This window comes from Aquarana catesbeiana, linkage group LG04 (assembly GCF_042186555.1).
Source record: "Aquarana catesbeiana isolate 2022-GZ linkage group LG04, ASM4218655v1, whole genome shotgun sequence".
Taxonomy (NCBI): domain Eukaryota; kingdom Metazoa; phylum Chordata; class Amphibia; order Anura; family Ranidae; genus Aquarana; species Aquarana catesbeiana.
In genome coordinates, this window is record NC_133327.1 from 233,880,908 (window position 1) to 233,952,996 (window position 72,089).

A 72,089-nucleotide genomic window follows, 5' to 3' on the forward strand; every position below is an offset into this window, starting at 1 on the left:
GCAGAGTATGGCTAGGTATGGCAGAGTATGGCTGGGTATGGCAAAGTATTGCAGGGTATTGCAGATTATTGCGGGGTATTGCAGAGTATTGCGGGGTATTGCAGGGTATTGCGGGGTATTGCAGAGTATTGCGGGGTATTGCAGGGTATTGCAGAGTATTGCAGAGTATTGCAGGGTATTGCAGAGTATTGCAGAGTATTTCAGGGTATTGCGGGGTATTGCAGAGTATTGCAGGGTATTGCGGGGTATTGCAGATTATTGCAGGGTATTGCGGGGTATTGCAGACTATTACAGAGTATTGCAGGGTATTGCAGGGTATTGCGGGGTATTGCAGACTATTACAGAGTATTGCAGGGTATTGCAGGGTATTGCGGGGTATTGTGGGGTATTGCAGAGTATTGCGGGGTATTGCAGAATATTGCGGGGTATTGCGGGGTATTGCAGAGTATTGCAGGGTATTGCAGGGTATTGCAGAGTATTGCAGTGTATTGCAGGATATTGCAGAGTATTGCAGGGTATTGCAGAGCATTGCAGAGTATTGCAGAGTATTGTAAAGCATTGCAGAGTATTGCAGAGTAGTGCAGGGTATTGCTGAGCATGGAGGGATGGCTGAGCATGGATGGATGGATCCATGGATGTGACAGCAATTGTCACAGAGCAGCGCTGTGGGCACTACACATCAAGCCCACAGCGCTGCTGCCATCCGATCCCTCCCCCTCTGTACCAATCGGTACAGAGAGGGGTGGGAGGAACCGGTGTCATGACATGACGCCAGTTTGTTTACATGTGATCGCTCCGTCATTTGACGGAGCGATCACATGGTAAATGGCCGCGATTCTCGGAGGACGTCACTGTACGCCCTCCCAGAGTTATCCAACCGCCCTGCAGCCATCATTTGGCTATGGGCTGGTTGGTAACTGGTTAAATACCACCAAAAGAAAGCTCTATCTGTCTAAAAACAATTATAAAAATTTTATTTAGATACAGTGTTGCATGACCGCACAATTGTCATTCAAAGTGCGACAGCTCTGAAAACTGAAAATTGGCCTGGCAGGAAAGTGCCCGGTATTGAAGTGGTTAATAAAATAAATAAAAATAATAGCAAGATTTAAGAGCACCTCCATCACCCCCAGGCATATATGCAAATGTACGCATAGGTCCTGTATGAGTATGTAAATAGCGATTGCACCCCACATATGAGGTATCTCAGTATAACAGTAAGAGCAATAATTCTAGAGCCATAATTTATTAGAATGCTGAATTGGTATTGTAGTGACTATGTGCTCTGTATTTAACCTTTTTCACCGGGCCACTTTTTGAACAGGATGGAACTGCCCAGCTTTTATTTAAAAATCAACAGTAAAATGTAGTTTTACACAGACAAAAGCCAGCAAGCTATTGTAGTGACTCCATGAACAGTGTAAATCAAAGTCGCAGTGTATTCTTTCACAGAAACAAGCCAGAAATGTACAGACTTGATGCATACTATGTAAGCAGTTTTTAAGGTTGTATTTTCAAAGAGAAACACATGGTAGGTTTTATTGTGAAGTAAAAATTAGAGCATACTGGAAAGCAAAATTATATTAAAATAAAATGTACCTCTGTCAAAAAATAAAACCTAAAACAACCGCAAACTTCAACCCTAAAACACTAAACCTCAAGCCTAACCTACCTAACCTACCTACAATTAAAAAAGAAATCTGAAAGTATAAATCAAAAAAAATATAGAATAGAACACCAAAAATGTCTCACTATACAAGTCTCACTATTCACTCAGTATAGCACTTTTCAGCAGAACTGTGTAACATAGTAGCTACAATCTCTCCCTACAAAGATTGTGTGACCTCTCCACTATCTCCTCCAAGTGTACAACACACAATGACTGACTGTGTATACGACTGACTGTAAGTATAGCATTTTTGAGCAGACATACTGTATATTCCTAGTATAATGTACATCACCAGCTTTCTCTGCCTGTAAAGACGTGTTATTCTTCAATATCTGCTCCAAGTGTACAACACACACTGACTCACTGTAAATATAACAATGTTATGCATCAGAACTAGTAGAATAGCAGCAACTATCTCTCTTTGCAAACACACTTTGATCCTTCACTATCTGCTCCAGGTCTGTCACTCACTGTAAATATATATTCAGCTGCAAAAAATACATGCCTCTTCCTACACATACTGAACAAATGCTGTTGGAAACCAGGACTTTTATATGGATGGAGCTGGAACATTAGAAAATCCCTTATGGTTGGGCCTTTTAAGCCACCTGACAACATTTCAGAGGCCATGACCTGCATTGTTAGTAATTGGCTGCTATGGACATGAACAGCTGTATTAGTTTACCATTTTCTCGAACCACTTAAAACCTGGGTACGTGTCGAACTCATGGCAGACCAAACCCAAAGCTCATTCCTAGTTAACATTGGTCCCCTACACAATAATGACTCCAGTTCTTGGAAAGCTCTTTTTGCCTCTTCATTCCTTATCACCATTGTGGACATCCCTTGGTGAGATGAGTAAGTGGAGTTACCATTGTAGCAAAGTTAGGCACAAACCTCAGGTATACTATAATCCCTGGAATAACTCTAACCTGTTTTTCTTTCATACTGTCTGGGAACAACGTGTAATTGCTTCAGTCTGGTTTATCTAAAACTTTATTACCCCTGCCCAGTGCCAAAGCCCAAATACAGGGCTTATTTTAACTTTACTGCCTGGGCCTTCTGTAGGTGAAAATCCCATTCAAGACTGAAAATTACAATGTTAATCTGTATATGCCAAAGCATATGCTGTGTGGGGCTTAAGAATAAATGTTATTATTATTTAGTATGAGGCCAGGGCCCCATGTAAGCCAAAAGGGAGGACCAAGTACTGATCCAATCCACCTGGTGTCACAACAACTGTAATTTCCTTTGTACTGTTTATTAAAGGATAAGTTCACCTTTCATAACATGTTACACCCATATTCGGGGTGTAACATGTAACATGGTATGAATGCACCAGCCCCCGCACCTCCCGTTCCCCTGCTGTGACAGCTAGAGGGGATCTTCACCCTCCACTAGCTGTCAAATGGAAATGGAATGTGAATGGAAAACTACAAGTTTCGGCAGCCTTTGCGGCTGTCGGCTTGTAGTTTTCAATTAACTACCATATCGCTGTGAGCATCAGGAAGTATCAGCTTCATCGTACGAGGTCTGAGCAAGCCGATACACTGAAAGATCTGCAGGAGACCAGCATGGCACCAGCTGGTGCAATGCTTTACATACTCCCACGATAATAAATAATAAGGTGAACTTATCCTTTAAGGGAACCTGCCATTACCCTTTAGCAAGGGTGGTAATTTAACTTTCCATCAATTTACCCCCCTGGGACATGTGATAAGTCTCACATTTGGATATTTCATGTAGTCCATTTAAGTCCTTGCATAGCCACAGGCTGCCTTTTGGTTTAGGGATAAGAAATGTTGGCCTTGGCCCCCTGTTAGATTCCTCTATAACATTTTTTTGTATCTATAACATTTTTTGTATCTCCTCTAAAAATTCAGGCAATCAATAAATTTTAACCTTATTTGGACATGAGGCTCCATCACAATGTCATGGCAAGTTCTATTAGTTTGGCCAGGTAATAACACGTTTCAATTTTTCTGCAAGAGCCCCCTTACATTCTGAATATGAATAGCATACGGTTTCTGATATGCTAACCTCAGGTATACTTTCACTGGTAATATAATAGGAAATATTTCTACTAGCTGAACCTTTTGCTCATTCAAGGGTTTTATTAAGTTAGCATGTTATATTTTGAGGGACTTTCTCTTTTCCGACTGGTTCAACTCCTGCTCCCATGTTTTCCAAAAGCTATCCAGGAATATCAGGTGATGTCTACCATACAAAATTTCAAACAGGGGAAAACCTGTGGAAGACTGTGGCCTTTCCCTGGCTGTGAACATTAGGTAAGGTAAAAGTAACCCCAGTTGTCCCCATTCTTATGAATCCCTTTCTGCTTTAAATATCCTTTAAGCAGAGGCGTAGCTTGTAAAAATGGTGCCTATGGCAAGCACTGAAGCTGCGCCCCTGTCAAAACATTTGAAACTCATCTTTTACATAACCTTAACAAAAAAACAGCTAACAAAACTACAAGTCAAAATTTCAAATTATTAAATTGTAGTATATTAGTGATGGTGACACTCCCTATTGTAAGTGATGTTATTTTATATCTTGAGGGGGTGTTACAGTATATTGCAACTTGTTATCAAAAATCTTTTTGGGGGGGTCACTATAACTAATATGCTGAAATTTTATATTTTGATATTGTTATTTGTTTGAAAGATATAACGTTGTATATTTAGTTTACAGGACACCACATATACAGTATATGATATTCAGAGGTTTGGCTCCACCATCACTTAAAGTGGAAGTAAACTTCCTTTACTGTCTTTTACCTATAGTTAAGCCTATAATAAGGGTTACCTATAGGTACAGTAAATATCTCGTAAATTTGTACAGTTTAGGTGATATTTACATTACATGGAGCCAGTGACATCACTGGCACATGCGCTCTGAAGGAACGGCCACTGGTGCTGTTCCTTTAGAACCCTGTGCCATGAACAGCGACTCCTGCGCGCATGCACAGAGTGACGTCATCGTGGCTCCGGCCAGTCACAGAGCTGGAGTCCGCGAACCCGGAAGCAAGATGAGTAAAGATGAGAGCTCCTGCTGCCCTGACTTCTGGGTGTGAGAGAGCTTTGTTTTAAGGTAAGTTGAACATAATGTGCTAGTATGCGATCCATACTAGCACATTTTTTTTTTCTACCCTGCAAGGTAAAGGCATAAAGTCCAGCAGTATACAATTGCTTTAAATTATGCAATTACATTTAAATGAAAACACAATGGTGAAGAAGGAAGCCCAGCATTGTATATTTTATTGTTTAATAATAATTACAAAGTGGTTATGGCAAGAGGGGAAAAAGAGAGGGGGAGAGAAGATGGAAGGAGGAAGAGAGAGAGAGAACTTGGGGGGGAGAGGGAAGGGAGGAGAGAGAGAAAGAGAAGGAATCCAGAATACATCAGAATGTACAGAGAATAAAGAGAGCCCTTGCAGTAAGTCTCTTCCTGTGCACATTCTCCAGATTACCTTCACCTGAATGCATTCTTCTGCTTCTCTTGCTCATTTCTCCTCCTTCTCTGTCCCCTCCTCAGTTCCCAGGGAAGCTTGGCTATTTCTCCAGGCTCCAGTACTCTAAGCCTGTTCTTCTCAAAGGTGGCGGCTTGAGAAAGGGACGGGTTATAGCAGCGCCCATTGGCTCAGTAAGCAGCAGGAGGCGGATGAGCTCCTATTGTTAACTCTTTCTTGTCCTGTGGCTTTCTGGCAGCTGTTCCTACAGTATGAGTCTGCTGGTTCCTTTCTGCTGCTTTTAAAGTCAATGACAGGACAGGAGGGGAAAGCTGCAGGGCGCTCCTATGCACACAAAGCCACTGGGTAAGAAGAGCTGCAGTGTCAGGACTGTGAAACTGGAGAGGAGGGAGAGCACAGCGCACCTCCCTGCTTCTTTGCCCTCTCCTGCACGGCAGCCTATTTTGCAAATAACCTAGGGGGACACCGTGACACCACTGCCTAAACTCCTCTCTCCCTTTGTGCACTGCAGTCAGTGCCTCAATGTTTCTTGTGCGCGTCGGAGAAGATGCAGGGAGGAGGTGGGTGGAGCTAAGCAGTGGGCGCAGAGGAGGAGCAAGTTAAATCCTCCCGCTGTGAATGCTGGGTCTCTGCCTCTCTCCTCCTCATGACGTCACTGGTTGTTAGATGCCATGCGGGCCGTGGCTAGCAACCAGTTTTGGCAGTGAGCCAGGGGCCAGTGGTGAATGACCTAAAGCAGTCTCTGCCGGCCAGGATCCCACCCCAGGCTGACAGTAACAGTAGTGATACCAGGGCCATTTTAAGAAGAGACCCCTGTAAGGGCCTTGCTGCCCAGCCACTCACGAGTGCCTCCTTCATATGGCGCCCATGGCACTTGCCATATCTGCCATACCCTGGATATGTCACTGCTTTTAAGGGTATCTTGAATGATTTTACGAACCCATCAGTTTGTGTTAAACTAAGGTGCGTAGGTTTGTATTTTCCTTGTCAAATTTTTTATTAATTATATAATCATTAACAAGTATGCCAATAATACACTTAAGAAAAGAGGTAATATATTAACAAAATAATGAAGCTTATTGGTATACAATTTGTGTATATGAAAGGCATGCATGCAATATCTTACAATCAGTTTATGACTTAATACAATCTGAGGGTTTGGTGTAGGTTATGTATACAATTTGTGTATATGAAAGGCATGCATGCAACATCTTACAATCAGTTTATGACTTAATACAATCTGAGGGTTTGGTGTAGGTTATGTATCAGTACAATTTGTACAGTATCGTTGAATCAGACCCATTGAAAATGTTGCTATAAAGTAAGAGGTACAGGTCATATATAATAAAATAATGAGTTTTAAGGATAAAGTAAAGTACAGAATAAGAAGGAAGAAAGAGGAGAATAGAGGCAAAGGAGTTCGCAGGGTCGATCCAAGAACCAGAGCATGCTTTAGTATGATTATTTGGACATTCAAATATCCAGTCAGATATACAAACTCCCAAACTATTATGCCGCGTACACACGGTCGGACTTTACGGCGGATTTTTCGACGTACTTTCCGACGGACTTTGTGAATGAACGGACTTGCCTACACACAATCCACCAAAGTCTGTCGAATTCGTACGTGATGACGTACGACCGGACTAAAACAAGGAAGTTCATAGCCAGTAGCCAATAGCTGCCCTAGCGTGCCTTTTTGTCCGTCGAACTAGCATACAGACGAGCGGACTTTTCGACCGGACTCGATTTCAACGGATAAATTTTAAACAAGTTTAAAATCTAAGTCCGTCCAACTTTTGAGAAAACAAAGTCCGCTGGAGCCCACACACATCGAATTGTCCGACGAAATCCAGTCCGCCGGGCAAAGTCCGCCGTAAAGTCCGCTCGTGTGTACGCGGCATTAGATATCCAAATATCTGAATATCCAAATATCTAATATGTAAATCAGCTACCATGACAGAAGGACAGATTCATCAAATGGTGGGAAGTGATATTTTATCCAGGGGTACCACGTTTTTTTTCAAATTTGGAGAATTGATCTCTTTCAATCGCCACCATTTTGGTGTGAGACATGAAAGTATTCAATCTATGCTTTGTCTCAGCTATCACCAAGGCAAGGGATCTCCACGCCTTTGCAATCATTTGTTTTGCAGCCATAAGGAGTTGAACAAAGAGTTTGAATTGGATGTGTGTTAAGCAATTTGGTTTCAAATTAAGTATTGCAGTGGCTGGATCTGGTTGTATCATAAGTTTAAACATTCTGGAGGCAATTTAAAAAATTTCTATCCAATAAGTTTGAGCTATCGAACAGGACCACCAGATATGTAGGTGAGTACCAAGATCAGAGCAGCCGCTGAATGAGCTGAATTGGTGGATGCAAATTTGGCCACTCTAGAAGACACAAGGTACCAACAGGTCAAAACTTTGTAATTGGCTTCTACCGCCAAGACATTGGGTGAGGATGATTTAGTTACAGACCAAATCTCAGACCAATCTGCAATATCCAAGGTTCGTCCCAGGTTCTCCTCCTATTTCCGGGCATAGGATGGTTTGTCCAGGTCAGGAATGACTGAAAGTTGGGTGTATAGGGATGAGATCATTCAGATTTGTATTTTCAACAACTGACAAAGCTCTTTACTTTGAAAATAACAGAGGTTTCTTTATTTGTCAAAATTTCCTTAGAAATATCTGTACAAGAGGACATAAAGAATAGCTCTTTCACTGTAACAATAATGGATGTGTTTCTGAAAGGGATTGCTTCTGGATACTGAATGGCATATTCAAGGACTATAAATAAGAGCTGGTCCACCTGGCAGACTTTGGTAGATCATTCATTTATTTTTCACAACATTTCTACCCTCATGTTCCCTGTTTAGATTTCCACACAGCAGGGCAATAAATATGGTAGGCAAAAAATGATACCCAAAGCAGAAATCTATATCTACGCATTTCATGGCAAGTTTGCATGTGTAATTGATGTAATTGACTGAGAAAAGCTGTATTATGCACAAATTAAGTGCATGTTATTATGGGCAAGGAAATTTACAAACATTACAATGGACAATGCATGGGCAGCACACGGATTCCTTTTAACATCAGTTTTCAGCAGTGACCAGACATTAGTTCTTTCTTTTGGAACAAATGAGGATAAAAAGACAGGAGCAATCAAACAGATACGCTGCTAGAGCATTTTCAGTTCACATGACTAAACTGTGCTTCCCCTGTCAGACATGTGTTTGCTTGCTTACTTTACGAAGTCTGCAGCAAAAAAGTGACCTTGAAACTACTTATGATTCCCTTCAGGATTAGAGAGAAGTACCTTATACAAGAATGAAATGACAGGGTAAGTAAATCTGTAACATTTATGTTTTTATATGTTTCCTTTTTAAAGCGAAACCTTTGTCCAGTTCCATTTTTACCAACCAGGCCAATAAAATACCAGGAACTTGGTTACTCTATGCTTGAAACTTAGTTTTATCAAAATAGACAAAATTTATAAACATAAAAAGTTTATCAATAACTTAACATAAAAGTTATCATTTACATCTCTTTAGTTAATAATTTGCTTGAAATATTTGCTTAAAGCGAACCTCCAGTCTCCTTGAAAAAAAAGTCAGCAGCTATGTCCAGGGATCGCGTAATGTCCTCACCCGAGCCGATTCTTTAATCAGCTTTGGGTGCAGGCACCAGCATCTGGAGTAAGGGAAACGTAAAGTAAAGCCTTCTGTCTTCACAGCCTGTTTCCTGCTGCGCATGCGTGAGTAGCGCTGCGCCTTGTGAATGGTCCGTAGTCTTCTGGGACCTGTAAAGTGTCCCAGAAGACTGCAGGGGAAGGAGGGGGGCCGTGGCAAATTGAGCCAGAAGTGAAAGTGGGTACCTGTCAAATTAGTTGTGTGAAAGGGTGCAAACAAGCAGGGCTCCCCCTTTTGGTGGAGCTCTGCTTTAAGCTGTTTGTACACCAAGCTATGCAGTGGAATACCGTCCTTACAAGATATCTCCAACTTACAAGTCAACCTCAATACACTGTTTAATTGGGCAAACTGTGTGGCAAATAAGGTTTAATGTTGATTAATCTAAAGTTATGCACTTGGGGGCTAAGAATATGCATGCTACATACATGCTAGGGGGATTACAAATGGGGTAATTCATAGTGTAGAAGGTTCTGGGGGTTTTGGTAGATCATAAGCTTAAAAATAGCACGCAATGCCAAGCTGCGGTTTCCAAGGCCAGCAATGTGATTTCTTGTTTTAAGAGAGGTATGGACTCCAGAGAGAGAGATATAATTTTGCCCCTGTACAAATCATTAGTAAGACCTCATCTGAAATATGCAGTTCAGTTTTGGGCACCATTTCTCAAAAAGGATATCGGGGAACTGGAGAAAGTGCAGAGAAGGACAAGCAAACTGCAATTAATATTCATGTCTGTCTGTCTGCTTACCTCTCTCTTGTGTCAGCTTAGAGACCGATCGCTGTTCGCCTGTATGCTTGTCAGAAACCATGAATCAGACCTAGACAGAAGTACAATTAAATCACACTTGTTTAATAATAAAAGTAAATAGAACAAACGTAGTCAAAACATTGCCAAAGTTCGGTAACCGGAACGGATAGTCAGACAAGCCAGAAAGTCAGGAAGCCAGAAATCAGCATAGTGGAACAGCAAGCAGAAGCCAGAAAGACTGTCAGCCATGCAAGTCTTTAACAAGTGTGCAGAAGAAAGTCTCTGTGATGTTGTACAAGGCGAAGGCAGAAATCATCTGGGCTGGACGGCTTAAGTAAGCAGGACTGACGAGCAGGATATCATCAACAGGTGGTTCACTGTGGAGAGATAGGAGCTGGCAATTAGCCGACAGCTGAGTGGCCAGCTCAGAGAAGGAAGGGCTGAGACAGTACCCCTCCTCAATGACCCCTCCTCCTCGGAGGACAACCAGGCTTGAGGGGAAAACATCTATGGAAATCACAGAGGAGGACAGGTGCATGTACGTCCAAGGATGAGACCTAAGAGCGTTCCTCGGGACCGTACCCTTTCCAATGCACCAGGTACTGTATGTCTCCACGGAAACTAAGGGAGTCGACAATGGACTGTACTTCATACTCCTCATAGTTTTCAATGTATGAGGTGAGGACTTGGCACTGAGGTGGTAAAGCGGTTGCAGGCCAAAGGTTTTAATAAGGAGATATGAAATACATTTGAGATATGCATATTAGAAGGAAGGTCTAATGCGTAAACCACTGAGTTCATCCTGAATACGGAAAGGCCCAGTAAACTGAGGTGCAAACTTCAGAGGGAACATCAAGTCGGAGGTTGCGAGATGACAGTCAGACCCTGTCCCCAGCCTGGTAGGAAGGAGCAGGCAGGCGTCTGCTGTCAGCATGGAGTCTGTACCTAACATTAGGATGTCGCAAAGCCTCCTGGACTTGTGCTCAAGTGGAACTAAGACCACGGAGATGCTCCTCTAATGAAGCAATACTCTGTGGAACAAATGAGTCAGGCAACATGGAAGGTTGGAAACCATGGTTCTCCATAAATGGGGACAATCGGGAAGCAGAATGCAAGGCACTATTGTGAGCAAACTCCGCCCATGGTAAGAGGTCTGACCAGTTGTTATGATGGTCAGAAATATACCAATGTAGGAACTGCTCCAAGGACTGATTGGCTCGTTCTGTGGCCCCATTAGACTGTGGGTGATACGCAGAGGAGAAAGCTAGGTGAATTCCCAACTGTGCACAAAAGGCTCACCAGAACCGGTACACAAACTGACTACCCCTGTACGAGATGATCACCTTGGGTAGCCCAGGAAAGATCTCCCGAGCAAAAATGGAAGTCAGTTCCTTAGACGTGGGCAACTTCTTAAGTGGGATACAATGAGACATTTTCGAGAACCGGTCAACCACCAGAAGGATAACTGTGTTGCCCTGGGAGTTGGGTAACTCCACAATGAAATCCATAGACAGGTGGGTCCAGGGCCTCTCTCAAATGGGTATGGGTTGTAGGAGGCCCACTGGAAGGTGTCGTGGAGTCTTACTCTGAGCACACACGGAACAGGCAGCTACAAAGTCATGACCTTGCAGTAATACATTCATGACCTGTCTGTCTCTTACCTGGTCTGTGTATCAGCCTTGAGGCTTGTACTCTCACACCTGCATGCTTAAGTAATCTTCCCTCTGTGTGGCTCCACCCTAGCCTCAACAGGAACCACTATTTCACACCGTATTCTCCAAGCCTGCCTTGCCGTGCAATATTGTGTGTTTGGCTTCCTGTTTGCCGTGTACTCTAAGTTTGTCTCTGTCTCTGTTACCGATCTTGGCATGTTCCCGACTATCCCTGTCTGCTTGTGACCCTGACCTTTGGCGCGTTCCTGACTATCCCTGTTTGCCTGTGACCCTGACTTTTGGCGTGTTCTCTGTTATCCTTGTCTGCTAGTCGCCCCGACATTTGGCTACCTCCTTACTATCCCTTACTGTCCTGGGCTGCTGTTTCCTCTCCATCCTCCTGTAGCCTACCGTGAGCGTGAGCTGGGAGACCCTGGGGGCCGCGACCTGGAGCCAGTTGCAGCCCAGTCCATCCTCACCACTAGAGGCTCTGGTGAACACCTGCTGGCTCTTAAACTCCGCACCCTGGGGAATCTATGCTCTAACTCACTGTGAGATCCGTGTTGGTGCTCCAGGGACCTGACTTCCTGAACCACCCCAAGTTCCATCCACAGCAGTCAGCCTTAGGGTCCACTATCATAGCGGTGCACTCCTGACCCCAACGGGGTGCATCTGTCACCTGGATACAGGTGACCTGACAGGCGGTTACATCAGCACGTAGACTAGGCCACCAGTATTGTTGGGAAATGGCCCTAAAGAGTTGATTCTTCCCAGGGTGGCCAGCAGCCTTGGGAGAATGGTAAGTCTGGAGCATGGTGGTACAGAGACTCTCTGGGACATAGCAGCGGTCACAAGGTTTCTCAGGAGAAGCATGGACCTGAGCGGCAAGAATTTTGTCACCCAAAGGAGATGTGAGACTGGTGCGAACAGTAGGCCAGAATGCGATCAGGAGGAATCACAGGAACCGGAACTGACTCCATCTACGAAGTGGAGGAAAATTGTCGCTACAAAGCGTCAGCCCTTACATTCTTAGTACCGGGTAAGACTGAGACAACGTAATTGAAACTTGACAAGAAAAGAGCCCATCTCGCCCTTCTAGGAGAGAGGCATTCAGCCTCAGACAAGAATGTGAGATTCTTATGATCAGTAAGAATGAAAACTGGCACAGTGGTACCTTCGAGGAGATGTCTCCATTCTTTCAGAGCTAAAATGATTGCTAACAGCTCTCTCTCCTCAATCTCATAATTGCACTCCGCAAGTGACAATTTCTTGGAAAAGTAGCCACAAGGATGCATAGCACTCTCAGAGGTAGGACGTTGAGACAGAAGGGTTCCAACTCCAGTCTCAGAAACATCAACACAGGAGCAGAAACAAAGGCAGCCTTAAGACTCTCAAAGGCCTTAATGGACTCCGGAGACGAACTCTGTGGGTTACCGTCCTTTTTGGATATATCAGTCAGGGGCTTGACCGGAGACGAGAAGTTACGAATAAACTTCCGATAATAATTGGCAAAGCCAAGAAAACGCTGCAGAGGATGTAAAATCATGGGTCGGGGCCACTGTAGAACTGCTGAAAGTTTCTCTGGGTCCATTGAAAAACAAGCAGTGGAAATGACATAACCCAGGAATTTAACCTGTTTACGATGGAATTCGCACTTCTCCAATTTACAATAGAGATTGTTCTCTCTTAGTTTCTGGAGCACACGACAGACATCTGTGTGGTGGCTCTCCAGGGACTTGTAAAATATGAGGATATCGTTGAGATAAACCACCACACATAACTGCAACATATCTCGGAGGACACCTTAATAAATTCCTGTAAAACTGCCGGAGCGTTACAAAGGCCAAACGGCATTACAAGGTACTCATAATGGCCTGTTCTGGTATTAAATGCAGTTTTTCACTCGTCGCCCTCCGTAATCCTCACAAGATTGTATGCCAAATCAAGTTTTGTGAAAACTGTTGCTCCCTTGAGGTGGTCAAATAACTCCATAATCAACGGATAAATAAGCATTCTTAATCGTCAAGTGATTGAGACCCCTATAATCAATTCAAGGTCTCAGTTCACCACTCTTCTTCTTCACAAAGAAGAAACCAGCACCAGCAGGAGAGGAGGATTTGCTGATGAAACCTCGAGAAAGTGCGTCTGCAACATACACCTCCATGGCCTTATCCTTGAAGACTGGCAAAGGGTAAACCCGGCCAAGAGGGAGTATGGCACCAGGTTGAAGGTCAATTGCACAATCATATGACCGGTGAGGAGCCAAACTACCGGCTTGAACTTTGTCAAAGACATCGCTAAAATTGCAGTACTCCTCCGGCAAGGAGGAGAGTGAAAAGGTGCACAGGACCTTGGTTACCTTCTGGAAGCATGTCTTACTGCATTGTGGTGACCCGAAGAGAACCTCAGCATAGAGCCAATCAAAAGAGGGGTTGTGCCTCTGTAACCAAAGATAACCAATAACCAGCAGAAACTTAGGTGAGGAAATAACTTGGAATTGGATTATCTCCTGGTGAAGAACCCCTACGGCCATGGACAACAGAACAGTCTCACGAGTCACATGGGCAGGCTGTAGAGGTCTCCTGTCAAGAGCCTCAATGGCAAGTGGAGTGTCATGCAGCTGCAGTGGAATCGAGTGCTTCGATACAAAGGCAGCATCAATGAACAGGCTTGCAGCCCCAGAGTCGATTAGAGCCTGTATCTCGCCAGATGACTCAGCCCAAGAAAGGCTAACCGGAACCAGGGGCTTATCCTTTTGGATAACTGGAGACGAAACAACGCCACCTAAGGTTTGTCTGTGACAGGACCTTAAGGTTCGGGTGTTCCCTGGATGGGTAGGACAAGACTTCAAAAAGTGACCTGCCTGGCCACAATAAAGGCACAATCTCTCCCTCCTCCTAAGGGCTCTCTCATCCGCAGAGAGACGCGTGAAGCCCAAGTGCGTGGGTTCACCTTCACTGACCGACTCGGTACCAGGAGGCATGGGAGGTGAGGGAGGCAAGGGTGGGACTGCAAAGCTCGGAGACAAACGTACAGGAGGCTTCCGCAAGCGCTCCTTAAAAGAGACTTTCTCTGAGTCTGGAGTCAATGAGGATGGCAAACATGATCAGCTTCTCCAGCTCAGTGGGTATATCTCGGGCTGCTAAAAAAAAGCAAAGATATCACGAAACCTACTTGCTTCTGTCCGTGGGAAACGCATGGGGCAGCAACTCATAGTATATCTCAACCTGGTTGAGAAACCCTCTGGCAGAGGTAATATTCGAGGCGGGTGCCTGCACAAAGACTGGAGCAACAGCAGGGATGGTCTGCAACACAGGTTGTACCAGAGCAGCCACAGTGGGAGATTCCAGGTGAGCTGTGCTACTCAGGAGCGTTTGTAACACCATGGCAAACTGATCCATGTGGTGATCCTGCTCATCCAATCTGGAAAAAATATTACCAACAAGTGGATTGACTGCATCTTCTGAATTCATGGCTTTCGCCTACTGTCAGAAACCATGAATCAGACCGAGACAGAAGTACAGTTAAATCATACTTGTTTAATAATAAAGGTAAATAGAACAAACGTAGTCAAAAGTTTGGTAACTGGAAAGGATAGTCAGACAAGCCAAAAAGTCAGGAAGCCAGGAATTAGTGTAGTGGAGCAGCAAGCAGGATCTGGAGCCAGAAGGAATGTCAGCCAAGCAAGTCTTTAACAGGAGCGCAAGAGAAAGTCTCTGTGATGTTGACCAAGGCAAAGGCAGAGATCATCTGGGCTGGGCGGCTTAAGTAAGCAGGACTGACGAGCAGGACAGGTGGGTCACTGTGGAGAGATAGGAGCTGGCAATTAGCCAACAGCTAAGTGGCCAGCTCAGAGAAGGAAGGGCTGAGCCCAGCCCTGACAATGCTTAAGTAATCTTCCCTCAAGCATGGCATCTCTGCACTGCAAGCCAAGCCTGGCTGATCAATATTGTGTTTGGTTTCCTGTCTCCTGCTTGCCGCGTGCTCTACATCTGTTTCTTTTACTGATCTTGGCTTGTTCTATGACTATCCCTGCCTGCTTGTTACTCTGACCTTTGCCGCGTTCTCTGTCTATCCTTGTCTGCTAGTTGACCCGACCTTTGGCTTATCGCCTGACTATCCCTTGTTATCCTGGGCTGCTGCTTCCTCTCTATCCTCCTGTAGTCTACTGTGAGCGTGAGCTGGGAGACCCTGGGGGCCGCGACCTGGAGCCAGTTGCAGCGCAGTCCATCCTCACCACTAGAGGCTCTGCTGTTGAACACCTACTGGCTCTTAGACTCGGCACCCTGGTGAATCTTATGCTCTAGCTCCCAGTGGGATCTGTGTTGGTGCGCCAGTGGACCTGCTCCCTTGAACCACCCAGAGTTCTATCCGCAGCAGTCAGCCATAGGGTCCACTACCTTAGCGGTGCACTCCTCACCCCAACAGTGTGCATCTGTCACCTGGCATCAGGTGACCTGACAACTGATAAGAGGCATAGAGGAACTCAGCTATGAGGAAAGATTAGAGGAACTGAATCTATTCCCTCTTGAGAAGAGGAGATTAAGGGGGAAATGATCAACATGTACAAATCCATAAGTGGTCCACATAGTGAACTTGGTGTTGAGTTATTCACTTTAAGGTCATCACAGAGGAAAAGGGGGCACTCTTTTCAGAGGGAAAAAGATTTCATCTCCAAATACAGAAAGGTTTCTTCACAGCAAAAGTGGAATAGACTCCCTCCAGAGGTGGTTCTGGCCAGCTCAGTAGATTGCTTTAAAAAAAGGATTCTTTCCTTAATGTACATAATATAACTGGGTACTGACATTTATAGGTAAAGTTGATCCGGGGAATATCCAATTGCCTCTCGGGGGGATCAGGAAGGAATTTGTTTCCCTGCTGAAGAAAATCGTGCTTTGCTGGGGTTTTTACCTTTCTCTGGGTAAACTGTGGGTATAAGTTTGTGTATATGGGATTGTATGATGTTTGTTTTTTTTTTAATTGGTTGAACTTGATGGACTTGTGTCTTTTTTCAACCTAACTATTTAACTATATATAGCCAACCTAAAATTTTAATGTCATAATTTAAAAGTGAACTAAGTTGATCATTTGAACATACATTTAAATTCTTTTGGATAATTAGATCTTTCCCAATATCGAGGAGGAGATTGGAATAAAGTATTGCTCCAACACAAGCAATGCTGGATTTTCAAACTAGAAGGCACTACCTTCCCAGGCCTAAACTAATCTATTTTGTATGCCCCCTTTTTAAAAGGGTTTGCATCTGGCAAAACTAGTTAAATAGTAAAATATCGTCTTCTTTTTTGCTTATTTGACAAAAATCAACCTAATTTGTTCTCAGGAATGAGAATAATAACCAGAGAATTAGCTAGACCCTTAGACTGCTTAGAAAGACAAATAAAAAGTGAACTGTAAAAACAAATCAATACCATTTAGCATCAGCTATAACTAATTCTAGTATGTATTTTGTGATTATGATTTTTTAATTACCATATATACTCGAGTATAGGCCGACCCAAATATAAGCCGAGGCACCTAATTTTACCACAAAAAAACTGGAAAAACTTATTGACTTGAGTATAAGCCTAGGGTGGGAAATGCAGCAGCTACCGGTAAATTTCAAAAATAAACATAGATGCCAATAATGTTTTTGAATATTTAGTTCAAAGAAAAACAATAAACTAGCTCTGCAAGTGGAAAAGAGGGTCAATAAAAAAAATATGGTATCAACAATAACTTTTAAAGTACAAAAACCTTAGCTCAATCAGCAACCAAGCTAAAACACAAGAGTTAAAATCCTTCAAAACTGGATTTCTCATCATCATCTGTATGTCCAAACAGAGATTCAGCATTAGCTGGTGTGAGGTTATCAGCATAGACATTGTAATCATCACTGAGTTCGCAGTCATCACCATCACTGCTGTCGTTTTCATACAAAGCGCTGTCTTCACTGCCATCCGTAGCATTACTAATGCCACATTTCTTGAAGGTGCGTTTCACCATGGAATTCCTCTGGAATCTCTTCCCATGCATCACAAATCCACTTTGCTATCAATTCTATGTCGGGCTTCATCAGATTTCCAACTTTTGTCAGTCGGGCTTGATCAGATGACATCCATTAATGCCACATCTTTCTCACACGGTCTTTGAAAGGTTTATTTAACCACTTCAGCCCCGGACCATTTGGCTGGCCAAAGACCAGCGCACTTTTTGCGATTCGGCACTGCGTCACTTTAATTGACAATTAACTGCGTTTATTGATTGGTTTGCGCAAAAGTTATAGTGTCTACAAAATAGGGGATAGTTTTATAGCATTTTTATTAATTTTTTTTTCACTAGTAATGGCGGTGATCAGCGATTTTTATTGTGACTGCGACATTATGACGGACAGATCGGACACTTTTGGCGCTATTTTGGGACCATTCACATTTATACAGCAATCAGTGCGATTAAAATGCATTGATTACTGTGTAAATGTGACTGGCAGTGAAGGGGTTAACCAGGAGGGGGCGCTGAAGGGGTTAAGTGTGTCCTAGGGATGTGTTCTAACTGTAGGGGGGATGGACTACATGTGTCACGACACTGATTACCGCTCCCGATCACAGGGATAGGGATGAGCTTCGAGTTCGTGTCGAACTCATGTTCGTCTCGAACATCGACTGTTCGCAAGTTGGCCGAACAGTGAACAATTTGGGGTGTTCGCGGCAAATTCCAATGCCGCGGAACACCCTTTAAAAGTCTATGGGAGAATTTAAAAGTGCTAATTTTAAAGGCTTACATGCATGGTATTGTCATAAAAAGTGTTTGAGGACCTGGGTCCTGCCCCAGGGGACATGGATCAATGCAAAAAAAAGTTTTAAAAACGGCCGTTTTTTCGGGAGCAGTGATTTTAATAATGCTTAAAGTGAAACAATAAAAGTGTAATATCCCTTTAAATCTCATAGCTGGGGGGTGTCTATAGTATGCCTGTAAAGGGGCGCATGTTTCCCGTGTTTAGAACAGTCTGACAGCAAAATGACATTTCAAAGGAAAAAAAGTCATTTAAAACTACTCGCAGCTATTAATGCATTGCCGGTCCAACAATACACATAGAAATTCTTTGATAAAAACGGCATGGGAATTCCCCACAGGGGAACCCCGAACCAAAATTTAAAAAAAAATATGACGTGGGGGTCCCCCTAAATTCCATACCAGGCCCTTCAGGTCTGGTATGGATATTAAGGGGAACCCCAGCCAAAATTAAAAAAAAAAAATGACGTGGGGGTTCCCCCTAAATTCCATACTAGGCCCTTCAGGTCTGGTATGGATATTAAGGGGAACCCCGAACAAAATTTTTTTTTAAAATGACGTGGGGTCCCCCTAAATTCCATACCAGACCCTTCGGGTCTGGTATGTATATTAAGGGGAACCCCGCGCCAAAATAAAGAAAAAACGGCGTGAGGTCCCCCCAAAAATCCATATCAGACCCTTATCCGAGCACGCAACCTTGCAGGCCGCAGGAAAAGAGGGGGGATGAGAGAACGCCCCCCCTGAACCGTACCAGGCCACATGCCCTCAACATTGGGAGGGTGCTTTGGAGTAGCCCCCAAAACACCTTGTCCCCATGTTGATGAGGACAAGGGCCTCATCCCCACAACCCTAGCCGGTGGTTGTGGGGGTCTGCGGGTGGGGGGCTTAGCGGAATCTGGAAGCCCCCTTTAACAAGGGGACCCCAGATCCCGGCCCTCCCCCCTGTGTGAAATGGTAAGGGGCCTACCATTTCACTAAAAAACTGTCAAAAATGTTAAAAATGACAAGAGACAGTTTTTGACAATTCCTTTATTTAAATGCTTCTTCTTTCTTCTTTCTTCTATCTTCCTTCATCTTCTTCTGGTTCTTCTGTTTCTTCCTCCGGTGTTCTCGTCCAACATCTCCTCCACGGTGTCTTCTTCCCTTCTTCTCCTCGGGCCACTCCGCATCCATGGCATGGAGGGAGGCTCCCGCTCTTCTCTTCATCTTCTTCTCTTCTTCATCCGCATCCATGGCATGGAGGGAGGCTCCCGCTGTGTGACGCTTCTCCTCTTCTGACGGTTCTTAAATAACGGGGGGACGGGACATGACGGACTTCCCTGTGGCATTCCCCGTGACGTCACAGGGAAGTCCCGTCAAGTCACCGTGCGTCAGAGGGGGCGGGGTCACCGGGTGGCCCCGCCCCCCCCCCGTTATTTAAGAACCGTCAGAAGAGGAGAAGCGTCACACAGCGGGAGCCTCCCTCCATGCATGGATGCGGAGCGGCCCGGAGAAGAAGATGAAGAAGAGAAGAAGATGAAGAGAAGAGCGGGAGCCTCCCTCCATGCCATGGATGCGGAGCGGCCCGAGGAGAAGAAGGGAAGAAGATCCCGCGGAGGAGATGCTGGACGAGAACACCGGAGGAAGAACCAGAAGAACCAGAAGAAGAAGAAGATGAAGGAATAAAGAAGAAAGAAGAAGCATTTAAATAAAGGAATTGTCAAAAACTGTCTCTTGTAATTTTTAACATTTTTGACAGTTTTTTAGTGAAATGGTAGGGGTAACATTTCACACGGGGGGGGGGCGGGATCTGGGGGTCCCCTTGTTAAAGGGGGCTTCCAGATTCCGATAAGTGACCCGCCCGCAGACCCCCACAACCGCCAGCCAGGGTTGTGGGGATGAGTCCCTTGTCCTCATCAACATGGGGACAAGGTGTTTTGGGGGGCTACCCCAAAGCACCCTCCCAATGTTAAGGACATGTGGCCTGGTACGGTTCAGGAGGGGGGGTACTCTCTCGTCCTCCCCTCTTTTCCTGCGGCCTGCCAGGTTGCGTGCTCGGATAAGGGTCTGGTATGGATTTTTGGGGGGACCCCACACCGTTTTTTTTTTTTTAATTTTGGCACGGGGTTCCCCTTAAAATCCATACCAGACCTGAAGGGTCTGGTATGGAATTTAGAGGGACCCCCCACGTCATTTTTTTTTTTAATTTTGGCCGGGGTTCCCCTTAATATCCATACCAGACCTGAAGGGCCTGGTATGGAATTTAGCGAGACCCCCCACGTCATTTTTTTTTTTAAATTTTGGTTCGGGGTTCCCCTGTGGGGAATTCCCATGCCATTTTTATCAATGAACGTCTATGTGTATTGTCGGACCGGCAATGCATTAATAGCTGCGAGTAGTTTTAAATGACTTTTTTTCCTTTGAAATGTCATTTTGCTGTCAGACTGTTCTAAACACGGGAAACATGCGCCCCTTTACAGGCATACTATAGACACCCCCCAGGTACGAAATTTAAAGGGATATTACACTTTTATTGTTTCACTTTAAGCATTATTAAAATCACTGCTCCTGAAAAAACGGCCAAATAACTTGCATATAAGCTTTAAAATTAGCACTTTTGATTATTCATGTTCGTGTCCCATAGACTTTATCGGTGTTCGCGTGTTCGAACAAACTTTTTTCCTGTTCCATTGTTCTGGTGCAAACCAAACAGGGGGGTGTTTAGCTCATCCCTACACAGGGAGCTGTGACTAGGAAGAATGGGGAAATGCTTGTTTACATCAGCATTTCCCCTTTCTTCCTCTCCGTGAGACGATCACACTCACGGAGCTCGCGGCGGGCGCGCACATGCTCACAATGGGCTTTAACGCATAACCACTTCAGCCCCAGAAGAATTTACCCCCTGCCTGACCAGAGCACTTTTTGAGATTCGGCACTGCGTCGCTTTAACTGACAATTGCGTGGACGTGTGAAGTGGCTCCCAAACAAAATTGACGTCCTTTTTTTCCCACAAATAGAGCTTTCTTTTGGTGGTATTTGATCACCTCTGCGGTTTTTATTTTTTGCGCTATAAACATAAATAGAGCGACAATTTTGAAAAAAAAGCATTATTTTTTACTTTTTGCTTTAATAAATATCCCCCAAAAATATATAAAAAAAACAATTTTTTTCCTCAGTTTAGGCCGATATGTATTCTTCTACTTATTTTTGGTAAAAAAAAATCGCAATAAGCGATTATTCATCGGTTTGCACAAAAGTTATAGCGTTTACAAAATAGGGGATAGTTTTATGGCATTTTTATTAATCATTTTTTTTAAATGGCGGCGATCAGCAATTTTTATCATGACTGCGACATTATGGCGGACACATCGGACATGTTTGACACATTTTTGGGACCATTGTCATTTATACAGCGATCATAGCTAAAAAAAATGCACTGATTACTGTGTAAATGACACTGGCAGTGAAGAGGTTAACCACTAGGGGGCGGAGAGGGGTTAAGTATGTCCTAAGGAATGTTTCTAACTGTCCGGGGGATGGGCTGTGTGTGTGACGTCACTGTTCTCTGCTCCGATGACAGGGAGCAGAGAACAGTGACACTGTCACTAGGCAGACCGGGGAGATGCTTGTTTACATTAGCATCTCCCCGTTCTTCCTCCCCGTGTGGCGATCGAGGGTATCCCCGCACGCGCCCGCTGGCCGCCTCTTAAAGGGGAACGTACAGGTACGTGGTTTTCCCTGTACGTGCCCTTCTGCCGCAATATATCTGCGTGAGGCGGTCGGCAAGCGGTTAAAGGGCAATGTCCGTTCCATTCTGCCGACATATATCGGCGTGAGCCGGTCGGCAAGTGGTTAAACACACGTCTAGGGGCTGCAATACAGATGTAAGCCCACCTGGAATAACGGCCAAAGAAGACTTTGCCAATTTTTTTTTTGTCATCAAATGTGTGGGCTCTGAACATATCCCAAACTAGCAATGATGTTTTTTTCTTTAAGGCTGCTCCTGGTCGTCCGTTCCAAATTTCTTCCAGCCATTTTTTTGTTCCATCTTCATCCATCCAGCCTTTAATATGTGCGCACACTGTAATTCGTGGTGGGAATTTGACCTTTTTAGGCAAGGTCTTTCTTTTAAAAATAATAACAGGCCGCAGCTTAGTTCCGCCAAACATGACAGAACGACTGTGAAATGTTTTTTTTCATTTCCTATGGTTCTGAGAAAAATAGTTTTGTCTCCCAAACTTGCCACAGTTCTGTTGCTTGGAAGATCAAAGGTCATAGGTGTTTCGTCCATATTTCCAATATCTCCCAGGTCATAGTTATGGATCCGTCTTTGTTTTATGATGAATAAATAGAATGACATTACTTTTTCATCAAGGTCTTTTGGCAACTTCTGTGAAATCTTTGTTCTTTGCCACAAACATAGGGCAAACCTATTCATGAAGCAGGTACACCATCCTGCTGACGCAACAAAATTTTCAATGCCTGGTGCTTTTAATTTGTCATCTTTAGCCATCTGAAGGACAAGTAAGTGAATTCCCATGCAGGTTACGCAGTGACCATTTTGACGACACTCCATAACCCATTTATGCAATTCAGTCTCTAGAGCCCCATATGAAGTCGTTAAACCATGTCGAGCTTTTTTTGCCTTTGGAATCTTCTCCAAGTCAGCTTTCATTTTCCGCCACTCCCTCACTTGTTTTTCAACACAAAATTCCCTACTTGCAATACTGTTATTGCTTTCTTCTCCTCTTGACACAACCTTAAGTTTGAAACCAGCTTTGTATGATTTGCGTTTTTCTTTTGGTCCAGGATTAGAAGTATTGGGATCCATTTCTAACAGGATAAAAAAAAAGACTTATATAGTTTGAGGCCTAACGCAGGCTGATGATATTACAGAATGTGATGACATGACTGTTTGCATAGAGCAGCCTGTGTTAGGGCTCATAATATACATTTTACCAGTGCCCATGAAATGCAGCCTGCCAGTGCCCATCATATACAGCCTATCAGTGCCCATGAAATGCAGCCTGCCAGTGCCCATCATATACAGCCTATCAGTGCCCATTAAAAAAATACAGCCTGCCAGTGCCCATCAAATACAGCCTGCCAGTGCCCATCATATACAGCCTATCAGTGCCCATGAAATGCAGCCTGCCAGTGCCCATCATATACAGCCTTTCAGTGCCCATTAAAAAAATACAGCCTGCCAGTGCCCATCAAATACAGCCTGCCAGTGCCCATCATATACAGCCTATTAGTGCCCATTAAAAAAATACAGCCTGCCAGTGCCCATTAAAAAAAATATAGTCTGCCAGTGCCCATTAAAATAAATACAGCCTGCCAGTGCCCATTAAAAGAATACAGCCTGCCAGTGTCCATTAAAAAAATTACAGCCTGCCAGTGCTCATTAAAAGAATACAGCCTGCCAGTACCCATTAAAAGAATACAGCCTGCCAGTGCCCATTATATACAGCCTACCTGTTCCTGGTAATGAGATGTCCCACTGTGTCAGATCGGATCGCCAGTGTCAGATCGGAATCACCGTGCAGCCGTGGTAACGATGTCTCGCCTCCTTTGACACACGGCACAATGATTCCTAGCATTGGATCACTGTGCCATCAATCACAAGAGGCACACACTGACACAGCATGAGAGGGAAGGGAAATTCACAGGGGAGCCGGACCGATCCATGAGTGTCACCCAGCCGGATGTCCCCGCTCCTTTTTCACCTCCATTTCAGAATTTTTTTTCTTCAGCTGACATTCACTCAATATAAGATGAGGGCGGGTTTTTCAGCCTAGAAAATGGGCTGAAAAACTCGGCTTATACTCGAGTATATACGGTACATGTATTGCACTTTTCTAGTATTTGGTGATGCCTTGGTCCAGTGCCCTCTCTGTATCCAGAGGTGAGTATCCCGCTCTTCATCTAACTTCCCGGCATGTGAGGGAGAAGCATTACATGCATTTCTCCTATTTTCTGCTCCCAGTTGGTGTATTTTACATCTACTCCACAAGGGGGAGTCTTATCATACCGACGGCATCCCACGATCATCCCTGGGCGTTTTGTGATGTCACGCGCATGTGCGATGTGGTCACGTGTGCGCGTGACGTCACAACATCACGCAATTGCCACAGAAATGACGGTGACGGCTGGGACATCAGCCTTTCGGAACGCCGGGGAAACCACGTGGAGACTGCCATGCTAGGACATACACAGGGGGAGGAGTTCTTGGGGGAGCGAGCACCTGCACTTGATTAGAGGACAGTATAAAATGACACAATCTCCTGAGAATCTTAGAGTGATCCCAGGTGAGGTGCTGACACACAGACATATTGGAGAAATCTTATTATCAAGTAAGTGCCTTGGGTGGGATGCGCTAAACTATCTTAAAGCCTTCATGCTCTCGAACTAACACAGATAGCCCTATTTTGATCTAATTTTGATATAGATACGGATGCTTGGAAACCATTTGAGTCCTGCCATCTGCTTTACAATCTCCACTGTGGGTCATGACTAGTCTTCATACTGCTTAAGGTAATTATAATTGGTGGTTTTTGCATTTATTTTCTTGTGCACCATATCACACTAACACTTATGCCGCGTACACACGGTCGGACTTTTCGTCTACAAAAGTCCAACGGACGCTGACGGACTAAAGCTGGCTGGTAATCCGATCGTGTGTGGGCTTCTCCGGACTTTCAACTGACTTTTTTAGCCTCAAATCCGACGGACTTTAGATTTGAAACATGCTTCAAATCTTTACGTCGTAAGTACGACGGACCCCGAAATCCGCTCGTCTGTGTGCTAGTCCGACGGACAAAAACCCATGCTAGGGCAGCTATTGGCTACTGGCTATGAACTTCCTTATTTTAGTCCGGTGTATGTCATCACGTACGAATCCGTCGGACTTTTGTGTGGTCGTGTGTAGGCAAGTCCGTTCGTAAGAAAGTCTGCCGCAAGTCCGCCGAAGGTACGTCGGAAGTATGTCGGACAGGCTGTCGGACTTTTGTAGACGAAAAGTCCGACCGTGTGTACGCGGCATTACACTGAATATATCACAGTTTAATATCACATCTATTGAGTGTTTTCTTTTGAATATCACGCTTATTAAATTTCACATAAATGTCACTCATTTATTTTTAGTAAATTAATTTGTACTAAATTACACCATATTTAATTATTCTTTCATACACACCTATAATGTATTCCATCACAATCATTCAATTAGTATCCATTGAATCTAATTTATCTTGTTCAACTTACACTCATCAATTTTCACATCATCACTTCACATTATTTTCACTTAATTTTAATATATATATGCACAATGATTTTTATGTTCTCTCTTAGATTAGAGCAATATAAAAATATTATCAACTAATACACCAAAATAAATAAAAATCATTCATTGTTAATAAACAAATAGAAAATAAATGATTTAATTTAGTTATTTGGTTGGTGGTTGCCTAGTTTGGTAACCATCCACAGTTAAAAAATCCCCTCCCAAAAAATCCCTCTGAACTTTTACTGCAAAAACATTAAGGCTGCTATAGTATATATCACAGGGGCTCGCTTGCTCTCCTCCTTGTCCACTTGGGAGTCCAAAAGAGTGCTCTCTTGTAAGTTCTTTGAAGGTGGGGCACGTGCTAAAAGGAATGCAGAGACAGCGCATGGAGGCTTCAAAAAAATCCCCTCCCAAAAAATCCCTGTGAACTTTTACTGCAAAAACATTAAGGCTGCTATAATATATATCACAGGTGCTCGCTTGCTCTCCTCCTTGTCCACTTGGGAGTCCAAAAGAGTGCTCTCTTGTAAGTTCTTTGAAGGTGGGGCACGGGCTAAAAGGAATGCAGAGACAGCACATGGAGGCTTCAGGATCACCAAGACCAAATTTTAAAGTAATCTCTGACTGCAGGACATGTCTAACCTTCTCTCCACCATCATAATTGGTAACTATATACCATCATTTATATAGCGAGATGTAATGTGTAATATAAAATGAAGATTGATTATGAAAAATTTATTTCTCTTCCCCCGCATAGAACAACCCCCCCCCCCGAAGAAGACCATAATTAGAAGGCGTAGGGGTATCATGTGGATGACCACGTTGTAGTTAAATGCCAACAACGGGTTCCATAAAACTGTGTGATTTTATCATGATTGATGGGTAATGTTATTTTCGTGTGAATGCCAGAGCTCCTTTTTTACAACTTTAATGAATTTGTAAATTGCTTTTTGATAAAATAAAAGAATTTTAATTAATAAACTTAAATACTTTTCTTGGCTGCTAAAAAACCCTGTGAGGGAATTTTCCATTTTTTATAACGTTTTGGGGTGTGCAGCACCAGCAGCTCATATACATGTGTTATCCCATTCTATACATTTAAAATATTTCCCTGTATAGTAAAAGTGCCTTTTGAATGATAGGGAAAAGTTTTTGGACGAAGAAGCAAAACTGCTTTTTAAGAATATGTCTTAATGACTTTTAATAAATTGTTGTAAACGCATAAAGGGCAGCTGTTTCCCATTGTGATAGATTTTAATAATTATGTAATCATATAAGTTGTGCTTTTTGTTCTTCAGTAAAGTTGTCTATAAACATAAAGTAAACTTGAGGGCATCTCATAGCATATAATCTAAAAGCTGTAGGTTTTAGCTGACAGCATAAGCCCATACATTTTATGTCATGTTACCTAACAGTTCAGCACTGCCAGCCAACTAGAAATAATGAGTACACAGATAGGTTGTTCAGGCTCTGAAAATTGCATTGTAGGATAAGAGAAATCTAGGGGAGCTAAGAGTTGAATGGTGTTAGATACCCACAGATTTCTAAATTACCTTTTTACTTACTGTACCTTAAGCCAGGCACGTCGGCAGGGGAGGGCTGCTGCCCCGAGTGGGTCGCCAACAAGCCCTGGGTCTCGGGTGGGCACTGTTTTATCATTAGCCCCGAGCGCCGCCGTTTGCCGCCGAGTGGGGACCAATCTTATCCTGAGCGCCGCTGAGTGTGGCCGAGTGCGGCCGAGTCACATAGCAGGTCCCGCCTTCTGGAGCCTGCAGCACCTATGATGGACGTCTCACTGGTCCAATGGCGGAACCACGGAACGTGTGACGTCCATCCTAGGCGCTGCAGGCTCCAGAAGGCAGGAATTACAATGCAGCCGCCGTGCCACATCGATGCCCGATTGGCGCTCGGCTCTCCTCCTTTCCTCCTCTGCTCCTCTCCTCTCCTCTGGGGTGCCTCGCACACCACTGCTGAGCTGCTGAACTCTGACAACATGAAGTCTGTCTCCTGATCAGGTAGGTCAGTGTATGTCAGGTAGGTAGGTCAGCGTATGTCAGGTAGGAAGGTCAGCGTATGTCAGGTAGGAAGGTCAGTGTATGTCAGTGCACGTCAGGTAGTTCAGTGCATGTCAGGTAGGTCAGTGCGTGTCAGATAGGTCAGTGTGTTTCAGGTAGGTCAGTGCATGTCAGGTAGGTCAGTGCGTGTATGTCAGGTAGGTAGGTCAGTGTAGGTAGGTCAGTGTATGTCTCTTATTGTTGAACAGGTAATGGTACAGAAAAGTATTACAGTAAACCTCTATCACAAAAAAACTGTATATGCCAAGCTGGATGCATAGACCAACAGGAATGGAAAATATATACATCATTGGAAATGTCAGGGTGGTAATTGTTGGGATCAAATGAATCAGACAGGCCAATTTTGTGTTAATAATATTTCATACATTTCCTGATTGAACTGATTTTATTGATCTTCTTATATTGTGTCGTAGCCCCTTGGTAGGCTCAGTCACTATGAATGATATGAGGTGCCTCTATGGCATCACCCCCTCCCCGGGAGATATGCAAAGCGTTGTCCTTCTCTGAGTATGTGAGACGCCTGCACTCCAGGGATGCCCTGACAGCGGCCTCTTTAAAGAAAGGATTGTAAGCAGCTATTGTGGCGAAGATGATCCAATAATCTCGTCAAGCAAATCTTTTCTGTGATGATGATATAATCTGCCCGGTTCTCTGTTATGCTTTGGCCTGGTTATGAAGGTGCAGATTATGTAACCGTCCTGGAGGGGAACGTGATTGGCCTGAATGAAGGGTTTGGTAGCTTACCAGGCCTAAGCATACTTAAAGGCCCTGTCAGTATGTGTAGGTCAGTGTGTGTAGGTCAGGTAGGTAGGTCAGTGTGTGTATGTCAGGTAGGTAGGTCAGTGTGTGTGTGTCAGGTAGGTCAGTGTGTGTATGTCAGGTAGGTGAGTTTAGTGGTCAGCATTGATGAGAACTGGTAAGCCAGGCAGCAACCAGCAAGTGAGCTTACCCCTCCGCTCGCCACACAACCATACAACCCCAACGCCCAGCCAAAAAACCCCGCCCCCCCGTGCTGGCCTTGGACTGCGGGCTGAAGCCCCTGGTCTTTTTGCCACCTAGCAAAGCCCCTGCCTTAAAGCGGGGGTTCACCCACACCGCCAAAAAAAAAAACATATTAAAAGCCAGCAGCTACAAATACTGCAGCTGCTGACTTTTAATACATGCCCACTCACTTGTCCCAGGGTCCAGCGATGTCGGCAGGGGACGCCGGGAACCCGCTCGGTTCTCGGCAGCTGCCGCCGCCATCCTAGGTGAGGGAATCAGGAAGTGAAGCGTTGCAGCTTCACTTCCCGGTTCCCTACTGCGCATGCACGAGTCGCGCTGCGCGTCCCTAGTGGTCCCCGCTCTCTCCTGGCATCTGTGTGTTCTCAGCAGACAGCGCGGTCGGGACGGGTCTTAGACAGGTATCTGCACCCCCCTCCCCCCTGAAAGGTGCCAAATGTGACACCGGAGGGGGGGAGGGTTCCGAAAAGCGGAAGTTCCATTTTTGTGTGGAGCTCCGCTTTAAGCCACAGTGATGTGATATTCCTTTTTATACTTCTGTTTACTACCTTGTTGGGTCCTTCTTTGGGTATCCACATCACTGTCTGTGTGTTATGGAAATTTCCTATTTGGTATCCAGTGGTGCCAGTTCTCTCAAGATCCAGAACATGATTGACATCAACAGAGGAGAGTTGAAGGAACTGGTGGGTTTGGACCCCATCATAGTGCTGCATTAGCAGTGCCCTGCACCAGGAACCAGTGTCACTGAGGAACCTAGAGGGGGAACTTTATGGATAGCTAGAGGGTGGGAGGAACTGAGGGTAGGAAACAATTTTTTGCCCATAGTGTGGCTTCAAAAGGTGGCCAGCTAACTCTCCAGTACAAAAACGGTCAGCTTGGCCAAAATCACATGTTAAGTCCTGCACATATGGGAGAAAGAAAGACTGGACAGGTGCTGCCTGTACCACTTTTTTAGGTGTTAGTGGTTCTGGTAGGAGCTGGTTTCTAACCTAATCACAAAAACCTAAATCCAGTTTATGCATTATCAATTGCTTTTAACTTCAGATAATAAAGTGAAAAATAATATTCCTGAAAAAACATTTTTTAGATTAAATGTGTAAACAGGTAAATTCACTGTTTAGATGTACTGTATACTGTACATGTGAACTGTTTTACCTCCAAAAATTTATAATTCTAATCAGCTGTGTTTCTAATCCAGTAAACCATTTTAACGTGAATCTGTGTCCAGATTATGTCCAGATTATGCATACTTACATATTCCAAATAAGCATTTGAAAACAAACCATCATTCCTATCTGTATCCCATCTGTATCTGTAGACATTGTGGAGAACATAATTTTCAACCTTTACAACAATGGAACTGTGAGAGCATAAATTAGAGGTGCAACATATGGAAATTTTGGTGCCGGAACCGAAAATGCAGGATGCACTTGGTCAAAAACCAAAACTGACGTTTTTTTTAAAAACTTTATATATAATTGTATTATATTCAACCCTTAAATTAATATCATGAATTTAAATGAATATGAATTTATTGTCGGCCGTTATCGGAACCTTTAGCGCTAAAAAACGCTCAAGAAAAACAAATCCCTTCAAATTCTATGTACTGTATGTCTTTACACTGGTCCATTGCACTTCGGTTGTGGTGTTAAAAATCTTGCTTGCTGCACTTTTGGTCAGTAAAAAAAACTGCACCAAAACTGCACCTCTCCGTTGAAATGCATTGAAAACGCAGCAAGAACGCATTAATAACGCACCTGTGTTATGTTTTTGATGTGGTTTTTGAATCACATGACCTATGAAAAACACACCATAAGCACAGCAAAATTGCGTTTTCTGCATCATTATCAGAACCTCTTTCTTTATTAGCAAAATGCCAAAAACACCATATCTTTCAGCTGCCGAAATTTCCGTGCATCTCTAAACATAATCTTGGCAGGCTGGGAAACTTCTGATGTGAATAAACAGTAGGTATTTCTAAACTGTTAGAAACTGACTAAAACCAGACTTTAGAGTCTTTGTTGTGGCCTTTGAGGATCTTTAGGAATGCATAACTGTACATTAAAAGTAGCGAAAAGGCATAAGTGGGAGCTTGTTGTAATACCTTCGAACTGCCTATGAAGGTAAAGTAACTGCAATGTAGTAAGGCCTGATTGGCTTACAATGTTGTCCCTTCCTCTCCCAGCCTGAATATTGTTGTTCAGGGATCTACAGAGAACTAATGGAAAGACAGGCTGAGACACAGTTTATAAATTCATTTAGGGATATCTTTATTATTATCATTTAAGGTACCTTTATAGCGCCGTCAATTTACGCAGCGCTTTACATATACATTGTACATTCACATCGGTCCATACCCTCAAGGAGTTTACAATCTAAGGTCCCTAACTCACATTCATATACTAGGGCCAATTTAGACAGAAGCCAATTAACCTACCAGCATGTCTTTGGAGTGTGGGAGGAAACCGGAATACCCGGAGGAAACGCACGCAGGCATAGGGAGAACATGCAAACTCCAGGCAGGTAGTGTCGTGGTTGGGATTTGAAAAAGCGATCCTTTTTACTGCTAGGCGAGAGTGCTACCCACTATACCACTGTGCCGCCCATCTTTATGAATACATAACTGGTTTTAAATGGGAGTATTTTATATCTGCCTACACATACTTTAAGCATTAATTTGTACGTATACATGTAAAGAATTACAGTTTTCAAATATGGTTCACAAGTGTTTCCCCCTATGAATTATTTATCTCAATTTATAAGAAATAAGCATGGGATTAAATTAATCATCATATTTTCTTTAAAAAGAACACTTTTGCAAAACATCTTATATTCTGAGAACTGTATGAGGTTAAAACTTACTGTATATTCAAATACAGTGATTCAATTATTTATTTCACATTCCTTTATATATTATATTTACCTCCCTTTTTACACACAAAGCAGCACTAGTAACAGTGACAGAGGTGGGGATAAATTATAAAACTGCCTAATCTGATAGCAGTTTCCTTTTTGTTTTGCAATTGTGGTCTTTTAAACTAAATTATGAATGCTTCTAGTTCTTATGTTACCTTAACCTAAACAAATATTTTAATTCGTTTTTCTACCTTTTTTAAATAAAGAAATTGATTTCTTTTGGTTTTTCTTTTTTTTTGTCTCGTACCCAGCTCAATTAAAAGGCTTCTTATTTTGCTTCTAAGGATTCCCAGAGGATTGGCAAAAAATCAATTGCCTCCAATTTCTTGGAAAAAGTTGATGAGTCTCATCTTTCATTCATTGGGAAAATAAAAAGGAATCTGAGTGAATTCCATGACCAAATATTTCTGATTTCCTTACTTTATTTTCTGTATGTCCACTCCAATGTGGGTTATAAGATGAGGAAACTGTAACCTATGCAGCAAAAGGTCAAGCTTTGTTTTAAGATGTGGTTTTTGCAATGTAATTACAATCTGCTTAGACTGCTCTAAGGCTTGCATTATTTAATTTAATGTATATTTGTATAATCTTTATTTTTAAATATTTCTAAACCAGACAGATAATTAGAAACCTAGATAGTGGTCCAAAAGAGAGTACGCAAGTATACAAGGATATTTCTTGGACATACTTAGAATTACACCCAAACACATTCAGCTACTTCTCCCAAGTATGGTGACGTTACCTGTCTAAGACTGTTTCACTGTCTGGACTGATTATGTACCGGACATTTTTTATCTTGTGTATCCCACAAATCAACCAGTATGTCAAAACAAATGTACTGTAATAATCACCTCTATACGAGTGATCAGGGAAAATAACTGTATCACCTATAGCAGTCCCGATTCCTATAAGCCAAGTAAGCCTTGCCTACTGGTATATGGCTGACTCCAGGAATGCCAAGTTTACTGGTCTGGTGTCTCACAGGAACATAGTCAGCAGGATGTGCAGATGGGTTAGTTCAGTTCACAGGCTAAAACATGGTCAGCAACCAGACAAAGGATAGGTCCAGACAGCAGGCAGAGACATGGTCAGTAAACAGACAAAAGATCGGTCCAGACAGCAGGCAAAGACATGGTCAGTAAACAGGCCAGGGTTAGTACAGGGTGTGACTGAGGCAGCACCACACTGGTGTGGCAGTGATCAGGGACACTGTAAGTGGTGTGGAGGGAATCAGGGACAATATGACTGGTGTGGCATTGATTTGGGGCAATATGACTGGTGTGGCGATGGTCATGGACACTGTAACTGGTGGGGCAGCGATCAGGAACACTGTAACTGAAGCGGCAGTGATTAGAGAAAATATGATTACTGTGGCCGTGATCAGGGACACAGTAACTGGTGTGGGGGTGATCAGAGACAAGTGACTTGTGTGGGGGTGGTCAGGGGCACAGTAACTGGTGTGGTGGTGATCAGGGACACAGTAACTGGTGTGGGGGTGATCAGGGACACAGTAACTGGTGTTGTGGTGATCAGGGACATAGTAACTGGTGTGGGGGTGATAAGGAACAAATAACTGGTGTGGGGGTGATCAGGGACAAATATCTGGTGTGGGGGTGATCAGGGACACAGTAACTGGTGTGGGGGTGATCAGGGACACAGTAATTGGTGTGGGGGTGATCAGGGACACAGTAACTGGTAACTGGGTAACTGGTCACCTCAGCAATGATAAGAGATTTACGTCAATACAGGGGGGCAGCAAGGGACCAGTGGCCTTGGGGCACCATCACAAAGCTGGGTCAGCGGCCCTCAGCACCAGAACCCAACTAACAGTGAAGGACCTGAACAGGGGACCTAAGTATGTATATATGCCTTCACCAGGGAAGAGAAGGAAAAAAAAGACAGGATGGGTTAAAGGGGAATGAAAATTAAGTAGAGTAAAAAAATAGCTTTGGCCCAGTGTGTGTGGCTTTAAAACAAAACCTTCCTATGTTTTTCCTATGTCTGTTCTAATTACATCCCTTATTTTAGATCAACGGATCTAGGGTCTCTCTGCCTCCTCTAGAAGGTAGAAGGGTACAGCAGGGTGTTGTACATAGCTTACTAAAAATATCACAGCACCCTACTTCAGGACATCTCTCAGGAGCCCACATTGCTAATGCAAGCAGTGGGCTGGCTCTTGAGAGGAGATATACAAATATAAAAATGTCTTGATGCATGGGTGGCAGTTTGGATGAGTTCCAGGGCAGCATGCAATTGTATACAGACTGCCCTGGGTAAACCCCAAAAAAAAAAAAAAAAAAAAATGCATAGGGCATGTCAGGATGAGTAAGGCTTGTGGGGGAAAGAGCTAGATGATACAGGACATCCTCCAACCAGGAAATGGGGTGGTCTCTATCTGACTTGCTGCTGCTTCTAATGCACACCATGTAAAAGTTCACAGTGTACAGTGAAATCTAAGTAACCAATTTCAGTTCAGGAGCTTGTACAATTGTGCTAAACTGAAAGTAAAGCTGGAGGCCAGGTTTAAAATAGGATTAACCTCTCAGCATTTTTAACACATTGAACTTATTAAAATAAACTTCCCCAATAAACTATTCAATACAATTCTAACCCCAGCACTTTAATTTTACAACTTTCAATGCTGCAGGCTCCCAGTCTCTCAGTGCTGTTTCCCTGAACTTCCAGTCTTCACAGGAAAGAGTTGACAGGGGACAGTGTAATCTTAGGTCAGTCTGTTAGCTTGGAAAAGAGAGGAAGGAGGAGCAGGGGAGAGTCTTGCAATCATAGGCGACAGGGCTGTGTTTCTATTGTTGAAAACAGTGTAGGGAGATTCTCTAGTCCCTGCTTGCAAGGGTGACTCCATGGGATACGCAAGGGAAATTAGCCACCCTGAAACAGGAAACCTGGGGCAACGGTCCTGGCACCAGCTTAAAGAAGAACTAAAGGCCAGCCTCTTTTTTTCATCTTGAATATAATAAAGGAGGATTAAATCCCCTTTCATTTTTTTTTTTTAATGCTGTCTGTGTCCCATTGGGGAGATCATATTTCATATCCCTTAGCCAGAACAGGAAGTAAGAGGAAATCCCTCTGAAGTGAGGGAATTCCTTAGGGCGAGTTCACACACCATAGAAACGCAGTCCGAAAGCGCTCCAGATGCTTTCTTGCATGCGCATTTTTGATGCGTTTTTGGTGCGTTTTTTATGTGTTTTTAATGCATTTTTCCCCCCTTTATTTCCCCTTAACCATAAATAAGAACATGGGTGTTCCAGTGCATTTTTGGTACGTTTGGGTGCATTCCAGTGCCTTCCCCTGAGTTTTTGATGCTTTTTACAGCATTCCAGTACAGTTCAGTGCAGGAAAAATGCAGCATGTTCTACTTTTTTTTTTTTTAACTGGAACGCACTGGAACTGCAAGCACTGGTGTGAACTATGCCATTGAAAACCATATAACCTACTTTCTATGCGTTTTTGATGCCTTTAGGTGAGTTCTGGTGCGCTCTCGTGAGTTTTTGATGCTTTTTACAACGTTCCAGTACAGTCCAGTGCAGGAAAAATGCAGCATGTTCTACTTTTTTTTCTGGAACTGGAACGCACTGTAACTGCAAGCACTGGTGTGACCTATGCCATTGAAAACCATATAACCTACTTTCTATGCGTTTTTGATGCATAAAAAAATGCACTGGACTACATGTGGCGTGAACTGGCCCTTTTAGTCACCAGAACTATTGTCCCTATTGGAATATTTCCTCTTTATCTCTGTTATGATGACAACCCAAATGTTGTGATTTTCTTTCATTTTCACTTTCTGTGATAACAGTAAACAGAATAACTAGAGGGGGTGAATATCCCTAAGGGCCCTTTCACACTGGGGTGGGCGGCGGCGGCTTTATCGTTGGTATGCGGCCGCTAGCGGGGGGTTTTACCCCCCCGCTAGTGGCCGAGAAATGGTTAAAAACCACCGCAAAGCGCCTCTGCAGAGGCGCTTTGCCGGCGGTATAGCTGCGCCGTCCCATTGATTTCAATGGGCAGGAGCGGTGAAGGAGCGGTATACACTCCGCTCCTTCACCGCTCCGAAGATGCTGCTAGCAGGACTTTTTTTACCGTCCTGCCAGCGCATCGCTCCAGTGTGAAAGCCCTCGGGGCTTTCACACTGGAATGAAAGCAGCGGCACTTTCGGGGCGGTTTGCAGTCGCTATTATTAGCGCAATAGCGCCTGCAAACCGCCCCAGTGTGAAAGGGCCCTAATGGGGACATAAAAAGAACTGCAAAACTTAACAGGGGTTCTAATCCATTTCCACTCTAGCCAAAGCGAAAAAAAAAAGGTTTTGCTTTAGTTCTACTTTAAACTGGAACATAGACAAGAATTAAAAGACAAACAAGCTGTATACCCACTTGCCGACCGCCTAACTGGGAATTTACATCATCGCGTTGACGTTAAAAACCAGGGTTATAACTGCAGCTATCTTTCATATTATACCAATAAAATTGTGGTTTATTTTATGTTTTTTTTTTATTCATTAACCGCTTCCAGACCACCCCGCGTACATGTACTGTGGCAGGGCAGCCCTTCAGTGCAAAATCACGTACCTGTACGTAATTTCGATTCTCAGGTCTGAGGCACGCATGCGGTTGGACACAGCGTGAGCCAATCAGTGGGTCCGTTCACTGGCACCCAACAATTGCTCCCGAGAGAGGCAGAATGCTTATGTAAACAAGGCAGATCACCATTCTTTGACAGGAGAAGACAGAGATCTTGCGTTTCTGCTAAGCAGGAACACGAATCTCTGTCTTCCCCCAGTCAAAGCATCCCCCACACAGTTAGCAAGCACTCCCAAGAAACACATTCAACCCTTTGATCGCCCCTGATGTTAACCTCTTTCCTGCAAGTGTCATTTTAGCACTGATCACTGTATTAGTGTCACTGGTCCCCAAAAAGTGTCATTAGTGTCAGATTTGTCTGCCGCAATGTCGCAGTCCTGCCAAAAATCTCCAATCACTGCCATTACTAGTAAAAAAAAAAAAAAAGGAACATAAAAATATAAAAATTCCATAAATCTATCCCATAGTTTGTAGACGCTATAATATTTGAGAAAACTAATCAGTATATGTAGCAGAATACATATTGGCCTAAATTGATGAAGAAATTAGGTTTTTTTAAATGTTTTAATTGGGTATGTTTTATAGCAGAAAGTAAAAAATATAGATTTTCTTCAAAATTGTCAGTCTTTCTTTGTTTATAGCCCAAAAAATAAAAACCGCAGTGGTGATCAAATACCACCAAAAGAAAGCTCTATTTGTGGGAAAAAAAGAACATCAATGTTATTTGGATACAGTGTCGCATGACAGCGCAATTGTCAGTTTAAATAATGCAGTGCCGTATCGCAAAAAATGGCCTGATCATGAAGAGGGGCAAATCTTCTAATCTTCTGGAGCTGAAGTGTATTCTTTTCCAAGAAAATTGCATTTGAAAAATCGATGTGCAAAAAACGTGTAAACAAATTGCAATGACCGCCATTTTATTCTCTAGGTTCTCTGCTTAAAATATAGTTTATATATATATATATATATATATATATATATATATATATATATATATATATATATATATATATATATGTATGTATGTATGTATGGTGGTTGTTGGAGACCTTGCGCTCCTCCACCTTCCGTTTGAGGATGCCCCAGAGATGCTAAATATGGTTTAGGTCTGGAAACATGCTTGGCCAGTCCATCACCTTTACCCTCAGCTTCTTTAGCAAGGCAGTGGTCATCTTGGAGGTGTGTTTGGGGTTGTTATTATGTTGGAATACTGCCCTGCAGCCCAATCTCCAAAGAGAGGAGATCATGCTCTGCTTCAGTATGTCACAGTACATGTTGGCATTCATGGTTCCCTCAATGAACTGTAGCTCCTCAGTGCCGGAAGCACTCATGCAGCCCCAGACCATGACACTCCCACCACCATGCTTGACTGTAGGCAAGACACACTTGTCATGGTACTCCTCACCTAGTTGTCGCCACAGATGCTTGACACCATCTGAACCAAATAAGTTTATCTTGGTCTCATCAGACCACTGGGCATGGTTCCAATAAACTATGTCCTTAGTCTGCTTGTCTTCAGCAAACTGTTTGTGGGCTTTCTTGTGCATCATCTTTAGAAGAGGCTTCCTTCTGGGACGACATCCATGCAGCCCAATTTGATGCAGTGTGCAGCGTATGATCTGAGCACTGACAGGCTGACCCCCCACCTCTTCAACCTCTACAGCAATGTTGGCAGCACTCATACGTCTATTTCCCAAAGACAACCTCTGGATATGATGGTCTTGGCCACTATGCTGCAGCTCAGTTTCCAGGTCTTGGCAATCTTCTTATAGCCTAGGCCATCTGTATGCAGAGCAACAATTTATTTTCATATCCTCAGAGAGTTCTTTGCCATGAGGTGCCATGTTGAACTTCCAGTGACCAGTATGAGAGAGTGAGAGCGATAACACCAAATTTAACACACCTGCTCCCCATTCACACCTGAGACCTTGTAAAACTAACAAGTCACATGACACCGGGGAGGGAAAATGGCTAATTGGGCCCAATTTGGACATTTTCACTAATGGGTGTACTCACTTTTGTTGCCAGCGGTTTAGACATCAATGTCTGTGTGTTGAATGTCATTTCTTCAGTGTTGTCACATGAAAGGATATAAAAAGGTATTTACAAAAACGTGAGGGGGTGTACTCACTTTTGTGAGATACAGATTTTTACTTGTTAGCAACAAATGTCAGAAAAAGGCTGGGTCCTTAAGTGGATACTCAGCAAGTGATTAAATCAGCTACTGAAAGTGCTTATAAAATCTATCTGAGGGTTTTTATATCACTTTCAGCCAAGGGGGATACTAATGGCTGCAGCAGGAGGCAAAGTCAGGAAATGGAAAGGAGAATGCTATTTTCTCAACAGATATTAGCAGCCTTCAAAGGCTTTAACCTGTCTGTGGTGCTTTAAATGTATTTTTTGCTGATAATATACCTTTTTTTAAACAGAAGGTTTGATAATATACCTTTAAAGGAGTTATGTGCGGACATACCTGACTACTAATGTTTGCCTTTGCTTATTTCTCCATTGTTAGAGACAGAGTTCTTCATGACCATGAATCACCTTGACATAAACAGAATGTGGAATGACCTTTGTGTTATTATATTGTCAAGAAGAAAGATTTGGAGTATAAAGTAGCATCTCTATCCGTTAATTATGTCTTGGGCTTTCTAGCAAATCACCACGTAGATTCACAGGCAGATATGCTGATCTTACCAGCTCTTATGACAAAGGCCTCCTGTTGTAAAGCTTTATGCCATGACATACCTCATGGACTTGTGTGCAGTTAGTATGGCCACTTTCTGATTTAGCAGACAGCCTAAAGTAGTTTTAAACCCAAAAACAAAAACTATTTTGCAGCTTACCAAACCTTGAATGCGGCAACTGCATTTGTTTTCTTTTTTTTTAAACGTGTCTCCACTCTGGATGGAGGATCAACGGAGACACCTTTTGTTGACCTAGGGACAGGGTAGCACTAGATGCACTAGCAGATTCAGATGGACTTAAAGTGTTACTAAACCCAGGACCCTGCATTCAAGATATCTGATGTCCCACAGTACACAGGACATGGAAATGCAATTATTGTAGTAAATATAAACTGCTAATTACCTTTTCTCATCAGCAGTATATAGCAGTCTTGTGACCTCTAACAGTTCCTGGTGAAGCTTGTAGGAGGAGTTTTCATGCTGCACTGAGATGTCCTATGAGGCTATAGGGCTCCTGCCCCTCTGTCTGGACGGTGCTGATTGGACCTGTGCTAATCAAATGCACTCTCCCAAGAAAAGAAAAACCTCTCTAGCAATACACACCAAACTGAGCATGTGCAGCCTGACTCTAAAGGCTCTGTCTTATCTGGACTTGTCCAGGGGCACAGTGTAGGGAGGGGAGGATCTGTGCATACAAGATCAAGCAGCCTTTTTACACAATGCAGAGGATTAACCCCTTAGGTTCCGTAGTGAGTATAACAGGCATGCTTTACTGTATATACACACTGATTTTACTGTTGTGAGCTTAGTAACACTTTAAATAACAGATTCAAGTCTAACTCTAGCTAACTCTTTTTAAGCAGTTACAGCAGCAGTTATTTTTTTCCTTTTGGGATAAAGATTTTATATCAATTAATAAAATCTGATCATTGTAAGCACCTCTGTCAGTGTTAAGTGGCTTGTCTCAACGCTTTGACTGCTACTTTTGCTAGACAGCCTGGTATGTTGAAGTTGAAAAATAACACTTATCACAAGGTGAAAATAAAGAAACAAAAATGAAGAAACATGCAAAAAAAACAAAAAAAACAAATGCAGCTATCACATCTAAGGATTGATAAGTTGTAATATAATCATTTTTTGTTTTTGGGTTTATTACTAACTCTTTAATAAAACACAGAAGCTAAATCTACTATTTAGATAAGTACAGTTCAGAGGATGTTTTCCAGTCATTTGAAGTGTAAAAAGAGATTACCTTTCCTAAGTCCTATCTGTGTGAGATTGAGTTCCATAGTTGGTGAGGTTGAAAAAAGACACAAGTCCATCAAGTCCAACCTATGTGTGTGATTATATGTCAGTATTACATTGTATATCCCTGCATGTTGCGGTCGTTCAGGTGCTTATCTAATAGTTTCTTGAAACTATCAATGCCCCCCGCTGAGACCACTGCCTGTGGAAGGGAATTCCACATCCTCGCCGCTCTTATGCCCCGTACACACGGTCAGATTTTCCGATGGAAAATATCCGATCGGAGCGTGTTGTCGGACATTCCGACCATGTGTGGGCTCCATCGGACATTTTCCATCGGATTTTCCGACACACAAAGTTTGAGAGCAGGCTATAAAATTTTCCGACAACAAAATCCGATTGCGTCAATTCCGACCGTGTGTGGCCTGTTCCGACGCACAAAGTGCCACGCATGCTCAGAAGAAATTCCGAGACGGAACAGCTCGGTCTGGTAAACTTCGCATTCGCAATGGATACAACACTTTCGTCACGGTGCAATGTTAAAAATGGTTTAATACAGCACACTCTCTTTATAATGTGAGAAGAATGAAGTAGTTTTGCTGCTCATATTTACACAGACTTCTCACAAACTTATTTCTTTATTATTTATCGGGATTCCCTTAATATATTTTGATTTGTCACATCTGACAAAAATATTTTTATTTATTTTTTTTTTTTTTTTTTAAGGCAGATTTTTTTTTATTTTAGGTTTGTATTTTTTCCAAGGCTGATATTTGTTTTATTTTATTTTTAGTTTTACTCCAGAATATTTTTGTGTGTGTTTTGTGTGTCAAGTTACCACAACACCATTATTATCTTGTATTATTTAATCTCAAGGAGATTGTTTGGTGTTGGTGTCCCTTGTTAATTTCACATTGTACTTTAGAAATGTACCTGAATCCTCACAAACAAACTGTCCTTTTTGAAGGAAAACACACAGAGGCAAGTATAATTGAAACCAAAAATCCTTTATTAAGGGCTCAGAACCAAACAAAGAGGGAGGCAACGCTGGATAAACAGCAGAAATTAGCGAAGCCTTGGACCCCCAGGGCAGACATCAATTCTTGAACATCAAAATTGGTGGCCTGAGGAGTCCATATGTAAGGGATTGCAGTCTGGTCCAGAAGTCCCAGAGATCCGGAAAGCAGCAGATGACATCTATGTCCCCAGGCTGTGGTATTACAAGAGGCTGCATCTTTTGCCAGACCAGACTGGATCCAGGGTCATCACTTTCTGGTCTTCCTTCCACGCTTCCTTCCTGGCTGTGGCTCTGCTGTTGGAGATGTGGCAGGAGGAGGAGTAGGACCTGGAGGAGGAGGAGGAGGAGGAGTAGTAGGACCTGGAGGAGGAGGAGGAGGACCATGTGTGAGGTCACAAATGTGGGTATCAGATGTTATTTGGGCCCTCAACCCCTTATTGAGAGCTTCCAACATTAATGACTCACACATGAGTTGTTGGCCCTCCTCCATCCGCTGCATTTTACAGGCAATTATGCCAGCAAAGTCCTCCTCGACAGTGTGGGGGGCTCCCAGGGCCTCTGTAGCCTTCCAAAAGAGGCCTATGGCAGCCTCCTCTAGGGTACTCCTCTTCCTGCCACTTTCTCTTTGCAGGTGTAGGGGAGGGACCTGCATATCAGGCAGCCTGCTCGGCCCGGCCACCTCCTGGCTGAGACTTCCCTGTGTATGAAAAAGGGACATGGTTGTAATGTTTTGCATCATCAATCACAATCATAAATTAGTACTCCACACTAACATCTAGTTAACATCATTGATTGGACAACCTGAAATATTTAGAGGAATGCTATACCTGGCTCAAGCTGGGCTCCTCCACATGTTGCTGCCTGGAAGGCCCAGGTTGGGCGTCAGAAGCCTCAGCTGGGGGGAAGGAAGCGTGGAAGGAAGACTGGAGAGTGTTGGCCTGGGTTCAGTCTGACCTGCCAGAAAATGCAGCCTGTCATAGTACCACATCCTGGGGACATAGATGTCATCTGCTGCTCCGGATCTCTGCGATTCCCGGACTTTCTTGCGCTCCCTTACATATGTGCTCCTCAGGCCACCAATTAGGATCTTCAAATAGGTGATGTATGCCGTGGGGATCACCTGCTTCACAATTTCCAACAATTGATCCAGTGCTGCCTTCCTCTTTGTTTGGTTCTTATAATGTGGGTGGTTGATCTCCCACAGACAAGGCAGCTCCCTGAACATGTCAATGAATATTGCCATGAAGTCGGTATCGTTCAAGATATCCATTTTCACTGCAAGACACAACACAAGACAAACCCTAATGTCAGCCAAAACTCTCTTAATCTTGTTACAATATAGGCCTCAATCTAGAAGCAGTATAGGCCCAAGTTTGTCTCTTACCTTCGTTCTTACGATCTGCGCCTCCGATGCTCCTTCCTCCGCACACAGATCGTACGTAATACGCATGCTTGTTACGCTTTATACACACTGCACATGCGTGTAACTCCGCCCGCCCCTGACGTTCTTTCTAGTCTATTCCCCGCCCCTTTTTGTTCTGCGCAGTGGGGGAAGAGCACGTGGCGGTAGGGATGAGCCGAACACCCCCCTGTTCGGTTCGCACCAGAACATGCGAACAGGAAAAAAGTTCGCTCGAACACGCGAACACCGTTAAAGTCTATGGGACACGAACATGAATAATCAAAAGTGCTAATTTTAAAGGCTTATATGCAAGTTATTGTCATAAAAAGTGTTTGGGGACCTGGGTCCTGCCCCAGGGGACATGGATCAATGCAAAAAAAAGTTTTAAAAACGGCCGTTTTTTCAGGAGCAGTGATTTTAATAATGCTTAAAGTCAAACAATAAAAGTGTAATATCCCTTTAAATTTCGTACCTGGGGGGTGTCTATAGTATGCCTGTAAAGGGGCGCATGTTTCCTGTGTTTAGAACAGTCTGACAGCAAAATGACATTTGGAAGGAAAAAACACATTTAAAACTACCCGCGGCTATTGCATTGCCGACAATACACATAGAAGTTCATTGATAAAAACGGCATGGGAATTCCCCCCAGGGAAACCCCGAACCAAAATTTAAAAAAAAAAAAATGACGTGGGGGGGTCCCCCTAAATTCCATACCAGGCCCTTCAGGTCTGGTATGGATATTAAGGGGAACCCCGGCCAAAATTTAAAAAAAAAATGACGTGGGGTTCCCCCTAAATTCCATACCAGACCCTTCAGGTCTGGTATGGATTTTAAGGGGAACCCCGCGCCAAAAAAAAAAAAAAAAAAACGGCGTGGGGTTCCCCCAAAAATCCATACCAGACCCTTATCCGAGCACGCAACCTGGCAGGCCGCAGGAAAAGAGGGGGGGACGAGAGTGCGGCCCCCCCCCCTCCTGAACCGTACCAGGCCACATGCCCTCAACATTGGGAGGGTGCTTTGGGGTAGCCCCCCAAAACACCTTGTCCCCATGTTGATGAGGACAAGGGCCTCATCCCCACAACCGTGGCCGGTGGTTGTGGGGGTCTGCGGGCGGGGGGCTTATCGGAATCTGGAAGCCCCCTTTAACAAGGGGACCCCCAGATCCCGGCCCCCCCCCTGTGTGAAATGGTAAGGGGGTACTTACCCCTACCATTTCACTAAAAAACTGTCAAAATAGTTAAAAATGACAAGAGACAGTTTTTGACAATTCCTTTATTTAAATGCTTCTTCTATCTTCCTTCATCTTCTTCTTCTTCTGGTTCTTCTGACTCTTCTGGTTCTTCCTCCGGCGTTCTCGTCCAGCATCTTCTCCGCGGCGTCTTCTATCTTCTTCTCCTCGGGCCGCTCCGCACCCATGGCATGAGGGGAGGCTCCCGCTCTTCTCTTCATCTTCTTCTTCATCCTCTTCTCTTCTTCATCTTCTTCATCTTCATCATCTCTTCTTTTCTTCTGCGGGCCGCTCCGCATCCATGCATGGAGGGAGGCTCCCGCTGTGTGACGGCGTCTCCTCGTCTGACGGTTCTTAAATAACGGGGGGCGGGGCCACCCGGTGACCCCGCCCCCCTCTGACGCACGGTGACTTGACGGGACTTCCCTGTGACGTCACGGGGAATGCCACAGGGAAGTCCCGTCATGTCCCGTGCGTCAGAGGGGGGCGGGGTCACCGGGTGGCCCCGCCCCCCGTTATTTAAGAACCGTCAGACGAGGAGACGCCGTCACACAGCGGGAGCCTCCCTCCATGCATGGATGCGGAGCGGCCCGCAGAAGAAAAGAAGAGAAGATGAAGATGAAGAAGATGAAGAAGAGAAGAGGATGAAGAAGAAGATGAAGAGAAGAGCGGGAGCCTCCCCTCATGCCATGGGTGCGGAGCGGCCCGAGGAGAAGAAGATAGAAGACGCCGCGGAGAAGATGCTGGACGAGAACGCCGGAGGAAGAACCAGAAGAGCCAGAAGAACCAGAAGAAGATGAAGGAAGATAGAAGAAGCATTTAAATAAAGGAATTGTCAAAAACTGTCTCTTGTCATTTTTAACTATTTTGACAGTTTTTTAGTGAAATGGTAGGGGTAAGTACCCCCTTACCATTTCACACAGGGGGGGGGCCGGGATCTGGGGGTCCCCTTGTTAAAGGGGGCTTCCAGATTCCGATAAGCCCCCCGCCCGCAGACCCCCACAACCACCGGCCACGGTTGTGGGGATGAGGCCCTTGTCCTCATCAACATGGGGACAAGGTGTTTTGGGGGGCTACCCCAAAGCACCCTCCCAATGTTGAGGGCATGTGGCCTGGTACGGTTCAGGGGGGGGGGGCGCACTCTCGTCCCCCCCTCTTTTCCTGCGGCCTGCCAGGTTGCGTGCTCGGATAAGGGTCTGGTATGGATTTTTGGGGGAACCCCACGCCGTTTTTTTTTTTTTTTTTTGGCGCGGGGTTCCCCTTAAAATCCATACCAGACCTGAAGGGTCTGGTATGGAATTTAGGGGGAACCCCACGTCATTTTTTTTTTTTAATTTTGGCCGGGGTTCCCCTTAATATCCATACCAGACCTGAAGGGCCTGGTATGGAATTTAGGGGGACCCCCCCACGTCATTTTTTTTTTTTTTAATTTTGGTTCGGGGTTTCCCTGGGGGGAATTCCCATGCCGTTTTTATCAATGAACTTCTATGTGTATTGTCGGCAATGCAATAGCCGCGGGTAGTTTTAAATGTGTTTTTTCCTTCCAAATGTCATTTTGCTGTCAGACTGTTCTAAACACGGGAAACATGCGCCCCTTTACAGGCATACTATAGACACCCCCCAGGTACGAAATTTAAAGGGATATTACACTTTTATTGTTTGACTTTAAGCATTATTAAAATCACTGCTCCTGAAAAAACGTCCGTTTTTAAAACTTTTTTTTGCATTGATACATGTCCCCTGGGGCAGGACCCGGGTCCCCAAACACTTTTTATGACAATAACTTGCATATAAGCCTTTAAAATTAGCACTTTTGATTTCTCCCATAGACTTTTAAAGGGTGTTCCGCGGCATTCGAATTTGCCGCGAACACCCCAAATTGTTCGGTGTTCGGCGAACTTGCGAACAGCTAATGTTCAAGTCGAACATGAGTTCGACTCGAACTCGAAGCTCATCCCTACGTGGCGGATACACAGCAGGTGCATGCTAATTACAGGAATGAGGAGGAGGAGGAGGAAAGCCCGGATCCGGACACGTCCCGATCCAGAAGGAGATTTAAGGCCTCAAATATGTCCTTTGGGGAGATGTTGGAGATTGTGGACATCCTGAAGAAGGCCGACTATGATGGAAAGTATGGACCTTACCCCAACCCCAATGTCAGAAAGGCCAAGATCATGGCGAAAGTGGTCAGGAGTCTGCACCGGAATTTCGGGGTACGACAATCGAAAGATCAGCTCAGGAAACGGTGGTCGGACCTCAAATTACGAGAACATGAGCAGTACAGAAAGATCCGGAGAGTGCTGCAAAAAAGTAAGTAGTTGTGCTGTGTTCCTATTCTTTATGTTTATTATGTTCGTGCTGCTCCATGTGCTTTTCTTAAAAGTGTACATTTTAAAATGGCAACTTTCATGTTCATGGGCACATTATTCGTTCGTATCAAACATTTTTCTTTCGGCCTATAAAACACCATTGTTTTGGCCATATGCATTTGGCCACATTTTTTACGCCCTACTTGTATGAAACTAATTTGGTTGTGTAGATGGCTTTGTTACTAGAATGAAATGCAAACTAGATTCTGTGTAAGGAGAGGACACTGAGCAGCTGTTTTCACATCTGGACGCTGGAGCACTAGTGTGGGACACCAGAACACCATTTTTATTAGGGGGGGCACACAGGTGCTCCAGTGTATACTATAGGGGGGTCTCCATCTGTGAAGCGTGTACTAAACAGGTAAAGTATTGCAGCTTGACAAAGGACACTGAAAATGCTACATTTTGGAACGCTGCCAAAATTGACAATTGTACCACACTTCCAAGCAATGTTTCCTATTTATAGTTCTGCCATCAAATATCTGTGTGCTAAGTATACCATTTTTGTTTTACATAGGGGAGAAAAGACTCGGAGGACACCCCTCATCCAAGGAGACCAGAGCCCCCCCCTCTGGAAGAAGGGGAAATCCCCCAAACACAAGAAGAGCAGGAGGAGAAAGAAGACGTGGTGGAACTAGTCACCCCAACAGGTGAGTGTCTGCGACCACAGGCTCAGGTAAGAGATGGATGCCGGCATATTTTTGATACCTGTTTTTGTTTGGTTTCTCTCTTTTTAGGTGATCGTGATGTTGTGGATCCAGATCCTTTCACATCAGAAAGTGCCCAGAACCTGATCGGGGAGATCATGGGGTGTAATTTAGAATTGGAAAACCTCAAGAAAAACATCAATGATGTTATTCAAAAAAATAAAAACATTGTTGATGTTTTGGGGCGAGTTTAAAACCCCTCCAAATCACTTTCTTCTTTTGTGTGCTACAAAGTTCAAAATGTTTTAGCGATTTTTAGAAAAGACAAATTTGGAGGATGCACACAGTGTGCCAACATGTGCTATCTGCCATCACGGGAGATCAATGTAGGCGTTTTGGGGGTGCAACCCCTTCCTCAATAATAAAGTAGCTGAGAGGAAGGGGATTCTCCCCCAAAACACATCCCTTGATCCCCCGTGATGGCAGCAAGCACATGTTAACATTGGCAAATTTGTGTGCATCTTCCAAATTTGGCTTTTCCTGGGGTGACTTCACCCCATCTGAACGCAATATCAAACACAGTTCCTAAATACTCATGTCTGATATTGCCTTCAAGTTCTACCAAATGTGAACTTTGTAAGTTCTAGATTTGTGTCTTTCTTGTTGGAATTACACATGCCTGTTTTATCTTAAATGGACATTTCTATTTTTGATAATGCCACCCCAAAAATTGTTATACAACAAACATGTTGGTTTGTTTTAAAAACCTTTTCTAAATGCACATGTGATTGTGCAGGTATTAAAAAGATTGTTAATCTCGCCCCATATCGCTGATTAACGTCGACCTCAAAATATTGACCAAGATATTAACCACTCGCATGAATTCATTCATATCGAAATATATTCACCCTGACCAGACGGGATTTGTCCCGAATAGACAAGCACCAGACCAAACTAGACGCATTATCGATATAATCTCTGCCTTAAATTCGGGTTGGGACGGAGAGGGCCGGAGAGGAGCACTATTGGTCTCATTAGACCTACACAAAGCGTTTGATTCTCTCTCCTGGGACTATCTCTTTTTTATTTTGGGAAAATATGGGTTTGGACCTCACTTCCTAACCACACTTAAAACAATTTACAGCTACCCCACAGCAAATATAGTAGTTAAGGGATATAAATCCCAAAACATAAAGATACTTAGAGGAAATAGACAGGGATGTCCCCTATCCCCCCTATTATTTATTTTAGCCCTGGAACCACTGGCCATCAAAATTCGGGAACATCAGGATATACTGGGAGTGAGATGTGGCGACCGCGAGCACAAATGTGCAATGTTCGCGGACGACATTTTACTACTTCTCTCCTCTCCGGTCACCTCCCTGCCCAATCTACAGGTTGTATTGCGGCATTTCTCAGAATTCTCGGGACTAAAAGTGAACCACTCTAAAACTCAGGCACTTAACGTCTCTCTACAAACACATATAATACATGCCTTACAACAATCCTACCCCTTTAAATGGCAGAAGGAGACAATGCCATATTTGGGCATCTTCCTTACTCCAACACTCACCACACTGTACAAACATAACTACCCCCCATTATTTCGGAAAATACTAGATGACCTCAAAAAATGGTCGAATAACCCGCCGTCATGGTTTGGAAGGCTGTGCTCAATTAAAATGACGGTCTTACCGAAGGTGCTATACCTATTTAGGACTCTCCCAATAGCAATAGTAAGGAAAGATCTACAAACATTCCAGAGGAGATTGTTGGACTATGTGTGGGGACACAAGAGACCCAGAGTGAACAGGCGTACACTATATACACCAAAGCTGAGAGGGGGCCTGGGAGTGCCCGATTTACTTAAATACTTTCAAGCAGCACAACTGTCCCAATTAATCAAATTCCACACAAAACAGCCTAGACCGCTTTGGATGACAATAGAATCCTCTCTATACCCTGACAGAGAGATTAGCCATTTAATGTGGGTGAAGGCGAAGGACAGGCCGGTCATCATGTGCCCGAGCTTGTCGTTCTCCCTGAATCTGTGGGACAGACTGCTGATAGCTCATGGGGTTAAGTCCCAACATGCCCCATTGGCCCCTCTACTTGGAAATGCATTGTTCACTCCGGGTCTCCAACCCCAAAATTTTTTGTGGTGGACCAATAAAGGTTTAATGCGCATTGCAGATCTTTGTGACCACAGGGGTGCTTTATCGAAATCAACATTACAGGAGAAATATGACTTTCCTAATTCGGAACTTTTTCACTTTACCCAGATAAGGCATTTCTTGGCGACCTTGAATCGCACCTCTGAGCTCACCACATTCACCCCAATGGAAAACCTCTGTAAGAATTTTGATAAGCACACTGGTCACATATCACAGATCTATAATATCTTGACATTATCCACCCCTAAACTGCACTATATGCACAAATGGGAGCAAGACATGGATATAGAGCTAGATATGGAAGAATGGAGCAAAATAATACAGAATGCATCTAAGTCACTTGTTAATACCTCCTTGATAGAGGCAAACTATAAAGTAATGATGCGATGGTACTTGGTCCCAGAGAGGATAGCAACTTTCATTCCGGGGGCGTCCCCCCAGTGCTTCAGGGGATGTAACGTAAATGGCTCTATGTTCCACATTTGGTGGACGTGCCCCAAAGTGAGGAGATTTTGGATACGCACATATAGTCTTATATACTCCCTCACACAAGTGAATCTAGTTAAGTCACCTCTGCACGCACTGCTGGGGCGCCCAGTGGAAGGGGCATCAAAGCCAATGCGTAGACTAATCACATTTATATTTGTGGCGGCCAGGATATCAATAGCCAAGTCTTGGAGGTCCCACACAGTCCCCTTTTACCTACTAAAAACCAAACTGTCATGGATAATGGTAAATGAACGCCTTACGGCAATCTTGAAGGATAAGATTAATGTATTCAATAAAATATGGGACCCCTGGATAAGGTATCTTACGAATACGTAGGATGCCGATTGTGTATGGCGTCCGCGGCGTGCAGGAGCGCATCCACAACACCTCCCCTTCCCTTACCCCCTCCCACTGCCTCACTTTCCCCTTTTTCTTCTTCTTCCCATTCCTCTTTTCTTTCTTTCCTCAGGTTCTTTGCCAAGACTGTTTTTCTATAACGAATTGATGACTTATTTGGAACCTAGCCCACTTGAGTGTATAAAATATTATATGAGCCGGGTAGTACATATGCTATAGTAATATTATAACTTAACAGTTGAGTTCTATATAGTTACTAACGTTCTCATAGAGATACTGAACAATGCCACCTTCTTTTCCTAGTCTGGTTCGAGGATTTAGACGATAACAGGAACCAAAACGCTAAAAGCGCACATATGAATACAGAATTCCGGGGACTGAACCTCCGCCTAGTCACAGTGAGCTCCCAAGGGGGTGACGGGCGGAGGAAAACAGTGCCAGTGGTATAAGATATAGCTCCTACGAACCAGGCTGAGACGATGTACTTGTCAGTTAAAGTACTACCCTGAGAGTGGCTATTCTCCCCCTTTGGTTACTTGCCTTTTCCCTCCCCTCCTTCCCCCCTCCCCCCTTTCTCCCCCCCCCCTTTTTTTTTCCCTTCTCTTTCATTAAGTCCTCCTTTCCTAAATTTTCGTTTATTACAGTATAAATACCGATAGACGAATGCTAAATGCTGTTTCTGATTTTTGTCTTATTTTCTGTAAACCCAAAACTCAATAAATACTATTTTTAAAAAAAAAAAAAAAAGATTGTTAATCAAGAATGTGTGGATTATTGTCTCAACGCTACAACACTTTTGTGGTTATGTAATTGCTGCTTTCTGTGAAAATGGGGGTTATTTCCTAAGGGCAAATCCTCTTTGTACTACAAGTGCAGTTTCAGTGCATTTTCAAGTGCACTTGTAGTGCAAAGTGTCTTTGCCTTTAGTAAATAACACCCAACAGTGCTTTGTATAAGGTTACACAATCACGCCATTTTCAGGACTCCCCACATTTCTGTCAGGGTCAGCTAAAACAAACACAAGCAGTAAATGTCACCAAAGATTTGCTTTTTTTTTTTTGGATTTTATTTGATAAAGGCTTCACAAATTGTCTGGCATATTGATGGCCCCCCTACCCGCAAAGAACTCAAGATATCTTAACCGGACATCACGGGCACTCAGGGAGGGCAAGCCAGGACGGCCACTTTCAAGCGCCGTCAGGGTTGTTTCATTTATCATTCCGGCCTCAGGCCCAACTGAGCCAGCATAGTTGGCAGAATGTTGGCGTAAAAAGTTATGTAGAACACAGCACGCCAGGGTTATATGATTAAGTTTATACTCCGCCATATGGATGGGTGTCAGAAATAGGCGTAACCGGCTGGCCATGATTCCAAATGTGTTCTCCACCACTCTTCTGGCTCTGGACAGCCAGTAATTAAAAACCCTCTGTTCTGGGGTGAGGGTCCTCATAGGGAATGGCCGCATAAGATGGTCCCCCAGCGCAAATGCTTCATCTGCAACGAAGACGAATGGGAGTCCTTCCACATTCTCTTCTGGAGGTGGCAAGTCCAAGCTGCCATTCTGGAGACACCTGTAAAACTCCATCTGGGCGATGACTCCACCATCAGACATCCGGCCATTCTTCCCCACGTCCACATACAGGAAGTCGTAATTAGCCGACACCACCGCCAACATCACAATACTATTGAACCCCTTGTAATTATAATAGTACGACCCCGAGTTGGGTGGTGGGACAATGTGGACATGTTTCCCATCAATTGCCCTTCCGCAGTTAGGAAAGTCCCACCGTTGGGCAAAGTGGGAGGCCACAGTCTGCCATTCCTGTGGCGTGGAAGGAAACTGTTGAGGAAAACAAAAAAAATGTAGTATTTTTGCACATAAACATGGAAAGCAGATTAGACACAAACATTCTTGGCCAACATCCAGATAACATTTATTAAGGGGAATTTTACAACACCAAAGTATAAGGTACACCTACCATATTCCCCCCCCCTCTCATGGGCCATTTCTAACATTATAGGGGGGGGGGATCTTGGACAGGTAACCCTCTTCACTTCATTGAGAGATGAATGCCTAAATACAGGGTATTACTTGGAACAGCCCCTCCTTAGTTACACTATTGGCAGCCCACTGGACAGGTCAGAATACAAAGATATAAATACACACTGTACACATTTGAGCACATTTGGATATTCTGCTATTACCTATCAAGATAATAATAGGATACAAAATCTTTAAACAGTACCATTTGAAAGTATACAGGCAGGCCCTTGCACTACATGCTTTGGGGAATTCATCCATACATCTGACCACAAAAGAGGTGGGTATAGTGTGTATGGGTTTGGCAAAGTCAGCAGATAGATGATTGAGGATAGATAGAGAATTGGTATCAGCTGACTTAGCAGGTGGAGGGAGGGAGGGTTAATAAAAATGATTTGGGGACACTACAAAAAAAAGCCTCTGGCACTCTGCCTGAATTTAAAGCACAAATCAGATTTCTAAACATTTTAGGGGGTGTTTGGGGTAAAGCACTACTATGGAGCTGATAAAATACATTGTTAAGTGACCACGTGAGGTGAATATAGGGCCAGGAGAACATGCTGGGGAGGTTAGTGGAGGCAAATATATATGAAGGACTAAAAAAATAATTACATAAAAATCCAGCATGCATGAGAACAAAGGGGACATTCACAGCATATTACAATTATGGTAATTAGGGAATGAGGAAAGAAATACAATATATTAGCAAACATTCAATACAATAAAATGTGATATTAAAGGATAAAAATCTTACCTTCATATACTCCTTCTGCAGGACCTGGATGATGGCAGAACAGGTCTCTGGGATAATGATCCCCAGAGCATGGGGGGAGATGCCTGTCGAGAACTTCAAGTCCTGCAGGCTTCTCCCTGTCGCCAAGTACCGCAGGGTAGCGACTAGCCTCTGCCTCTGAGTGATGGCTTGCCTCATGCAGGTATCCTGCCTGCTGATATGGGGGTGAGCGAAGCCAACAAAGGTGAAATACGGGGTCCGTCATCCTGAGAAAGTTCCTGAAATCATCAGGATTATTCTCACGGATCTCACGGAGCAAAGGCATATGAGAGAACTGGTCACGCTGAATCAACCAATTCTTGGTCCATGAACTCCTCCCCATCCTGTTCATGGACTGGACTTGTGTCAAGGTCAGGACCCCAACACCAAGCCCCCGCACAGCACGAACTCTACGAGGAGAACGTATACACAACATGGCTAGAAAACAGTCGGCTGCTCAGAACGAAGTAACAGAACGCACTGAAGAACAGCAAGGCCTGTGAAGAGCGACCTGAAAAACAGTAACGAACGAACAAGAACACAATGACAAAGTCACGCGTAGCTTGCTGCACGCACTGAAGAGCAGATACAAACCCACAAGCACAAACTGAACTGCAGAAAATGATCTGAAAGCCACGAGTCTGAAAAAGCGCGAATCGTCTCTCACCAAACGTACGTGGTTGACGTCACTGCGTTGTTGGTGATCGGAAATTCCGACAACTTTGTGCGACCGTGTGTACGCAAAACAAGTTTGAGCCAACATCTGTCAGAAAAAATCCTAGGATTTTGTTGTCGGAATGTCCAATCAATGTCCGACCGTGTGTACGGGGCATTACAGTAAAGAACCCTCTAGGTAGTTTAAGGTTAAACCACTTTTCTTCTAATTTTAATGTGTGGCCTCGAGTCTTGTTAAACTCCCTTTTGCGAAAAAGTTTTATCTCTATTGTGGGGTCACCAGTATGGTATTTGTAAATTGAAATCACATCCCCTCTCAAGCGTCTCTTCTCCAGAGAGATTAAGTTCAGTGCTCGCAACCTTTCCTCATAACTAATATCCTCCAGACCCTTTATTAGCTTTGTTGCCCTTCTCTGTACTTGCTCCATTTCCAGTACATCCTTCCTGAGGACTGGTGCCCAGAACTGGACAGCATACTCCTGGTGTGGCCGAAACAGAGTCTTATAGAGCAGGAGAATTATTGTTTTATCTCTGGAATTAATCCCCTTTTTAATGCATACCAATATTCTGTTTGCTTTGTTAGCAGCTGCTTGGCATTGCATGCCATTGCTGAGCCTATCATCTACTAGGACCCCCAGACAGTGCCGGGACAAGGTCACCTAGCGCCCAGGGCGAACATGCCAAATTGCGCCCCACCCCCTAGATGTATGAGGATTATGTTTCAGCAAAAACCCCCGCCCCCCCACCAAAAAAAAAACATCTACATGCTTATCCTCTAAGCATACATTCCCCCTCCTCCCAATACAAATTTACCCCCCAAAATCTCCTTCCCGTTACAAGTCTCTGCCACCCCACCCCTTCCCAGCTCATCAAATCCTCTCATTCCTCATATCCCCCACCCAAAAAAAAGTTCCCTCTCCTAGTACAAATCCTCTATCCCTCATATTCTCCTTCTGAGCACAAATACTCCCCCCTGCTCACAATCCCCCCTTCTAACACAAATACTCCCCAATCCCCCATCTTAGCACAAATCCCCCCAAATGTCCCCTCCTAGCACAAATCCCCCCCCACAAAAAAAATTCCCCATCTAGCACAAATCCTCTCCCCCTACCATATTACCTTTTCTAGCACAAACCCCCCAAATCTTCTTCCCCCATCCCCCCTCCCAACAAAAATCCCCTCAAATCACCACTCCTAGCACACCCCCCAAAACTTCCCCTCCTAGAAAAATTCTTATCACCTGCCACCCACAAAATCCCCCCTCCAAACACAAATCCCCTTCCCCCAACCTCCTTCTGGTGCCCCCCCACCTCACATGTTATCACAGTGCCCAGGGCACCTGCCCTCCTGCCCTACCCCCAGGTCCTTTTCCATCCTAGATTCCCCCAGAGGTTCTCCCCCCCCCCAGTGTATAGATTGCATTCATATTTTTGCCCAAATGTATTATTTTACATTTTTCTACATTGAACCTCATTTGCCATGTAGTCGCCCACCCCATTAATTTGTTCAGATCTTTTTGCAAGGTTTCCACATCCTGCGGAGAAGTTATTGCCCTGCTTAGCTTAGTATCATCCGCAAATACAGAGAGGAACAGAGGAACATACCAACGGCACAAAATAAACAGGCTGCCGTAGCAGCACACTCCCCATCTAGTGTCAGTAGATACCACTATTTAATAATTCTGTATAATAATATAATAATATAAAAAATTGAGACAACAGTATAGCATATACCAAAACGAGACACAACACCCCTAATTGGCTGCAAAGATTGTTAATAGATAATGATGATATTTCTTCAGCCATGTTATTGCTAACTTTTATATATTTGAAAGTCATTATTTCTTACTGTGAATAATTACCTCATTCCCCAAAACATTGATTAGAACCCTTTAGAATCAACCGGTCAATGAGCTTCTCCAATATTTGCAATACACCCTGGACAATAGATGCAAGAATGTAAGTACATCAATTCTGGAGAGGGCAGTATTAATTTTACTCTTTGCTTTTACCACTTGCAATCCAGGCTGGAAGACACCCTCCAATCCAGAAACTCTAGTCAGGCCACCTCCTCTCTAACCAATGGCCTTGCTAGGATTACAAAAGACCTGGGGATATTCGAGCTTACTCTTTTTCTGAGCCTATCCTAAAAACTGTTAAAAATGAGGACTATTTAGTAACTAGCGACTGATGACACAATGAACATTTTAATCAGAATTATATAGAGTACAACATAGCATATAGGATATAGGGGTTAGGACTATGTAATGTACAACACAATGTATGTGGTGCAGTGGTCAGAATTGTGTAATGTGCAACATTTCCTTTTTTTTCCTCTTCACCTCGTAAGACCAAGCAGCTCTCTTTACCTGACTGCAATAAACTTGTGGCTGACCACCTGTTGCTTCGCATATGCAGACCCCACTGTACGGACCCTTAAATAGACTTCTTGCATGGGTGTTGTGGCTGGCATTTGGGATTGATATCCTGCTAAATGCATGGCTGTTCTCAAGGGTGACAGCATGGCTGTGCAGCTGTCTATGACACATGTTGCGGACCTGAGTGTGCTTATGGAAGACCCACTATTGGCGTGGCGCTAAGATTTGGAACCTCGTTGACGAGACACCAGATGAGGGGGACCAACTTGGAGGTTGACTAGGATCACATATATGCATGTTTGACCCTCTGCAATAAGGGGTCAACTACTTTGGATAAGAGGCTATGTGTGATGGTGGTAAAGGTGGCGGTCTCCAGTCTGGATCTATGTGTCCTGTCTAGCTACCATCTTCTTTAAAGCCAAAGGACTCCATGTGTGCTATCCATTATCTCCATATTTTGGATTTTGTGTTATCACATCTTGCTATTACTCCTCTTAGGATAATGGACTTGATTTACATGGTATTCCCTTTATGAGAAGTGCTGCATTTTATGTTTTCTAATGTGCAAACAGGTATTAAAAAATAAGTTCACCTTTTGTAACATGTTACATGTTACACCCATATTCAAGGTGTAACATGTAACACATGCACCGGCCCCCACTCACCCTCCAATCTCTCATTGTGACAGCTAGTGGGGGGGATCATCTCCCTCCCTAGTTGTCACAAACTAAAAAAAAGTGGTTGTGTGAGGCTCTGCCCGCCCAGTCGCATCATCCATTCACAGTGTTCTGTGAATGGGAAAACTACAAGGTCTGACAGCCTTTGCAGTTGTTAGCTTGTAGTTCTCAATGAACTATCACGGTGCTGTGATCACAAATCTCAATAAAGCACTTTGTAGCTGGATTGGCAGTGTAAAGCGCCTAAGAGATCCGCCTGCCACCAAGTGGCCAGTTCATAATCTCTCACCCAGCTAAAGCATGATTTCAAAGCAACAGCACCAGGCTCCAACCCTAATGCATTTTTTAATCAGGGACTTTATCAAGGGGATTCACCTTGATCCCTGACATCCCCTTGATAAAGTACCTGAGGACAAAATGTGTTGCGGAGCCTGTGTCCGAAACCCATAGCAGTTGATCACATTAGTAATACCAATCACAGATTTCTTGTTCTGATTGCAGACTAAATGCACAGAAAACCCATAATTGCTGTAAACTGCAGGCATGGAGAAATTTTAAAAAAATCACATTTACTAAAGGTTAGACCTTTAGTAGACTTAGTAGTCTAAAGGTTAGACTCAATAATATAGAAAAAGATTTTCTGGTTTAGAAGGAAGGTTACAGCTTTATTGGTTAACACATTTTTTTTTTCAAATAACATTTTTTATTATTATCGATCGTATTTGCAGTACATTATGTAAACAAAACAAAAAAATGTAAAGGCAATACAGAAGTGTAAATTATCATATACATTGCTGATGCTAGACATCTATTCACAAATACTAAAACATTGCTAATTGCCAATAGCGATTTAGTATTTAACTTTTAGCGATTCTATTGGCATGTATGTAACGTTAATACTGTTGCAACACTGTAACTTTATTATCTGTAACTATACATGTCACAGGGGTATGCAGTATAGAAGAATAGAGGGGGGTAATAGAAAAAGAAGGGGGTAAAGGGGGTATAGAAGTCATTCAAGTGGCGGTGTTATCTGATCATGGAGGGTCCTCCCGGAGATGCCACAGCTCCCAGACCCTGTTATGTGCCTCCAATCTGTCTTGTATTGTGGCTGTCATTTTCTCCATCAGTTCTACATCCTTAATTCTGGAATAAAGATCCTCAGCAGAGGGTGGGGTAGTGCGTTTCCAGTGTAATGCTACGAGGCATCGCGCTGCTGTTAGTACATGACGTACTAGCTTCTTGTATGGAGTAGGGAGCTTAAATGGTGATAGGCCTAACAAAAAGAATTTTGGGGACACCTGGACCTGTGTTTCTAGGAGGTGAGTTAGCAACTGTTGGACCATGGTCCAGTAAGGGGATAGTAATGGGCAACTCCAATATATGTGTAGAAAGGTACCTTTTGCTCCCTGGCATCGCCAACACCTAACGGAACTAGTGGGGAAAATGGCGTGGAGCACCTCTGGGTCATGTACCAGAGTAGGAGAATTTTATAAGTGTTTTCTTTATATAATGTGCATATTGAGCTCTTTGCAGCTTGGGACCATGTCGTCTGCCATTGTGTTATAGGGATTTCCTCATTGAGGATCCTCTCCCATTTAGTCATATAAGAATGTTTGCCTTGTCCTTCCAGGGAAAATGTATTTAGGATCTTATATATACCCGATATGAGACCCTTCTGAGTATTACCTGCTAAAATTATAGTTTCAAATGGGGATGGGGGGGAAAATTGCAGGTTAAGAGCTATAGTAAGTGCATAATGTCGGATTTGTAAGTACCCATAGAACACCTGTCTGGGAAGTTCATATTTGTCCTGTAGGTCAGAGAATGACAATAGTTTACGTGTCCTAGGGTCCACCAGATTCCCAAAGTGGAATAAATTCCGGGATGTCCAAGGGTGTGACATTTGGTAAGTAAGGCTATCCGGCACTTCAGGATTACAGATGAAAGAAGTCAGAAGTGATTTTTCTGATGACAGTCCATAAGAATGAGCCAGTTTACGCCACATCCATCTCAGTTGGGACATGGGACCCAGAATACACTCAGGGGCTACGTCCGCATTCGCACTCCACAGTAAATTTTTTGGGTGTATGGGAGCTAGCCATAATTTTTCAATTTCTGTCCATTTATTGTAAGATTTGTGGGTAAACCACGAGGCAACTGCTCGCAGCTGAGCTGCTTGATAGTATTTAATAATGTTGGGGAACGCTAGTCCCCCCTCACTACGTGACGCCATCAACTCCGATCTCGGTACCCTGTGCCTTTTGTAATTCCAAACATAATGGAGTAGGTCAGACTGGAGTTTTTTCAGGTGGTTGTATGGAATTGGTATGGGTAGTGTTTGAAAGAGATACAGGAGCTTCGGGAGGATAGTCATTTTAATCGAAGCGATTCGCCCTAATAGGGAGATATGGTGTTTTTTCCATTGGAGCAATAAGGATCTAATGGAGCGGAAGAGGGGGGGGTTTTCTTGGTACAAAGTATTGAATTTGGAGGTGATGAAGGTTCCCAAGTACTTCAGGGCGGTTGATTTCCAAGTGAATGGAAAATTGGATTTTAAGAGTGTGACCTCTGCATCAGGGATATTAATTGGGAGTGCTTCTGACTTTGACGCGTTCATTTTATATCCTGAAAGAACACGGAAGCAATCTAATTCTGTATGCAAAATCGGAAGGGTAATATGGGGCTGGGTCAATGTGAGTATAATGTCGTCGGCAAAGAGGGAAATTTTAAACTCTCTACCTCTAACCGAGATCCCCCGAATATCTGGATTGTTCCTGATAGATGCGGCCAGGGGTTCGACGCAGAGCGCAAATAGCAGGGGTGAAAGTGGACACTCCTATCTGGTACCATTTGCCACTGAAAATGATGTAGAGAGTGCAAAGGGGGTCCTAAGTTGAGATGAGGGGTTGGAGTAAAGGTGTCTGATTGCTTGTAAAAAGGGGCCCCCACCGATCAAAAGCTTTTTCTGCGTCCAGGCTTAGTAGCAAGGACGCCAGGTTTCCTCTGTTCGCCACATCCACCAGATCTGGTGTTGTCGCCTGCTTGGGGCCACTTGGTCTTTATGGACCAGTGAGGGAATAATCTGATTGAGACGATTGGAGAGTAGTTTGGTAAAAATTTTAAGGTCAGAATTCAGTAATGTGATGGGTCTATAATTAGCGCAGAGGGAAGGGTCCTTGTCCGGTTTAGGGATTAAAGTGATAAAGGAACGCTGCATGTCTGGGGGTATGGGGGTATCCCGAAGGAAAGCATGAAATAATTTGTGCATATGTGGAAGCAGTATGGGAAGAAACATCTTATAGTATTCATACGGAAATCCGTCCGGGCCTGGGGCTTTGTGAGATGGTAGGGACTTAATGGTCATTTCTATTTCCTCATCCGTGACCTGTGCATTCAATGACAGCAGATCAGATGGTGATAGATGGGGAATTTCCGCTGCGTTCTAGGTTTTCTCACATTTTGTGGGATAAATCCGGTGAGAGGGGATTGCTGGGTATGTCTGGGTTGTTGTAAAGGTTTTTGTAGAAGTCTGCAAAGATATGGGCAATCTCCGTAGGGTGGGATATTAATTGTCCCGATTTGTTTTTTATCTGGTGTGGCGTTTGCATGTGGGACTTTTCACGTAATTTATTAGCTAGAAGGGAATGCGCTTTATTTCCTTTGTCATAGAACATTTGTTTCAGTCTGGTCAGTGCTTTTTCTATGTGACCTAGGGCGAGATCCTTGAGAGTTGAACGGAGATTGGTTATTTTCCTGAGGAGGGGTATTGTGGGGGTATCTTGGAGCTTGCGTTCCAGCACCCTAAGGTCCTGTTCCGCTTTTGTTTTTGAAGCTAGTGCATCTTTCTTCATTGCAGAGGACAATGCTTTACATTTACAGCGGACGACTGCCTTATGAGCTTCCCAGAGCATGGATGGCGAAATATCTGGGATGGCGTTTTCTATGAAGTAATGCTTAAGGGTGGAATGTAGTTCTACTTGGGTAGGATGATGTTGGAGAAGGAACGTATTAGGTCTCCAGTTATAGGATCTACGGTTAGGAATGTCTAATTCCAGCGTAAGTAGAATGGGGGCGTGATCCGACCAGGAGATAGGGAGTATTTGAGCTGTGCGTGTTAGTTTAAGTGTATGGTTATTGACATAAAAGTAGTCTATTCGGGAGTTTGTACGGTGAGGGGCGGAGTAAAACGTGTACTGCCGATAGCCTGGGTGGAGGGCCCTCTATGCATCAAAGAGCGCATATCGTCTAGAGATTTGTTGAAACAATCTAGAGTCCCTAAGGACCCCAGGTGGGGACACCCGGGAACCCACCACCTGGCGATCCGCAGTTGCTGACTGGACGAGGTTGAAGTCACCCCCCACCACCAAAACCCCAGGATTTGATTTAAAAATGCGAGTATATACCTTGGAGAGAAAGTTGTATTGTTTAGTATATGGCACATAACGTGATGGGTTGTGTATGCCAGAGTCCCTGTAGGATAATAAAGTGGCCCTTAGGATCGCAATATTGATTTACACAAGTGAAGGGGGTTCCCTTCTTAATGAGTATGGCCACTCCTGCTTTTTTATGGGTACTCGATGATAGATATATCTGGGTAAAATACCTGGAAGCAAATGCGAACGAGCCCCCTTTATTGAAATGTGTCTCTTGTACTAGTATAATATCAGCTCCCGACTGTCTGAACTCTCTCAGTGCCAGATGCCTTTTTTTATTGGAGTTTAGGCCATGTACATTTAAGGATAACATCTTGGCCATCTGGTTATGTATGGAAGGGTGATTATTTGCTTACCTATTGGAGACATACCAGGGTCTGAGGCCAGGGACCAGGAGCCAGCCCTCCCCGGGAGGAGACCAGGACACTTCACACAAACCACTGTGCATACCTGAAGATGACTGAGGGGAAAGAAGAAGAAAAAGAGTTGGGGAAGAAAGAGGTAAATAGTACCAAGTGATAACAAAAAGCATACATTATCATCATACTTTGAAAGGCCAACAGGCCTAGGTTAACACGAATTCCCAAACGCCCCTCCACCGCCAACCCAAATGGACCGGCCAAGAGAGGGCACCAAGGGGCCTGTAACTGGTAAGGTAACACAGACAAACTGTATAAATCTCTGTTCTACAAATCAAGAGGGGGTAAGAGGTGATCGGATGAATGCCTACGCCCTCGGAGCTCGATCGAAACAAGCCCTTAATGGCTAGCTAATCTGTGGCGTAGGGGCAATTTTGGGGACTCTAGACTAGAAATTTAACAGGCAGATAAGTCCTGGACCGGTAGAGCAACTAAACTGAAATGTTCAAGTCCTGTAATAAGGTATGAACGTTGGAGGTGCAAAAAGGCTCATCAATTCTTGTGCTTGACAGGCTTGCGAGTTGCATCTGGGTTCCGGGGCCTGTTAGATGTGGGCACTTTCTGCCAGACCGTGGGCGGTGTTGGAGGGGTGGCCACCAAGTCCCAGTCCAGCAACTGTGGGGGTTGGATTTCCAGGATGACGCAGAACGTACGGAGATCCTCCGGGTATCTCAGTATAGCAGATTTGCCCTGGTGTTTTGCAGTGAGGGTAAAGGGAAAGCCCCACCGATAGGGGATTGCCTTGGTCTGCAATGTTTGTAGTAGAGGTTGGAGGAGTCTGCGTTTTTGCACGGTGATCCAAGAGAGGTCGGGGTATAATTGTATCTGAACCCCATCAAAGATAACTTTGTGTGCCAGGCATGCCTGCTTCATAATTCCTTCTTTAAGGGGATAGGAGGTAATTCTGCAGATAACATCTCTCGGTTTTGAGGCAGCTCCCTTGGGTCGCAAAGCTCGGTGAGCTCTATCCATTTCTATATGTTTCGTGGGGGGTTCACCGAGTAGATTATTAAAGATGGGTGGTAGAGTTGATTGCAGGTCTTCGGTGCCCTCTGATTCTGGGATACCTCTCACCCGAATGTTGTTGCGGCGCCCCCTATTGTCCAAATCCTCTACGTGCCTCTGCATGTCCCTAAGGAGAGAACGGTGGTCTGCTCCCTGAAGTTGCGTTCTATGGACGGCTAGTTTAGTTTCCTGGATTTCTTCTTCAGCCATTTCCACTCTATCCACCAAGTGCTTGAGACCAGTCTGGAGAACTTGAATTTCTGTGTGGCAGGTGGATTTCACATCCTCTATCAATTGTCTAAAGTCCTCTTTAGTAGGCATGGCTGGTAGATATGCGTGCCATTGAGGCGGCACATGCGGAGCCTGTATCAGGCCAAATTGCTGGCAAGGTGAGGATGGACCTGGTGGCGGAGAGCATGGACTGAGTGATCCCGCTTCAGATGGCAGATGTGGTCCAGTTAACGGGGGCATCCCATGGTTCAGACCACATCAAGGCCTGTGGTTGTTGGGGAGGCCTTGTATGGTGGGTCTCTGCTGGTAGGTGGGGTGGGGTGCTGGCTTTTTGTGCATACGAGGGTGTAGGGGCTGGTTGCTGCTTAGAGACACTGGGGTCTCTGGATCTGGATAGTCTCTGTGCTTTGGGAGGGGGAGAGGAGACAGCCATGGCCCATGAGCTGCCACAGTCATCCCCTGGGTCACGATACATCCCTTCGGGGGGGGGGGAAGGGCCTGGCAGAGCTGGATAGTCCTGGGAAAAGTCTGAGGGCATTGGGGATGCTGGATCCGACCCCTGCATGTAGGGATCTGAGGCCGTTCTCAGTAGCCTCGGGAACGCTGCAGAGCACTGTGTATAGTGCTGTGTGGAGGCAGGCAGCATGGTCGGCTGCGGCCCACGAGGCTGCAGGGTCTTGGGATCCGAGTGGATGGATGGACTCACCACTCCGGCATGTGTAACTGGCTTCGTGGGGACCGTCACCACCAGTGGGGAGCCTGTAGGGTGCTGACACTGGGCAAGAAGAGGCGGCGGGGTCTGTTCGGAGCTCCGGCATCCAGGCGCGGGAGTGTCTGGCGCCATCTTGTCTTGTCCGCTCTGGGACATGTCCGGCTGCAGGAAGAAGGTGCGGAGGTCCGTGAAGGCTCCCGGAGGGGGTTGTGATGTGCCCCTTTGTTTGGAGGATCGGGTGGTCCTCGATTTGCCTATATGGGTGTAGAGGATCGTCCCCTATATTGCCTTATGTGCTACGGGCTGAAGGAGCTAGGAGATCAGGCGTCCATTAAAGTTGGCTTCCGGTCACGCCCCTCGGTTAACACATATTTTATTCAAAAGTAAACCAACAAGTTGATTTAATAAGAACACCATGCCAATCACAGAAGGTCTGTGAGCACCCAATTATTATAACATTGCCAAAACACCTGTCTTTACCAAAAGCAGACAGGCATTTACCTATTCAAAACTCATATCTGGAGCCATTCCAATGCTGACAAGGTAAACTTCCCAACAAAGCCATGAAAATCACAAACAGGAAGGGTGGATGGGGGACTAATGCCGAGTACACATGGTCGGACTTTCCGGCAGGAAAAGTCCAACGGAATCTTTTCAGCGGACATTCCGATCGTGTGTGGGCCTCATAGGACTTTTTTTTTCAAAAATTCTGATGGACCTAGAAATAGAACATGTTTCAAATCTTTCCGACGGAATCAATTCCTATCGGGAAAACCGCTCGTCTGTATGCTGTTCTGACGGACCAAAAACGACGCATGCTCTGAAGCAAGTACGAGACGGCAGCTATTGGCTACTCACTATTGAACTTCCTTTTGCTAGTTCTGTCGTACGTGTTGTACGTCCCTGCGTTCTAGACAGTCGGACTTTGGTGTGATCATGTGTACGCAAGACAGTTTCAGCAGAACTCCGTCGGAACTAAAACCTTCAGAGTTCATTCCGACGGAAAAAACGGTCGTGTGTACGCGGCATTAGAGGCTTGAGCAGCTTAAGGTCACACACGTAAATACTTTCAATCCCAATTTTTGAATTTTCTAGGTGGCCCACAGAGAATCAGCAGAACAAAAAAGCACATCATATTAAACCATACCGTCCCTGTATCACTTTTATGAGTCCTCAATATCTCATGAGTCAGTACAGGGTTAAGCCACAAGTCTTTTTTGTTATTCTGAAATACAGATATCTGCCACACTGGAAAAGTGATTCATTTGCATACACATCTGTTTCCTTGAGACTTTCTTACTTTTGTACTTCTCATCTCATAAAACGCACTTAACTGTCAGGAATAAATATTTCACTCTTTAGATATGCTACAGCAAGATCAGCAATGTGGATATGTTCAGGGAAAAATAAAATATTGTGAATACTAATATAAGCAAAAGAAACCTTGGGACAAGAACTGTCATATTTCATCCAACTGCTGCTTTGTTACCAGGAATAAATCATTATTTTTAATATTCGATCTTCTGCTTTGCAACAAGCTTCAAGAGTCAGCCAAAAGGACAGTAATTAGAAGACATTATGCCGCAAATAAATGACTTGCTTAACTGAATCTAGCCCATGTAGATGTTTATCTGCTATTCTGAGGATCATTAGTAGTACTCCTTTAAAAATATATATATATATATATATATATATATATATATATATATATATATATATAAATATATAAAAAATGAATATTAGTAGTATTTTTCTCTTTCATTAGGTGTTTTTCCAACATCTAATTGTAAAAAACTGTCTTGAGAAAGGATTGTGATTCTTAAGCCGTGTACACACAATCAGAATATTGGACGAATGATTGTCTGTTTTTTTTTTTTTTGCATATTGGTCTCATATCGAAAACCAATAGGTTACTAAAGTTATGAAAATTCTTGTACGAGAGAATACAACTTCGGAAGTAATACAATGTAATGTATTGTATTGTATTCTCTCATTTCCGAGTATGCGTGGTCTTGGTCACATTTTTTTTCATACAAATACCATACTACACAAAAATTGTTTGTTTTGCTGTTGTGCGAGAAGCATTTTACATGCTTGTCCCTTTGGATATTCATGAACTGTCGTGATCGGCTCTCGAAAGCTGTATACTAATGATCAGATTATTGGATGATCGCTCCGTTCTCATCATGTGTACTAAGCAATAAGGAGCCTTATCTGGATTTCTGCACGATGGGCTCCTAAAACATTAGCCTTATTACAGTAATACAGCAAATACATTGTAAGCAAATAAATACATTCTAAAAGCACACAACCTTTGATAATGCCATATCTTTATATAACAATCAATATAGAATAACAAGGATCATTGAATAGGTATCGAAACCTTTAGGATAATGACATCTTGAAAAAGCATAATAGGAGTCAGAGATTTCTTGTTCAGTGGCGGCCCATCCATAATCCATGCGCCTGAGCCCTAATCTACATGCAGAACTCCGGGCGCATGGATTCCAAATGTTTTTTTTTTATTTTTTGAAGCACATGATTAGAGCCTGAGGCTCTAATTGGCTTCAAAAAAGGGTGGGCTCAGGTCACACCCAGTTGTGTGACAATAGCGAATTAATATTTGCTATTGTCTTCCTGATTCTCCTCCCAGTCAATCAGGAAGTGGGCCCTGAGACACTGTCACCCAATTGGCCGAGAGGAGAAGTGATCCTATTGGATGCCGAGGAGGAGGAGACGCAGGGAAGCCGCCATGAAGCCCAGGTGGAGGAGACTCCGGATGAAGCCACTGCTCAGAGGTAGAGCGCTGCCCGCGACCTAGATGGGGTAAGTGCGGGACTGGTGACCGACCGACCGGGGGGGTGCCTGTGGCCCGACCTACCGACTGGTGGGGGGGGTTGGTGGCACATGGATTGTCCCCCCCCAAAAAAAATATACCACCAGCCGCCACTGGTCTTGTTCAAATAATTTTTGTTGGTACAGAAAAAAAGAGTAACATACAAACACAGTAACTCTTATAAAATAACCCCAGAGTGGAGAAGTGAAAAACAAAGTCCATAACAGTACGCCAGTTGCGTGGGGACTCAGCCCATAATAGCTTGATAGGGAAAGCATCTAAAACAAAGATGATTAACGTTTGATAAGGAGTCAGATATTTCAGCAAGTTAGGTGATAGGGTCCAAGAAACTATGTGGGTTTTGGACAATAACACAAATATGGTAAATACAATTGACAATAGTACCCCACTGGCATTCTGGAGGCAAAATACATTTCATATAATCTTAGAAAAATCAGTAAAGCTCCTAATGCTAGAAGTCATTACAGGTTGTCCACAATATGGCTGATAGTTTAAAAATTAAAAAAAAGAAAAAAAAATCAGCACTCCTTCTTTAGGACATGCTAGGAACAGTATGGTCAGTCCTTTAACAGGTGACATACAACTCCAGAGAAGAGCCAGATTATCCCCTAGGGTCCTGCAGATAAAGGGGGACTGGCCCCAGGGGCAGATCTGGTGCCTGCACAGGTTCTGGGACCCATTACACACAAGGGCATTTACATTAAAAATAAATGCAATTTGTGCATATACACCAGTGTAATGGTGGATTCTACAACTGTGCACCAATGTGTCAAGTAAATTTCCACTGACCAATGTCACAGTAGATTTTACAATGGCCATCAATGTAAAAATCGATTTACACTAAAAAGGCTGGTAATCAGTATTACCCATGGCTTCCCTGCAGTTTATCCTATCCCCATTACTGAGGTTCCCTGCCTTGTTCTGCATCGTTTCATTTGTGGAGGTGGCAGTCTTGGTAGAGAAGCAAAGCTTTCCTTCCTAATGTCAGGGTTTCTCCCCTGATCATTGGTGATTTGATGACCCGAATGAGGGACACCTATTAGCAAAAGTATGTAGGCAAAAGACACACCCTCTGCCCTGCCCTCCTTGAAGGAGAATAGTACAAAAAAAAGATTGGTTAAACCCACAAGTATTTTTTTACCACTACTATTCCTTTATATTGGCTCTTAGGATTTACAATTGCAGCATTTTAGACATTGGATGAAAGGTTTAGCACTATCAACTTTTTGATTAATAGTGCATTTTATACACAACTATATAGATCAGACACAAAAAAAGAGAGGAAAGTGCACCAAAAATGAGCCACGTCCATAAATCATTGAGGATACAAAATAAGGTAGTACTGAGTATTACCAGGGAGGCAGACTTTTTAGGCTAAGAAACAGTGGAGAAGATATAGCAGTATAAAAAATATACATTTATTGAAAAATACAAATATCTAAAAAAAACAATGACAATTGTAACATATAGCACCTATGATTATTGTGCAGTGAGCCATTGTATGTCTACACGTATAGATCAGACCAAAATGAGGGACAAATGAGGAGGAAAGAGGGGAACTTTGTTCCAAATAAGGGACAATCCCTCAAAATCAGGGACAGTTGGGAGGGATACTTTTGGGTTTAATACCACTTTAAACATTCATAGAGTGTGGTTTGGATCTTCTTCACTTTCACAGACCTAAGTTAAAACTTTTACATGTTTGATCTTTGCCTTGCAGACATAGAAAAAGGCACGATTTATTAATTATGTGCCATTACAACACCAGCATAATTTACTAAATAAGTAAGCTTGGTGTATAGTAGTATGCTCCTTGTTGAAGAGCTATGGCTAACGTGTCTGTAATAATAAAGGTATTTGAAATGGCTTTTCTCTAGAGGATCCAAACTTTGTACAAACTCAATAGCCTTTTGTATTGACTATGAAAACAAAATAGCTCTTGGTTGAAGTTTTATACTCACAGGATGTGTTCAATAATTTAATGGAATACAATGTACTAAAGATCAGCATGCAAAGTAGTGCAGTATTTGAAATGTGAAATAGCAATTTGACTTTTCTTAAACAGGACAGCAAAAAAAATGCCATTTATTATAAAAAAAATACCTTTTCACAAAAATAATTTATTCACAGTATGATTATATTTAGCAGCCAAGATGTGCATGGCACTAAATTCTAAAAGTTAAAAAAAAAAATTAAGTCAAAATACAGTTTTTTACATCCTTACTGACACTGCAGTGCAGATAGCATCTTCCCATCATGTTCCTTGTGCAAGAATGGCTTAATGTGTAACTTCACTTTATCAGTCAAAATGGACTATTTCTAATCCTTATGCTGCTACCATTAGTAAATTGATAGAAAAGTACATCATATTTACTTGTTTTAAACTTTATTTGTATTTCTTTAGTTACTTCCTGGTTTCTATTGCCTAGGTAAATGATGCCATACATCTTCTGGAGTCTTCTGGAGGGGAGGGAGTGCTCTCAGCTCAGCCCATGCCTGAGCTAAGGGTAGATGGATTCCAAGAATGTTACATGAATCATCTGCCCTTACTCAAGGTGGCCACAGCCAGAAATGATAGGGGGTGTTTTTCAAAATGATTTCTCAGCAAAATAAAGCATAGATTGGTGAGTTTGCTTTGAATATTAAAACAAAATGGTATAGCATTTTTGGTTTGTAATGCTCAGATGCAGTGCAGTTCCACTTTAAATTAAAGTCTATATATTTGTAGCTGCAGCACCTACTGAAAATCAATTTGATCTCCAAGAGAAAGCTGCAGACTTTTGTGGAGGAAACTGGAAAATGTATTGATAACCACTTCAAGTGGTTACCAATCAAGTTTTATGCATGATTAACGCTTTTATTGCAACTGCTGTTACTATGTTATAGCTCAACAGTGAATGGATGTATACAAACCCATTTAAACAGAGATAATTCCCCTAGTGGACTTTAAGGGCACGTATGAAAAAATGTGTAGAAGAGTATATTAAGTAGACAATAATTTATTAATTACAAAAAAATCTCATAAAGACATCAAACAAATGACATAGATAAAAAGGAATGCGATTTCATATATTTATAGCTATTGATACCAATGCGCTTGCACCCGACGCGTTTCGGAGTTGTTTTAGCCTCCTTCTTCAGGGGTGGTTGTATGCTTTTAACAAAGATTTCTATATAGGAAATAGTATATACAACATAAACATAGTAAATATATGTATATATCAAGCCATAAACATATAGGTGCAATATTATATTCATTTCGTTTACACTTACATTGGTATGTATAGATATTGGCTACGCATTCCAGAAAGGTTTAAAAACAACGGTGCTGACACATACTGCCCATCAAGCGCGTTTTCCAATCGTGGTATGTAGGACTTTGTTTAGTGTGCCCAAAGTATTCATATAACCTCTGTCGAGATGAAAGTAGTTGGGTATGGATATATAGGGTGGTTTTACTTCCTTATGATGGGAAGAAAGGCCCATCAATCAAGGGCATACAAATATTTTGGATCTGGAATCACACTGAGGCCAAATGCGGGTCCTGTAAGTTGCGAAAATGTATAAATATATGTATAGTGACCAAAAACATGGGTATATTCAGTGGTATGTAAAAAGTTTTTTGATGTATCCTACCTGATAGGCCTACTGTACAGAGTTCGAAAGAGAACACCAACTGGTAATAGGTGTAGACCAGATGGATCTCGGATAACTGGAAAAATCAACATGGAGGAGAAGGGACATATAAAAGTCTCGTTCTGGTACTTCTGTCATTTGTCTTGACAGTTTAAGGTGTACATATAGGTATGTATTTAAGGATTTTATATATGAGATAACAGGGGTTCAACAACTTTGTCCCTGGTTCTCAGTGTTAAATTTGATCAAGTGCTCTTTAAATATTAAACAGGGAAAAGAGGGGGGGGGAAAGGGGGGAAGGGGGAAGGGGGGGGAGGGAAAAGAGGGGGAGAGAGGGAAAGGGGGGAAAAAAAAAAAAAAGAGAAAGGGGGGAAAAGATAAAGAGAGGAGGGGAGGGGGGGTAAGAGGGGGGAAAAAACGGGGGAGGGGAGAGGAAAAGGAATGGGGGGTGGAAAGGGAAAAGGGGGGAAGGAAAAGGAGAAAAGAGGAAAAAGGGGGGGGGGAACAAGGAAGGAGGGAGGGGGGGTACGTAGGAGGACGAAAGGAATCAAGACGGGGGGGGAGCAGAAAACAGGGAAAGTAGCGGGGGGGAAAAGAAAGGGGAAGAAAAGGGGGGGGAAAAAGGTCGCAGAGAAGGGAGGGGTGGAAAAAAAAAAAAAAGGGGGGGGGGAGGGGGGAGGGGGAGGGGGGAAAAAGGAAGGGGAGGGAGAGACATGAGAAGCACGGATGTGATATAAAATTTATGGCTTGTAGTTACAGTGATGCAGATATAAAAGTGTGTATAGGTTCAGTATAGTATCAGAGTTACTCACAGTATGTAGCGGCAGCTCACACCGACAGCGTCCTGCCCACAGCAGATGACGCTCTGTGTGAGCAGTGCCAAAGTATTTCAAGCCCTCCCCACCAATCAGCTGTTGGTGAAATTGCCAACAGCTGATTGTGGATGGTGAAGGAGGGACGGACGCGCTAGAACTGGCCCCCCGGGTGGAGCGAGCGCCGCCAGGTCCCCACAGCGCATGCGCTCGCAGACGCGGTGAGGCGTGACCACGCCCACTACACCCGCCGGCACGTCTGGCTTCCCCGGCGGACTGCGCATGTCCGCCGGGGTCGCAAGATGGAGGACAGTGTCAGCAACACTGTACCTCACACAGCGCCGCCATGAGCCAAAATCGCTCAGGCGGCTTTGTGTGCCGGGCGGATGACAGATCACAAGGTGGAAAAAGTGCAGATAAAAGATGAAGAAGCACTAATATTGTGCATAATGTAGAAGGAATATGTACATATATAGTAGATTAATCACCATTGTACTGGAAAAAACGCTGGTGGGCAGTGTTTATAGGTTAGAATGGTTCCTAATGGAGGGGCATACATTGTAAAACAGTGACTTAAATTAACAAACATATAAAATGCATAACTCAGATAGACATTGTATGGGTAGGATCCAGGAATTCAAATTAGTTATATATACATTCCAGATTATTAGGACCCAAAGTGTCTTAACATAGGGTACGCATATGCATAACAGTAGTTTGATCAGAGTGTCCAAGACATATCATTATAGTACATTAAAAAAGAAAAAATTTAATTTAAGTCACTTGTGATGTAGCTGGGCGCGATGTTGTTGATGGCCTTGTATGTTGTTGTTAGTGTTTTGAATTTTATACGGTGGAGTAGAGGAAGCCAGTGAATGGATTGGCAGAGAGGAGCAGCAGTCACTGATTGCTTCGTAAGGTTTGTTAGTACAGCAGCAGCATTCATAATAGACTGAAGGGGGAAAGCCTTTGTACTGGTAGGCCACTGAGGAGTTGCAGTAGTCAAGGCAGTAAATAACCAAGAAGTCAATAAGTTGTTTTGTGGGGTCGTTAGTCAGGATGGGGCGAATTTTAAAAATGTTGCCAAGGTTAACGCGGCAAGATGTAGGCAGTGATTGGATGTGGGGGCTGTAGGAGAGGTCAGAGTCTAGGATTACACCCAGCACCTTGGCCTTGACGTGCGTGGAGGAACCAATGGTTGTGCTGTTGATCTCAATGTTAAAGTCATGGGAGAGGAATGGGGAGGAGAAAATATTACAAGCTCAGTCTTAGAAAGATTGAGTTTAAGGAAGTGATGTGACATCCATACCGATATGTTGCTATGTAAGTTTGTGATACAAGAGGAGATTGAGGGGGTGAGTTAAGGAGTGGAGACATCTGTGCGTTTTCAGCATAGGGGGTTGTATTGGAAGCCGTGGGAGGTTATCAACTGGCCCACGGAAGAGGTATAGAGAGAGAATAGAAGGGGCCCAAAGACAGAGCCTTAGGGTACCCCAAAAGAAGGAGGAAGAGGAGCGGAGGAGATGGTACTGTATGTGACACTGAAAGTGCGCTGAGATAGGTAGGAGGAGAACTGGTAGCAGAAAGGTCCAAGAGTATGAATATGGTGTACTGGCTGTTGGTTTTAGCCATTAGTAGGTCATTGGTGAGCTTTAGTAGGGCAGTTTCAGTGGAATGTTGTGGGCGAAAGCTAGACTGTCGGAAATTAAGAAGGTTGTTGACAGTGAGGTAGGAGCTCATACAGTTGTGGACAAGGCGTTCAATAAGTTTGGAGGCAAACAGGAGCAGGGAGATGGGTCTTAAGTTATTCAAACAGGTGGCGTCCAGTCAGGGCCGGTGCTAGACTATTTTTCACCCTAGGCAAGACCAGATAATCCTAGCACCAGAACTCCTGCATAACACTAAACTGATGACCTATAAGTTGCTTTGCGTGAGTGCACCCATG